Below are 72,089 nucleotides of genomic sequence, written 5' to 3'. Positions count from 1 at the left end.
CTCTGATGATCCTCATCACATATGTGACACCCCGCAGGGGGTTTCCTTTTCCCAGAAGGGTTTGCAAAAGGTTTTTCAGGAGATGACTCATCCTGCTTCTTTTTTCTCCCTTTCTTTTTCTTCTTGCCCCCTGGTTGCTTCAGTTGTTTTCCCTTGTCAGTCAAGACGGCATTTACTTCCGAGGCGAGAAGTTCTTCATATGAATTTTGACCAGAAATCTTACGGGCCTTTTTAGATGTAGCCTTTGTCGATTTCGTGCTTGTCGTACCAATCATGCCATTGTCGGCATGAGAGTCATTGTTTGATTTAGGAGGAGGAGGGACCGAGAATTCCGGTCTAGGAGCATCAGGTATTTTATCGTAGAGCATGCCAGACTGAGTGTAAATCAAGTCTAAATATTATGCACGAGCGATAACTTGCTCTTCTGTGACGACTCCCCCTGTTGCCACATCTTCCGTGATGGAAGGCAATAATGACTTAATAAACCATTCAGCTAAAAGCTGATCAGGAACATATGTTTTTACCATTCTACGATGATGTCGCCACTCATGTATATGATCGGATATGTGAGTGGCCATCGTTTGCTTGAAATTGGTAAGAAGTTCTGTTCCCGTTTCGTACCTTATCGGTAACTGAAAATGGGTTAAAAAGGTTGTGGCTAGGGTACTGAAGTTGTCAAACGAAGCTCTAGGTAACTTGATATACCATTTCGCTACCAGACCAGTTAACGTGTTTAGGGTGTTTGATGAACACCACAGATGAAATGTCATCACATGATTCGACGGGTCTTCACCTGGATTTCCATTAAATTTAGGAATATCTAACGGAAGTTTATGCGGAATCGCCAGCCACCAAGGGGCATAAGCAATTGGATCATTCGTCAGCCGGTTTAGATCTGGTAATTCTAGAGTTGCTACAAAGGGCAATTGTTGATTCAGGTTAGGCGAAGCATACCCAGGATAAGATGGAATCACCTGAGCAGTGGGTCTTTGCATACCAGCATAATGTATTTGATGCTGGCAACTTTGACAAGGTTGATGGGCATAACCATTATAATATGGTTGTTGATAACCGCTTTGGAAATGCGGTTGCCCATTACTTACAAAGACTTGTTGCTCAGGTCCTTGATATGATTGCTGGAATGGCGGTTGTTGAGATTGAACCAGCCATGGTTGTTGGACCATTTGCTGTTGCCCAATACTGGATGATTGACCAAGATGAGGAGTCATAGTACTTGTTTGAGCCTGAGTCGCTCCAGATAAGGAGGCACTAACCTGAGGTTGTGATTGAGTCGTTGAAAAAAGAGGTTGTTGTATTGCAACCTGAGAAACTTGGGGTTGACCTACAACAGGTCGCGCTTGTACTTGTGACGCAGTCACCATAGCAGGTATAGTGGGAATATTTGACACAGGGTGGACTGGTTGCATTGAATATACAACCCTTGGTTGCTGAGGCAGTATTGGTACCCAACCGTTGGATGTAATTCCAATTTGACTTGAACTTTGTTGTAAACTCCCATATGGTTTTTCTCTGGGAGGGAACAATGAAAAGGCATACTGCCCTCCATATGGTGGAAATCCAGTACTTAAAGGGTAGATTGGCCTTTGAAGACACATTGGATCGATTTTTTGAGTTTCAACATAAGAAATACCAGATGATAATCCGGATGAAGAAATAGAAACTGACCATGTCGTCGAAACAGTCCCTGATTCGACTCCGGCTTGTTGTTGATAACTTGCCGGGACAGATGGTATACCATCGAACATCGTTGGAATAGCAGCAGGAGGCTCTGTCACTGCTGCGTCGGATGACACATTCCTGGATGTCAACGGTTGTTCAGACATATCTAGTCTATCCAAAAGATTTCCTAGAAATTCTACAAGAACTTGCGATGAAGGGAGGCTAACTTCTAAGACCAACGAAGGAACAGTGATGTTATCCCGATTAAAATAAATTTTATACGCTTTGACACAACTTGTTTTTTCAATTTTAAAGAGTCGAGAAAAAACAAAAGATGACTCTAGTTTCCTTCGATTTTTAATGAGCCTGAAGTGACAAGTGCTCAGATGGACCTTTTCCGTTAAGGAGTCTGAAAAGGAACGAAAGGGACTGCTCTGGAAGTCTAGGTAGAGGGATTACCAAACCAATCGCAAAACTGCATAATACTTTTTACGGTACGGCAGTCAATCTTCCCGAATGCTGTGTTTAGTGCATTGTGATCGATAGGGCGGCAGACACGGCTTCCTATGGATAAAGGATTAAGCCTATTGTGGTCTCCCAAAATATACTCGACAGTACGTGGGAGCACAAGTCCGTACTGGCACTTATCGTCTCAAAGTGGAGGAATCACCCAACCATCAGTGAGAACAACAGTTACCAGGCTTTACGACATCGGAATACGTCTCTAGCCTAGACTTCTAAATGTTGTGCGTTAAGTTCCAAAGCGTTGTTAGATTCATTGAATTTATTTTATAGTTGATCTTGTTTATGAAGTTTTCCTTTCAGGTTCACCGCGAGATGTAGATGTAATTCCTAAAATGCAATCTAAGATGATAAACAAACTTTTTATCTTCTTTTTATGCAATGAAAATCCTAGCTACTAAGGAAAGGAAGACAGAATCTTTTCACAAAGAGCAAAGAGCACACTCTAAATGCACTTTACTAAATCAAACCAATCAGACTGTCTAGATGCAAATGCACATGCATGTGTTTGTTTTCGACTTTCTTAGTATATGAATGCTAAAAAGAAAGTTGATGCACAAATCTGAATTTATTTTCAAGCGACAAATATCAACAAGTTTCTTTTCAAAATAAAAAATGGAGACGATCACAACACTTTACGATTTTGAAATGAATACTTGTTTTCGACACTAGAAAAATTACAAATTCAGGCCAAAAACAATAGTAACAGGATAATCGACCATCAACAGCAATCAAACTCTTTCCTATGATCGAAATCGACACTTGCGACAGTTTCAAATCAAAGGACGAAAGTACGATTATGCTACTTTTGCAAAGGAGAATTGAAAATGACTCAACAAACACACAAAAACATTTACAGTTCTTTTGTACAAAGGAGGCGGAATAACAGTAAGGAAAAGGGGTTTCAAACAGACATATATTGATCACAGGCAACAAAATTTAGGAATAGAACTGGAAAGAATGAATCACAGAAACCAACACTGCACAAAGCCTAGTCTGATCAGCGCACCTGTAACACAGGGAATTTGAAATGCAGCGCACCTTCTCCACTCGGGAAGTGCGCTGAAGTTTAGATTCTCTGAACAGTACCTACGCTGGGCCAAAAACGAGACTCTGTTTGGGTTCTGGGTCACAGTTTGCAGTTCAGTTCGTGGGTTTTGGCCGAGCAAAAGGTAATCAGTAACTCAACAATCAGGGGTAGATCTAAGGAGGATCTAAGAGCTATCACAAGGGCAATCAGAGAGTTTGTGAATCAGTTGTTTAAATCATAAACAGATCCAGTAGATGGATTGAAGTAGCATTTATCTACTTTGCATTTGCTATGGCAAATGCAGTTCGAATGCTACCTGTAAGTTTATGAAATAGACAACAAAGAATGATAAACAAACAAACTAATTCTTCCCCAGTGGAGTCGCCATTTTGTTACAGGGAAAAGTGTCTATATAGAACTGCTCTATCCCACTAAGGTGTGACAGTTGCCTTAGAAACAAACAGAGTAAAGCTACTTTCGTTTTTCCTTTATGAATTATAGATAGAGAGGAACAGAAAGACCAACCTCTGTCTTGCGCTAATCTCCTGATTTGATTCCTCTCTTCCTTGATAGTCTTTCGCTACTTGTTCCCTTGCACGCCCAGCTTCACAAAGTACCTGTAAGATCATAGTAGCATAGCACTATACAAAGACATGGATCTATAATCATAAACAATCTAGGATCAGATGTAAATTGACCATACAAATGCAGCAAACATCTATGACACAAGAGTATGGAGGAAAACTTGAATAGCTTTTATTGATAAACAAGAAAGAGCCAAGAGGAGTTACAACCAGTTGTTCTGACCCAGCATCAACCTCTCAGCAAGGAAGCCCCTCTTCACCTCATACAAAGCTTAGATCACCCAACAATCTGATGTTTGTCTCAAGAAACCAACAGCAATTCCTTACAATATGCAAAATTCCAGCCCCTGGATCTCTGGGATGAGGGATCCATATATAGATATCTGTAATGGAGATGAGTCAGCTCATGATTTGATTAGTGTCTTCCCTCTGATAGTTTTTGCTTCCACTTAGAGATTGATGATCTCTTACTCATCCTTGGTCGAATTCAGAGAGGCAAGTGTCACAGGAGAAGTTTCTGGAAGCTTCCATTGCCTCTCCACCTCGCGGAATGACACTGTCATTTGTCATTTCTCGCCCATCACACCCCATATAAGGGCTTTTTGAAATGCAACGCACCCACACAGTGTATTTAGGTGAGATGCAACGCACTTGGCTAGTGGAGCAGGTGAAATGATCCTATTTTGACCAATTCTGAGCAGTTTTTCATGGAGAACTTCTGGGAGAAGCTATAATCAGTTGACCTTGTTCCTTTAGGGGTTAGAACAACACTTTTAGGGACTTAGGAGCCCTTGGTTTATGGACATTTCATGCTTGGGGTTGTAGTGCCCAAAAATGTCTATAACACCAGTCAATTCCCAAGAGCGCAAGATAGGGATTGTTATCATCCACTATCTCTATTACTTCAAAATCAGCCAGTGCACTCGCTCCCTTAATATCCACGGTCACCCACTACAGCCATCCCATGGGTATGATCTTCTGCTGATTGGCCATCCTCATCTAAATTGGAGACCATTATAGTGCGGGTCTCCCCATTTGTTCCCAAGTCTGCTTCAATAGGACATTTACGTCTGACCCCAGGTCCAAAATAACCTAATCCATTTCATACTCTCATATCTACGTAGTCAGTCTCATCTCATGTCCCATCCTTGTTTTATGCTTGCCAATCTTTTGTACTATGCACGGCTCACCTGGCGCGGTTCTAGCACATCTATTGATGAGCTCTTGTAACCCTTTCACAACCTTACTATCACGCAGTAACTTCATATAGGTCTCCAGGAAATTTGTGAGCATAGAGGGGTCCATCTCCTGCTCAGGCTTATCCTTGCTTCCTGAGGTGGAGGCCTCAGTGAAGCTCTTCTTAGCTTCCATGAAGGTTTCACGTGCGCGCTCCAAATCGAACTCAGCCTCCTTCATTGGAACTTTGCGAACCCAAGTATTGTATTCTGGTTGTTTCCCCTTGTCATCTCCTGCCGTGATTCCACTTCTAAGGACTATATTTACATTTGGATCCTCTTCGCACGGCTCAGACCTCATCATATGCAGGTTTTGAGTCAACGGCAGTGGTAGCGCCCCTTTGTCATGTATCCTAGCTATCAGCGTAGGACAGTCTTCCATTTCATGATCAAACAACGCGAAATACTTGCACGACGAACGCGTTGGATTAGTGCAATCACAGGAATAGTGTCCCAGTCCTTTGCAATTGTAGCAAATCAACTACCCTCAACCTCTGCCAAGTCCTCCTCCACCTCAGCCTCGTCCGCGTCCCTAAAATCCTGTCCACGCCATCCCTGCTCTCTGGTCAAGGGGTCGCGTTTCGACCTAAACCCTATAGGCGGGAGTTCTATCCATCATCAATTCATAGCTCTTGAAAGTATGCTCGTCATGCCCTACCGACCTACAAAAGTTGTAGAACAATAGTTGCGGTGTTTGTACAAACTTCTGTAGCAAGTGATAGTTATCTTTGGCATGTTTTCCGACTACTTAATAGATATCACACCACAGTGCAGGCCCCATGCTAGGTCCTACTTGAGCTTCTAGCCTTAAAGGCATCGGTCCTCCTCCTGCAATATAGTTTGCAAAGACAGGGTAATGGTCCTTGTCATGACCCTGACTCTTGCATTTCAAGCACCATGCTTCCTCGCGCACCTCTGGTCAAACCGTCCTGTCTTGCTTCAGACTTTGCATCTCAAGGCATAGATTCTTCAGCTGCACATGGATCTGCTGAACTCCCAGATTTGGATCTTTCATTGGAGTTTCATGTAGTCTCATGGCAATCTCCAAGGCCTCCACCTGAGTGGTTATCTTCTGTTGTGATAGCACAACCCTTAAATGTGGTAGTAGCGAAGCCACAAACCACTCGCGATGTTGTCCGTCTGTCAAATTCATGTTGGCTTCACATATTGTACACTTCAACCTCTGATCTAGTTCCCAAGGTGTCTCACCTAGTTGCATCGTGATTTCTTTGAATCCCACAGTCAACTGCGCCTCAGATTTAGGCTTACTGAATTCTCTATTCAGTGTTGCCTGGATGTTTGCCACTCTAGCATTTGGGTTATCATTAGAGTACTTAATATACCAGGATAGTGCACAATCTTCCAGAGAACTAACCACTATCACCTTCTTTATATGATCATCTGTAACACGTTGAGCTTCCCATACAGCCCTCACAACGAACCATAATTGGTCCGAGTCTTCGTTTCCCAAGCCTTTGAACAAAGGCAGCTTCATTGTATTTGCCACACTGAACTGCAGTGGAGGTGGAGGTGGTCCGGGTGAAGTTGGAGGTGATGGTGGTGAAGTTGGAGGTGGTGTGGGTGGAGGTGGTATTTGCAAGAATCCTTGTCTTACTAACTAAATAACACTTCACGGAGAAACCTTTGCTATCTCTTCCTCATCACCTCGTGGAGGAGAAATCAATGGACTATACTCCGGACCCTTTTTTCCTTCATTCCTGTAAGTTTTTCTGCTTTGTGTAGTCATGAACATCAAGGTAGTTGCATAACACATTTTTCGCACAATAGCATTTTAATCCAAGTATTCAAAGATTTTACGTACTTACCTCGCAGTCCTTTGAAAAATCGTTGCTCCACCTCGCTGTAACTGACTGAGGTGTGGACCATGAATTCAGCCACAAATCCTCCTATGACACGATCGAGCCAATGATCAACAACGCGGGCGATCTTGTACTCAAATGTTTCCAATTTCTGTATTAGCTCTAGGGTCCAAACAATAGGACCGTCAAGATTCCACCTTCCTTGGCTATCTACTAGCTTTGCGATCCACTCATATCGCTCAATAAGGAAGGAGCAGAAAAGGATCTCGTGGATCTTTGTATACAAGGTGTCTGTCCAACCATTGTTCCTTTGTCAATCGTGGGTTCCTGTTCTCCTACGCCGCAAATTCATGGATCTTCCTCTCAAACCAGTCTCCAATCTCTTTCTTAGTTGGATTCTAGTGATACGACATCACACATCTCTTATGCAGATTCTGGTCCCAGCAATAGAACCATTTTTTGGCTTGAGGGGGCCTGACCCTTGTTCAGTGTTAATTAGCCAAACAAGTCCCTACACTACTGGGCCTTTCAGCATCATCCCACGGAGCATGGACCGAAGTCTCACCCGAAGCAGTATGGGGGGATGTTGGAGCCAAGTTTCCACACCCTAAGATGGTTGTGATGTTGTTTGATTCCTTCTATCCCTGCCTTTGCACAGGTTACTTCGCTCTAGGGCTTGCAAGACAAGCCCTCTATTCCAGCCTTTAGTACCTTCACGAAAGTATACGATCAACCTTCGCTCAACCCTAGCCTGTTGCTCAGGTACTTTTGTGCTGATAGAGTAGTGTGTCGTACAAGTTCCCAATTAATATAAGTGACTTTCTTATCTTATCAAACAACTATAGTTAACACCGCATAACCAGATATTCGTAAATGCGTTCAATTAATTAATGTAATTACGATCTTTCACGCATCATATAAGCACAACAAAGGAAATTCATACATAAAATATCCAAACACATCAACAAAACAAAGAGACATAAATTGCATAATATCTCCTTTTATTAATATCTTCCAAATGTTACAACCTTTCTCTGCCCTGTGCACACAGCTGCAGGGGTCCACACACTCAGCTATGAACTTCTACCCTAGGCCTCTACGCACTCATCCGTAAAGCCTCTACCTACGCTACGACCCAAGACATAGACTTCTTCTTCAGAGCTAGCACTCTATTACATAATCCATCATTCTATGTTCTTCTAACTACTTAGAGCTTAGCTCTTTTTATATAATCCCATGATCCGCGGACCATGTGTAGATCTCTTACAACTAACTTTACAAAACTAGGGGCCGACTACCCTTTATGACACATAACACCTTCGCACTCTGCGACCACAAAAAGTGGAGTCTTTATAATTATATTACAAAAAATGACTTAAACATGGGCTTTTAGCCCCAAACCTACCCTTGGGGGATCCTGCTCCCAACAACCATCTGCATTTTGCCATGCTCTATATCAAATACTAACAGCAACCTACTCTGTGAGTTGGAGGTCTATTTCCAGAATTGGTTATAAGTGCTTTTTTTCAGAATTTCATTCTTGAGCTTTATAACCCTGTACCTATCAAAAATTGTCTTCTCTTTTTCTATTTGGACAGTTTGTGATTCCATCTCAGTTTCCTTATGACCTTGTGAAGATGAAGGTTCAAAATGAGATGTAGTGAATTTGGTAGTTGCATATGGTGAATCTGTGATGATGATGGTTGCGTTCTCTTCAATTTATTTGTCTACTTCTTCTCTGGGAGTTACCTTTGCTCTCTTTTTATAACTAATTCTGAATTCTCTAGCTTCACTTTCAATGGTAGATGATGATCCTTCCTCCCTCTTCCTTTTGCTTGATTTTTCCTGAGGGACAGGAGTCTACAAATTGGAAGTAGAAACAAGTTGTTCTTCAGCTTCCTGCAAGGTATTTTCTGACCACTGCAGCTGATTGGCATACTGCTCTATGTCTGGCCTTGAAGTATGAATGTAAGGAGTGTTTTTGTTCTCCACTCTAAGCTTTGAGATGATGCCACAGGGGTCATAAGACCATGTAAAGCTCAAACTGAACTTCATTTCCTTCAGTATTTTATCTTCCTCCTCACATGTTGTCCTTGTGTTGCACACAAATGGGCCCACCTGTGTCTTTATTATGAATTGAGCCTTCTTCTTGGCCACTACAAAGTGAATGTCATCTGAGTTCAACATCTGCTTGATATACTCTAGTGCAAAAATCCTCATTGGGAGGTATTTGGGGAGTTTATAGGGGGGGGATTCACAACCGTATACCCTGATTTATCTGTAGTTTTGGTATGGATACCAATCTCCAGTCTTTGCTTGATCTGATAAATGTAAAATTCTCTTGATCTCCTCACTAATTCTAGGTTGTACTGCACTGTTGAGAATGTTCATGGATGGATGAAAAAAGTCTTCAATAAATTGCTCGTAGGTGAATTCCTGTTGTTCTCTGATGACTAGTGAGGTCCAAAATATTATTGGTTATTGGTTCCCTATATCATTCGGCTTCTGCAATGCAAAATTGAACTTGTCTGCTTGAAAATAGAGGAACATATAAATCAAAACAGAGGTGTCATTTAACACCTGCTCTGTAGGAAACCAAATAAATTGCTCATGGATATTGTCAGCCAAGAATTGACTGAAGTTGAACATGATGGATGGTTTGTTGTCTTTGGAAAATCTGGAGAGGAATCCTAAAATGGGCTCATCTACCCACTAATCAGAATGATAGCCTAAAATGTGAGAAATCATGGAAATAATCTGCTTTGCCTGATTAGGGAAAATGGAAGAAGGATATGGAGGATTCTTCTTGGGTAATTAGGCATTCTCTAGAAAGAAAATCTCAAAAATTATGGCTTTGGTCGCAAATTCCAGCTTTTGATAAAGTTGGGTGAGGGCTTCTAGGGAGAAAGGGGCAGCATTTTCCATAGTGGGGCCAGCATCATTTGTTCAATGGATTTGGTTGTAATGGTGAAAATAATGTCACCTGTAGGGGCAATAATGGATCTTTGGGTAGGGACATAGCATGCTTGACATCTTCTAGTAAATTCCGGGGCTTGGAATGTCAAGGGGAAAATATAATGGGGAAGGTTGGACTCCTAGAGCCCAATTTCATCGGTTTTCTCTGTGTGCTTTTCCTCTAACTGGCAATACAACTCTATAAAATCACAGTCACACAGACTTTCACTTATCGTGTAATCCCTATCAGCTAGAGGTGTATGATCTAAATCTATAGTAGGGGGAATTAAAGGATTGATAGGCTTATCTTGGGTTTTAGTTTTGGGAGGCATGACTATAAAATTTTGAGAACGGACTGAATTGGCAGAGGAGGCTTACTGAGCACAGAAGCAGTAACAGTTTGTCAAGCGAAAAGGAATGGAAATGTCATTGTATGTCGTAATCCTTGCCATCGAAATGGTTTGACAAAGGTCACTGTGGGAAATTGTGAATAACATAATAGAGCAGGAGTGAAAGGGGTGAGAATGACAGGCTCAAAGGTATTTAAACAATGCAATGAATGTCCCATTAAAAATGGTGCGCGACCATTCCGTTGAACGGTTACCAGGAGAAATTGAAATAAATGAAGAATAGTTATTTGGCTGGGAACGCATTTAATTGGTCCAATGGTCATGCCATGTACAGGGTGGAGAGTAGTGGAGGAAGAGTGGTGGGGCATGGTAGGATGGATAAGGGAAAGGCGGTTTTCAAAGGGGGTAGCAGGCAGTTAACGGTTTTAGCGGGGGGGTGTGAAATCACCATAGGGCGACATGTAATGGATGGGGCCCGACGGGGGAAACTACTTTCTGGACCTCCCCCCCCCAGTGGTAAAGACAGAATGGAAAGGGGGGACTGAAAAAGGATGAGGTTCGTCGATCAATTACGGGACCAAATCCCAATGCCTTCAAACGGTTGAACTTTATCCATAAAAAACAAACTAGATTTGTCTGCTTGCTCTTTTGATATTTCTTTTCTAACTTAGGATAAGGGAAAATGTATGATATAAAGTACTTTTATCCCAACGCAAATGTTTCCCCTTTGACCTTAGGATAAGGGTTGAATAATGAAACATTTTGAAATACTTTATCCCATCATGCATATTATGACCTTTCATGATATCCTCAAAACTTAGGATAAAATTTATATAGGAAAATCTTTACCAAATCATCTAATCTACCTACCCTTAGCTAGACTATCATTTTTATTTATGTCTCTAGGGTGCACTTAAACTAGCAAATCCATTTTTATTTTCTTTTATGCAAAATGAAAAAACTATCTAATCTATCCCTTATTTCTCTAATTGATCCATATTAAACAATTGGATCAATGTCATTTTCTACCTGACCAATTATTTACCCAGATTAAACTATTGAGTAAATATTTATTCTCTATCTTAATTTATAGAAATTTAAAGAAGTTTAATCATGATTAAATTGTATGATTAAACTATGACTAGTGATTGTGGCATTTTGAACAAGTTGCACACAACTTTTATTTTACAGAAATGAAGCAAAAATTATCTATGAGTAGTGGCATTTAGACTTGCAACACTTTCAGTATTATTCTTTTTTTATTTTCTTTCTTTTGGTGGGGTTAAATCTTTTCTTATTTTTCAATATTCTTCTTTTTCTCTTTATTTTTCTTCTTTATACCCTCTTTTCATTTTTTTAATTTGTTTTCTTTTTATTTAGAAATCATTGGCAAATTGACAAGTATTTACAAAATAAGATTCCTGAGATAGAATTCTCAATTACCTTGAGATCCTACAAATTATAGGACCCTAACAATACATATCATTCACTCTTCTATAATCCTTGTCTGTTTTGGTAAAAATAATGTTTAATGTTATCATTGTGTATTAATTTCCTTAGGTTTTTAGGACTTCTTATAACCAATATTTATGTTGGCTATTCTTTTTCATACACATTCATAATGAAAATGGGAATACATCAAGCAATTATGAGTGTATTGATTGTTATGTGGGGTTTCCCCTAAGAAGAGTGAAGAATTCTTTCAATGATACATGTTCATCCAAAGGGGACGGTCTTTGAAAGTTTATTATATTGTTTTCACTCTTAGCATTTGTTGACCACTGGATTTTGAAGTGAAATTATTCAAGAATGATATTTATAAGAAACCCATTTGCCCCAAAATTCTACCCATATAATATGTCAATTCAAGTGTTGTGTCATTCCCTGTTGTAATTTCACTATGCTCTAGATGTTCATATGTCAATTTTCTATGTTATTTTCCATCAAGTCATAGTTATTTCTAGCTAGTGCTAAGGCACAACCTAGATAAAGGAATTTAACTATAGAGAAAGCATCTCAGATTTTGTAGAGACTAAGTATGTGCACAAGAAACAATCAGGTGGTCAATATTAGTTTGTAAATGTAATTATAACATTTGAACCTCTAGATGTTGATAGTGGCTATGAGTTCGAGAGTGAGATTAAGGGTGGACTAATTTCTAAATAGCACATTCCAAGTGTTATGAATGGGTTGGAAGATTATGAGAGAAACATTATTCTAGTAGGGTGTCTTGTTGTTAATGTGTAAGTTGTCCTTACAAATGGATCCTATCATGAGGTGGACTCTAGTGCACTAACATTCCAACTTGTAGCTCATGGTGCTTTCTTGGGTGGAAATTTGAACATTTCAGCAAATGTTGCAGGATTTTTGGAGGATGTGTTTATTTTTCATAAGGACATGAAAATGCATCCATGTTGGGGAGATATTGGGCGTCCATATACTCACATTTTTCAACACCTCATTTGACCTTTTGCCACTCATCTCTTGTGCTTATAACTGCATATTGCGCGACTTATCATACATGTTTATCCCTTTGAACCCAAAACCCTTTGACATGCATGTAGAGGAAAAAGTTGTTTATATATATTAATTCCTATGTCTCTAATGAATGAAATGAGTTTTAAGTTTCTTTTTCTAATGACAAATTGTTTAGCCTAGTTCCTATATTAATATTTCACTTTTGGTACTCGATCATGTTTAACATATTTGTGCCTTTCTAGAAGAAATTTAGCCACATGGCTTTTGAAGGCTAAGGTGTCACAAAAATTATATGATATTCATATCACGTCCAAGTCGCACGTGTGAAGTTACAGCTCTAAAAAAATGTTACAAGTCAAATTTTGTAGATGGTCAACTTTGGGCATGATTTTCAAGGCAATGAGAGTGAATCGAAAAGTTTTGGAACATAGGTTTTTTTCCTAGTATAGAAATTTTAGTACAACACAAGTTGTTTCCAAAATTCAACGCAACTTGAGGGATATGCTCAATTCTTTAATTCCAATTTGCCCAAAATGCATAAATTCACCCAAATTCATAAATGGTACCTAGATTTGAGGAAAACACCAAATTAGTTTTCTAATTAGTAAGAGAAATGAATATCACCTATTTTGAATGTATCAAAATTATTTGTCGTATCTTATATTGAAATTCAAGAGAAATAGAGAATTTCTTAACATGATAATTACTTGTGATTGTTTACATATGATTTATTTAGCATTTTTCTTTATTCTATTATGTCATCAAGCAATTACACATTTAATTATGGAGATTACAGTGCTCAAAAAGACAATAGACACCAGAAGTTAGGTCAGAGGATAGGGAAAAACTCACAAAGGGGAAAGCCCATCAAACATTTCCTTATAGATACTTCTTCAACAAGAGAAATCCAACTCAAACTAGACAGTGATCCAAGTGTCAAATCAATGCTCCAAAATTTTCAATGTTATGTCCACAAGGTAGTTAACCAATCTGCTCATTTCATGTCCTTTAGATGCCTTGTTTCATAGAGATAGGTCGCTCATATTATACAAAATCATGACCTTCATGCAGCACGATTTTACACAAAGATTGTAGTTTGCATCACAGGGATTGGTAGCACACATTTCAGATATATGTGTATTCCAATAGCTCGCACCACTGAAATTCACATCACAAAAATATGTGTATTCATGTATCTTTCATACAAACATATGTATAGCTCACATCACAAAGATATGTAGCTTGTATCACAGAGATATGTGTATTCCTATAGCTCACATCACAAAGATATGTAGCTTGCATCATATAGAGTTTGTGCCTTAGAATTGCATTAATCACAGCGTTTCAAACCTTTGCAGAAGAGAAATATTTGGCCTCATAACTTTGTTTGGATTCCATAGAGAAATCAGCCTTAGAACATGCTCGAACTTGTGTCTCCTTAGATGCTATGAAAATTGGTTGTCAAATGGTTGAAGATAGGTGTCAATATATACATGTTTCCTTGTACAAAAATGTGCCTCTAAAAGAAGAGTTGACTTAATGGTTAGGAGGGCTGACCTGACAAATTGGAGAGACTAATGACACTTTAAAAATAAAAAATTTGTTTCTTTTATAAGGGTCATGAAGAACATGCACTTTTACATTTTATTTTGAACAAAACAAAGCATAAAGAACATGTTTGACAATAATAATAATAGTAATAATAATAATAATAATTTGTTCTTTTTTTTTTACATAAGATACATAATGATACAATGGAAATTATGAATACCGAACCTAGTTATAATTCCAACACTCCCTCTTAGCTAGGTAGATATTCATAATGACTTATCAATATATTCTCAAGTTGAGAACTTTTATACGAAAGGATCTGGTTTGATAAGCATCAATGATAATAGTATTTTCAAACTACCAAGGCCTTGACAACTACGCTCTATTTCTCCACTATGTCAGAGCATAATGTTGGGAGGCACTAATTTGGACACCATCGCCTCTCAAGGCACATACCTCACCCAAGTGTTCTGAAGGTATGGCCTCACAGGAATATTTCCTACTTCCAAAGAAAAGTACATCCTTTGGACCATTCTTTAACAACTCCATGTATCCAACTTAGGATGTTAATCCTAATCAACCACAATACATGACTCAAGAATGTACACCCTTGATGCTTGTTCAATCCACCATTCTCCCTACTAGTGTTCATGCACTAAGCTTACGGTTGTTAGTCCTAGCCATAGTACATGACACACAGAGAACACGACGTCCAGTATCACTCCCTCTTAACCAAGGAGGAGATCATCACTCCCTCTCAACCAGGGAGGAGTTATCCACAAGCCTAATATTGTCTAAAAAATACTCATCCTTTTCCATGAAAAGGGACATTATCAATGCATCAACTACATGTTCGTCAATGGAGATAAACTTGTATGGTTTTTCATGCCCTTTGAATGGTTGGTAATTCCCTTTATTTAGATGAATGCCCCAGTAACTTTCATGAAAATGATATATGACATATTGCAACATCTCACCAACTCTTTCATTGTTGTATATATGGATGACATCCTCATCTTCAACAATAGTTGGGTAGAGCACTTGCCACATATTCGATAGGTCCTCCACACTTTGTGGTAGAACAAGCTCTTTGCTAACTTGGAAACATGCTTCTTCAACATGGAAAGGTAAAATATCTAGGTTACATTATTGATGAGCAATATGTTCATGTGGATCCAACGAAGATCCAAGTCATTTCAGATTGGCAACCCTGAAAACTCTAACAAAGCTTCATAGCTTCTTTGGCCTTTCTAATTTATACCAAATATTTTTTTTTGGGTTCTCTTATAATTCTTTTCCCTTAATTTAAGTTACCAAGGGTGAAGAAAAAAAATGTTTGAGTCACAATAGAAGGCATTTGATGAACTGAAGCATCACCTATGCTCTACACTAGTCCTCACCCTTCCAAACCTGCAACAACCATTTGATATTGAGACAGATTCCTTCGACTATGTTATTTTTTCATTCCTCATTTAGCAAGGATATCTCATGGCCTATCATAGTGAGACACTCTCTAATACTTCCTCGAGATACCCCACCTATGATAAGGAGGTGTATTCCATCGTGCAGGCCTACCAATAATGGAAACATTATATTTTGGGGAAGGAAATGATCATCTACATGGATCACTGACCTCTTGAATTTATGCATACAAGGGAATTTACATAGAAACCCGAATAGGAAATGGTTCACATATTTGCAATAATTCCATTTAAACATTAAATAAAACAAGGATAGCATCAATCACAACATATGTTACCTCAATCATCCATCAGTTGTGGCACTAGCCACCATTCTCAACTCTTTTGTGCATGAGACCTTTGAATGGACACAACTATATGACAGTGACTTTGAATCGACTACCACATACTACATGTTTTATGGTAGGAAAGAAAGTTCCTAACTTCCTCCTCTAGGATGCACTATTGTGCTACCTAGAACACCTTTATGTTCCTTCAAGAGAGCTTTCCAAGATAATATGGGAGGCACATTATAGTGGGCTAGCAGGGCACTTTGGTGTGGAAAATATAATGGCAGTACTGTAAAAGAGTTTTTATTGGCCAAAAATTCAACAGGGCGTTTGCAAGTATACCAGGTCATACACTGCTTGTGTGATTACTAAACCAATCATTAAGAAGGAAGGTGTGTACCATCCTTTTCCTACTCCTAACTGACCTTGAGAATCCATCTCAATGGACTGTATGTCTTCCCTTACTTTTATCAAACATGGTAATAATTATGTGTTTGTGGTTTTTGATGGATTTTCTAAGATGTCCATCCTAACTACCTATGAAAAGAGTATCACAACTATTGGCTTTTATGGGCCTGACCCAGGTTTGGAAGAGTTATTTAGCCAAACAAATCCCACAACTACCAGCCCTTTTGGCAATAGCCTGCGGAGTGCGGATTGAGGTCTCACCGAGGTAGGAGGGGAGGGTGCTATAACCAGGCTTCTGCACCCTAGGGATGTCTTGGTGTGGTCTGGGAGGTTCGCACACTGGTTTACAGCTCCATGTTGTTCGATACTCGCACCGATCCAGAGTGATTATATTTTTCGTATTACTGCGTTGTTCTACTGTTATGATTTAGATCTATTCAACAGGGTCTTTAAGCAAACATTTAATCAACATAATCGATTCGCACACAAAATGAACCCAGATTCGCATACATTTATCACATTTACATTAACCAAATATAGAAAGGTAAACCATAAAGATAGATGAGAGATATCACAAAATTTACAGAAGCAAACTTATCTTTATTATTATTCTCCACCAATACATCCAGATCTACCCTGCGCACTCAGCTACAAGGGTCGGCGCACACAGCTATGGAATTTCCAGGCCTCTGCGCACACAGCTACAAAGCCTCTACCTACTACCCAACCCTCGACTCGGACTTACAGACGCTTTCAGACTATATTCTTTAAGAACCCATTACATTTCTTCCCTCTAAATAACTGCCTTTATCTCATAAAGCCGCACTCTATTTATACCCTTCCCTGGCCCGCGATCCTTGCGCGGACCGACTCTATTTACATTAATTTTTATTATTTTAGGGTGGACTACCCTTTGACTCAATCTATTACGCTTCGCGCTCCGCATACTTCAGAGTTTTTACAATATTTTAATCCTACTTCTTGGGCTTTCTGCCCCAAAACTGTTAAACGGGACCTCCACTACCCAACACTCCCCCAACATAATCATCGTGAATCATCCCGAGTCACTCGTCAGCACGGCTAGATGCTCTACCTTGGCTTCGTAGTTTGCCTCCCCCTGAGTGGTGCTCGTCATCCTACTGCTCCTTCCTTGCCTTCTGCAATGCTTCAGCCGTCTTCTGCTTCAGTGTTTCTACCACATCCTGCAACCGATAATTCTCATTCTGCTCTGCTCAGTTAATACAGAACACCCCCTCCAATGATTCTAGCACGAGCAGGGGAGCCGCCTCTGGTACCATCACATCTTCTTTCGATCTTCGTACCTACCCTTCGCACCGTCCACTGCAACTTCTATTTCAATTTTGCAAGACCCTTACTACTGTCCACAAGATCCCAATCTTCAAGGGACATCAGAGACAACTTATTAACTGCATATCTACCCATGGTCACCATCTGTTCATCCTTTCATTGTTCTGTTGTAGTGCGTCGACCTGCCCCTGGGCGAGCCGATGGCCTTCGGACCAATTCTAATTTGTGTTCCCTTTTTTTCCAGTACATCTCCTACTGGTGATGTTGTAGCCTGCGGGATGCCTACAACTGTCACCCACATACTCCTTAGAGAGTCCTGCCTCTCTCTCGGCCAAATTACTACCTTCAAGCGCATACCTTGTGCATAGATAATGAACAGCTCCATCTGTTTTTCCGAAACGTAGACCACCCAATGGACTCCCCTCGGTACTTTATAAGTCATGGGAAATTCAAATGTAATGATGGTCACTCATTCCCATTCGTGTAACCTTCCCGTGTGGAATCTGCAGCCGTTCGTTCCATATCTAACTCGTACTATTTCTCTTAATTTCCTGTTGCTCGCTCTCTTTTGCGGTGATGCAGCCATCTTTTCATATCTAACGGTTATCATTCCTTTTATCAGCATATCTGAGTGAGCCTTCTCATATGATCGTGACCCTTGTGTATGGTCAAATGTATGCGTACCGTAGTACTCACGCATCCGTCCCCCAGGTTGCTTTATCGTCCCCCGCTCTCTTGCAACTAGGTGGAGTGGTGAGACTATCTTATGAACGGTTAGTTAGGCGGTAGGCTCGCCCGTGTAGAGCTTGAGGTGACTACCATTCACTCTTCCGGGAAGGGGTCTCCATTGAGTTTAGCCAGCTGAACCACGCCCCCATCGGTGACTTATTTGATGACATAGGGTCCCAACTAGTGCATGCGGAGTTTTCCCGGGAATTTTTTGAACTTATTGTCATAAAGCAATACTAGATTGTTCTCTTTGAATGTGCACACCTTGATATGGAGATTGTGCCACACTTTCTCATGTTGTTTCTATACCTGCTGATGGAATCCAGCCAAGAATCGTTCCTCTTCCAATTCTTCTAGCTGCGCGAGTCGCTCTTCCAGGGCCCCACAGTCTGCCATACCTGTGATCGCTGCGATCCGTAGACTAGGCACAATATATTCCATAGGCATAACAGCCTCCTTGCCATAAACTAACCGAAATAGTGTCTGGCCTATTAGCTTCTTGCATGTAGTTCTGTATGCCCATAGCATGGCAGGAATGCGCAAATCCCAGTCATTTCGTCACGCATTGCAGACCTTTGTCAGCACAGTCTCCAAAATTTTGTTGAATGCCTCAATGGTCCCATTCACTTGCGGATGGTAGGGCATGCTCTGTTGGTGATAGATCTGGAATTCCTCAGTGAGTGCGCTGATTGTTTCATTCAAAAAATGTGTTCCCCTATCACTCATGAGAATTTTGGGGCAGCCGAACCTGGTCAGTACATTCTCGAACAAGAATTTTGCTGCTATCGCAGCCGTGCAATCTTTAACTGGTTGTGCCTCGGCCCATCGGGTCAAATATTTAGTCGCAGTGATGATATAGCGCGTGCCCTCTTTCCTCGCAGTTCGATAGGCCCGATGAAGTCGATCGCCCATTTCTCAAATGGTTGTAGCGTTATCTATGGTTGAAGTGGCATTTCATCCCTTCGTGACAGTTTGCCCATCCGTTGACATGCATCGTAGGCCCAACAGTATGCTTTCGAATCTTGATGTAGAGTAGGCCACCATAATCCGATGCAGAGCATCTTCTGGGCTATGGTTCCTCCTGCATAATGTCCGCCAGCAACCCCTCCATGTCCCTCAGCCAGGATTTGTTCACGCTCGAATTCCAGTACATATCGACGCAATATTTCGTCGTTGCCCATCTTGTAAAGGTGACCTGCAATTATGGTAAAATCTATTGTGCGTATTACTAATTCCTTCTTTTGCTGGACAGAATACCCTTGCGGTGCAGTGCCCGTAGTTAAAAAGTGGATAATATCTTCAAAGTGGCCATCTGCAACGTGCACGCATATAACTAGGCGTTCGGGAGTCCCTATTCTAGATTTGTTGGTTCTCCGCCAGTCTCAATTTAGGACAGATGATCCAGACCTGCATTTAGGCATCCTAGCTTTACAACAACTTCAAAATCATATTCTTGAAATAACAGCAACCATCGACAAATGCGCCCCCCCAACACAGGCTTATTCACTAGGTACTTGAGCGGAGAGTGATCCATGTACATCTTAAAATGTCCTCCAAGCAGATAGTGATGAAACTTTTGGAGCACGTATACCATCGCTAATCCCTCTCACTTAGTAGTAGAGTAATTCTTCTCTGCTTTGGACAACCTATGACTTGCGAATGAAATCGGATGGTCCAGTCCCTCCGCTCCTAGTTGAGTGAGTACCACTCCCAGCACGATACAGGACGCATCCACATGTGCATGAAATTCGACGTCCCATTTTGGAAAGACCAATATAGGGGCTGAAGCCATTTTCTCCGTAAGCATCTCTAGGCTTCTGTTACACTCCTCGTTCCAGCAATAAGTAGCATCCTTTTTTAGAAATTGCTCCATCGGAGCCGTAATCTAGGTGTAGCTTTTGATGAACTTCCGATAGTAGCATGTGTGTCCCAACATAGCGTGTAGCTACTTTACACTGCGTGGCACTTGCAGATCCAATATGACAACAATCTTTGCCAGATCCACCATTAGTCCTTGCTTACAAACCACATGGCCCAGCAAGTTCCCGAAAGGGATGAGGAAAGTACACTTTTTTAAGTTAAGCACAATCTGGTGTCGTCGATAGGTATCTAACACCAATCATAAGCTCGTGGCATGTTTCTTAACCAAGCCAAATACGGTCCAGTCATCTAGGTAGACTTCTAAGAATTTGTGGATAAATTCCTTAAATGCAGCTACCACAATACGGGAAAATATCGCAAGTGCATTCTTCAATCCAAAGGGCATTACCATATACTGAAAACAACCCCATTCGGTAGCAAACGTTGTCTTGCTCCGATCCTCTGGCACGATCTTGATCTGATGGTACCCAGAGAACCCGTCTGTGAAGGAGTATGCTTCCTGCTCGCCCACATTTTCGAGTACCTCATATGTAAAGGGTGTTGGAAACAGATCATTAACACAAGCATCATTAATCTTTCACAAATCCACGTAGATGCAGATCTCCCCCTTCTGTTTCTTCTCCTATATGACCATAGGGCTAACCCAATCAGACTCCTCGATTGGTTCAATAATTCCCACTGCCAACATCTTATCCAATTCTTCGCGGACCCTCGCTTTGTATTTTGGATTCAATCCATAGGGTCACTACTTCAATGGCTTCGCATCAGGCTTCAAAGTTATCTTCATCATCCCTAGGTCTCCTAGAATCCCCTTCAGCTCCATCATTTTTGTAGGGATTAAATCGCGGTATTCTCAGAGCAGCTCGACAACCTTTTCCACCGTGGGGTCATCCCAGTAGTCCCCAAGCGTAGCATACTTCGGCTCTTCCTCTGTTCCGATATTCACTTGCTTTGTTTTCAGCGGCGCCGTGATATCTGGATCTTCTATCTCAGGGTCGTGCACCTCACGACTCCCTTCGGTTTCCGGTATATTGATGTTACGCGGGTCATCCTCATCATCTTCTGCTTGTACATTGTAACATGCTAAGGCCTGGCTCAACTGTCGTGACCAGTTTGATGGCACGACTTCTTCTAGCTCCAGTGGTGTTTTGAATATGGCGGCCTTTACTAGTTGTAATGTGTCATCCACAGTATCCATCCATTAGTCTTCAAAGAGAAATGTTGACAAAAACCCTTCGCGCAGAATATCCCACTCGCCAGTGCCATGTCGGAGCTCTGTTTCCGTATACCAGTTCCTTGGAATGACATCCAAGGTATGATAAAATAAGTGCACCCATTCTGGTTGAGGCTCCATACCATAAGCTTTGGTCCATTTTCTCAGATGTATGCGCGGATTCTCCTGTCCATCATACTTCTCCGTTATTCGTAGCTTGGGCTTCCCAAATCTTATCTGCATCATGCACCTGTAGCTTTGCCAACCTTCGAAGGTTCCTTCATGGGTATCCCACCATCGCGCCAATGTCACGTGCAATGCCCATTTGAGTGCATCAAACCGTTAGTAATGTGGTACTGTACTTTCGAATTTAACCACGAAATCCTCTACTATTGTCAGACCGTCATACATTGGCAGTTTGTGGTTCTGAACTTTAATGCAATACAGGGATTTCATCATCATATTACAATGCAACGTGGTAGCCTCGCTCGCCCTGTTGCACCATCGCTCGTCTTCCTCGTCTGAATCACTAGCATATCCCTGCGAGAATCTCCGCTCCTCAACAATCTTGTAGATACTATCCAATACATTGCCCCTCTCTTCACTACACACAAGTTTTGTGTAATGCGGTCCGTCTGTTGGATCCAGCGGAAAAACGACCTGGAGCGACTGCTTCTAGAATATCATCTTCCTCTGTTTGAGGTTAATAACCCCATTCATATCAATGGCCCAATTTATCCCTAGCAATGCAAGGTACGGACTAGTTTCGTCCATGATTTCAATAACTTCAAAATTCATTCGGGTACTTACACCATCAATATCTACTATAATATCGTGTAGTCGTCCCATAGGCAAGATCTTCTGATGGTTGGCCATCCACAATTGGATAGGAGACCATTGTAGTGTAGGCTTACCCATGCACTCCCAAGTCTATTTAGGCAATATGTTTACATCAAAACCCAGGTCTAGAATGACCTGATCCATCTCGTAGTTGCCAATCTGTGCCGTTAGTCGCATTTCCCGACCCGTCCGCGATGCGTGTCTTCTTATTTTCCGGACTAAGAGAGGTTCCCCCCAACCTGCGCATCTATTAATTACTTTCTGTAACCCTCTAACTGCCCGGTTGTCACGGAGCAGTTTTATGCATGTGTCTAAGAAGGTAGTCATCATCGAGGGATCCCTACTTGGCTCAGGCGGATCCTTACTACCTCGAGTAGAGACGCCCGTGAAGCTTTCCTTAGCTTCCATATTAGTCTTCTTATCGATTTCTCCTGTGACTGCACCACGTTGCAATGTCATGTTGAACGTGGGTTCATCGTTGCGGGTTTTGCACATTTTGCATTGTTGTAGGAGGCGCTGCCTTCTTTTCGCAAATTTGTGCTATTAGCACAGGGCAATCTAGCAGCTCATGATTGAATTGCTCACAATAAGGACATGATACTCGGGTTAGATTGGTACAATCTCGCGCGTAATGTCCTGGTCCTCCACAGTTGTAATAGATTAGCTGTCCGTGACCCCTTCCTGGTCCCATTCTACCCCGTCCTCGACCGTGTCCCGAGAACCCACCACGCACAAACACCACGGCCGGATCCTGACCTCGCACCTCAGTCTGCATTTTGTAGGCCGGTGTCTAGTCCATCAACATTCGATAGCTACGACAATCTCTTCCTTTGTGACCCACCGATCTACAAAGTTGCAAAAGAGTTGTTGGGGGGTCTGGTTGTATTTTGGCAATAGATGACAGTTATCCATGTTGTGCTTTCCTCCTACCTAATAGATTGCGCACCAGAGCGAGGCGATTGCACTCGGCCCTATCTGTGTCTCTGGTCGTAATGGTGTCGATCCCCCTGTGACCACAAAATTCACCAAGACCAGACAGTGATCTTTATCGTGTCCCTGGCCCCTGCACTTTATACACCATACTTCCTCCCAGGTTTCAGAACACGACGTCTGATCTTGTTTTAACTTCTGTATCTCCAAACACAAATTTTGGACTTGCGCTTGGATTTTCTGAACTCCCAACCCTGAGTCCTATACCAGGGTTTCGTGCAACCGCATTGCTGCTTCCAACGCTTCCGCTTGGGTTGAGATCTTCTATTGTGACAAAGCTGACTTCCTACATGGCCTAATGATGCAACGAACCAAGCACAGTGCTATGGATCCGTCAGGGTCATGTTGGCCTCGCGAATGGTGCTTTTCAATCTCTGATCCAAATCCCATGGGGTCTCACCAGGCATCATCGTGATCTCTTTGAATCCTACGACGGACTACACTTCTGTCTTCGGTCAGCTAAGCTCCTTTTTCAATTTAGTATGGATGTCTGCTATCCCCGTCATTGGGTTAATGCTTGAATACTTCATGTACCATGTTAGCGCTCGGTCCTGTAGTGCGTTGACTAAGATGGCTTTCTTGATGTTATCATCCGCGACTTGTTGCGCGTTCCATACTGATGTTAATACAAACCAAAATTGTTTTGGATCTTCGCCTCTGACTCCCTTAAATACTGGTAATTGAATTGTGTTCGCCATCGTTACCCTTGATCTATTACCATCCCTGATCCTCTTGAATTTTCAATGTTCTTTCTCTATAGGGTCCCCGCGTCCCACACCTAAACACCCCTTAGGCAGATCCTGGTCCCGGCAACGAAACCATTTGTTGGCTTATATGGGCCTGACCCAGGTTTGGAAGAGTTATTTAGCTAAACAAATCCCACAACTACTGGCCCTTTCGGCAACAGCCCGCAGACCATGGACTGAGGTCTCACCCAAGGTAGCAGGGGAGGGTGCTGGAACCAGGTTTTCGCACCCTAGGGATGTCTTGGTGTGGTCTGGGAGGTTCGCGCACTGGTTTATAGCTCTGCGTTGTTCGGTACTTGCACCAATCCAGAGTGATTATATTTTTCTTATTATTGTGTTGTTCTACTCTTATGATTCAGAGCTATTCAACAGGGTCTTTAAGAAAACATTTAACCAACATAATCGATTCACACACAAAATGAACCCAGATTCGCATACACTTATCACATTTACATTAACCAGATATAGAAAGGTAAACCATAAAGACAGATGAGCGATAACACAGAATTTACAGAAGCAAACTTATCTTTATTATTATTCTCCACCAATACATCCAGATCTACCCTACGCACTCAGCTGCAGGGGTCTGCGCACATAGCTGCGGACTTTCCAGGCCTCCGCGCACACAGCTGCGGACTTTCCAGGCCTCCGCGCACGTAGTTGCAAAGCCTCTACCTACTACCCAACCCTCGACTCGAACTTACAGACGCTTTTAGACTATCTTCTTTAAGAACCCATTACATTTCTTCCCTCCAAAGAACTGCCTTTCCCTCATAGAGCCGCGCTCTATTTATACCCTTCCCTGGCCTGCGATCCTTGTGTGGGCTGACTCTATTTACATTAATTTTTATTATTTTCGGGCGACAACCCTTTGACTCAATGTATTACGCTTTGCATACTTCGAAGTTTTTACAATATTTTAATCCTACTTCTTGGGCTTTCTACCCCAAAGCCATTACACGAGACCTCCACTACCCAACAACAACATAAGCCACTACCAAAATCTTACTCAAATAGGTGCAGGTAAATTTTGGGAACGCATACCATCATATCATATCGAGATAGTAGGTTCCTAAGAACATTTTGGTTGAGCCTCTAGTCAATGTTGGACAACCAAATCAACTACCTTCCACCCCCAGCCTAATGGCCAGACAAAGATCACCAAATGTATGATCATGCACATTTTTTACATGTAAAACTCCAAGAATCCACACACATGGGATGAGAGTCTCTGTCATGTTCAACATAACTACAATAGGGCTCTCCATAGATCAAGTGGGCATATCCCCTTTTAAGTGGGCCTGGGATTTCAATCAGTAGGTGTCATTGATGTTGCACTACCCCTTGCAACTACATAGGAATAATCTTCACATGCTCAATCTAAAGCTGAAAAAACTACCAAGTTTATTGAATTATTTAACACATCTTCCAACAGGTCTATGACATATTTTAGAAAGTGAATAGTAAGTAGAAACAATGACATTATCAGCATCGGGTGCCACACAAGTTTCAAGTGGGATATAAGGTTTGGTTACATTTGTAGACAGAATTCCTTACACGGTCCCATTGGAAGCTTCATCCACTCTTCTATGGACCTAACACCATCACCAAGGATATGGATGGCAACACTTTTGAGCTAAGTATCTCCACGTTCCTTGATCTACACCTAATGTTCAATGTCGACTACCTTTGGCCATACTTTCCACCATTTTTAGACACATCAAAAATCAGAGAGCGACTGATACCAACATAGCTTAACTCATATTTCATTGAACATGTCAAAATTGATCATATTGTGGAAACTTATAAAGAGCACTCATTAACATAAAGTACAGTTGTACCGGGTTGTTGAAGCAGACTAGCTCCAACACCAAGCCAAGTCTCTCACTAGGGGCCAAGTTCAGCAGAAGTTTCCCCATATATTAGAGGCACTCAACGCAATGAATACCATTGCTTCCTAAGGGAGAAAGACTGATCCAAGTGGATATTAGTGGAAACTACCTATTCCACTAACTCACAACACAATTTTCCTATTTTGGCAGTTTTTAGCTCATGAACATTAGGAGCCCTTTTTTTGGGGGAAATGATTCAATGCTAGTTATAGACTCCTCTTGGTAGTTTAAAATTGTACTCATTGGATGGAATTTTCTAATGGGATATTGTGCGCGCCAAACAGAGATCGTATGCCAATTTTACGACCTCAAGAAGTTGACGTTCCAACTTACCCCATCAGGGTCCATAAGCCTTTGGTGCTTCATCTGCTATGGTTAGGGTTTTCTATTTTTAGGGTCTCTCATTTCTTCTTCATGAAAAAGGTCTCTGAGACTCATTGTAACACAGTTTAGGAAGCTGTGTAGTTGTCACATCTCTTCTCGAAGATAAACTACCAACATTCATGCTAGTTTATTTTCATTTTGCATGTATACAATTTTAGAATTTTCCATTTATTAATTAAAATCAATTTCCACTGCATCTTTGTGTTTTTCTTATAAATATGTATTTCATTTTGTTCCCTTCATAAATTCAGATCAATTCTTGTTATGATTTTATATCATTGTTTGTATGATTATAATTAATTAGACTAGCATGTTTACCTATAAATAGAGATCTTAATGTCGTATCTTTGTCATATTTATATTTATATTAATAACAAGTGATAGATGTGATATGTAATATTTGCATGTATCCTATATTTAAGTGTTTTCCCAAATTAATTTGGTTTAATGGTAACATGATATTTTTGTTATCACTAATTATTTTAATTGTTTAATAAACCAAAACAATTAAACACAAATTTTATATATTTTCAGTTATCAACTTTGATATATTTATCATATAACATATATTATTTTTATTATATATATATATATATATATATATATATATATATATATATAATTTTTCATTTTTATCCTTTTATAAATTTACATTTTATAATTGGGTTATGATGAGAGGAAATCTCTTTCAAACTTTTTTATCATCCATAACATCATTCTATTGTTTTAAATAGCATCATTCTATTGTTTATTTTGATATTTTATTGTTTTAAATAGCATTTTTCTTTTAAGAATTTGTTATTTCCTCAAATAAAATTAATAAATTTTGATTTAATTATAGTATTTAACTCATTCTTATTTTCAATGATGTATACAACTAAGATTTAGAGAAAAAAAAATATAGAAATATTCACAATGTATATGGATCAACTATTAACCTTAACCTTATTTCCATTTTTGTAAATATAAATGTTATCATGATTCAATTGTTACTATTATTCTTATTTTTAAAACGTAAATATTGTAATGGTTTTTTTATAAGTACATACCATTATATTTGAATCACAAAATTGTACACTTTTATCGTAAAGCTGTAAAATGCATTACATAAATTTACTTTTTACAAATCAGAATTTTTACGCTTGTAAAAACTTTCAATAAAGCAAATTACACTTATACTATTTTATTCAAATAGCAAATTACACTCATACTATTTTATTCAAATTTAATTATTAATTTGCATAAAATAATTTGATTTTATGCATGTGAAAGCTCTCTTGCCATTGAAAAAAAAAAGGAATTGCATTTGCACATTCAATACTTTGAAATCAATATAAAAGGGGAGCTTTCATGCATTTTTCAATTCCTCGTGCATTTTTCAATTTGTAATAAGCCAATGGGTTTTATACTAAATTATTTGTAAAATATTATCTATAGATTATATTGATATATATTTTTATTATTTTTGTTTTGGAATAAGATTTTTTGAATTTTAATTTAATTATTAATAATTATTAAGTGAATGATAAGGTTTTATAGAATATTTTAAAATATTCATAAATGAAATGTTGAGATTTATTTTTAAAGTAGTTGTCAATTATCAATAATTATTAAGTGGATGGTAAGACTTCATAGAATATTTTAGAAAATTCATAATAATATTTACAAATGAAATGTTGAGATTTATCTCCACGGTAGTTTTGTAATTTTACTTTTTAATTAAATTGATTAATTAAAAAAAGCATCATATTAAAAAGTGTCACATGAAATAAGTTATGGATTTTTCAGCATGTAGTATTGATAAGATATAATACTAGAAATTGCACCGAGAGTGCAAAGGAATGCAAAAAAATCAAGACTAGATTCAGCAAGGTTTTCGTGAGCCTCCTTGTTTGAGTGGTTCATTTTTCTTGCGAGCAAAGATAAAGAGGGGGAAACGGGAGTGGGGTTGGAGGAGCCGTCGAGATTGTTTCCTTTCCATTCTTTACCCATCTATTACAGTTTTCTATCAAAACTATGTCCAGACTCTTGATCATGCATTTGCGGATAACTTTTCCCAATGACCATTGTGAATTGTGCATTCACGGATAACTTTTCCCAATGAGCATCGTCAATTGTGGATTTGTCGCTCATGATTTTGATGATTTCATGGCTTCCACGCTTTCGAATGCATTTTTTTTGCAACAAGGCAAATCCAATATTTCAAATTACGATGGGATGGAATTTGTTTTTCCTGGCTTTCTATGCGAGATTCAGTTTCCACCGAGCTTTCTTTGACGTTTGATTTATTTGAACCTATACCCTTGAGTGGGATCTTTATCTCCCGCTCCTATAGAATTCTTGATTTTATGGGATTTTAAGGGAACTTCTTCCAAATGTTTTCAATAGTGTCGAAGATTTTGTCAGCTGCAAAACTCACAAATGTTGCTTCCTTATCTAAATGGTCAGTAATGTCCATGAAATCCCATGCTTCAAAGAAAACTTCGATAGCATGTCTCATAACATCATGTTGTGATTGATTTCCATCATAAATGTAGATCATCAGTTCAATCAAAGAGACTTCTCGCATCTTCCAAGACTTTTTGCTAACAATATTGTAATGCTCATCTATTAGATCTGGAGATTCAGCTTCCTGCGGGACTGATGTTGAACCTCCAGCTTCATTTTTCATAGGCCTTGTTTTTTGATTAATTAATGTTATTAATTATTTGCATCTAAATCTACCCAACTTACATCCTTAATCCATATGCTCCTATGTTTTATTAAACACCAATTTATTTGCAATCCACAGGTTGTGCACATTTTCTCCTGCCATTTCTATGATCTCCAAAGCTTCTTTAGAAAATTGTAAGTGAAAATATATGGAACAATTCCTCGATACAAAAATTCTTCAAACATTACATGTGCCTCTTCCCATAAACCCCCTTGAACACAGACATAGAGAAAAGAATTGAATGTAATTCAGTCAAGCTGAACTCCTTCCCAGATTATTTCATTCTAGAAGAATGTAGTTGTGAATGGAATTTTTAGATCTTTGACTAAAGTGAGATCCTCAATATTATCAATGCCAAAAACCAAAAATAATATCAATTATAAAAAGGTTCTAGATTACACAATAAAATATTTTGTTCAATTAAGTAAAACATATGGTAGATTGAAGCATAAAATCTTACATCTTCCTTTGTCCATGTCTTGCATATATTTCCCAAGAAAATTGTCCCTGTCCTCGCCGGGTGAGACCCCACAAACTTTACCTTTAACTAGTAACACAGTAGAGCATAATTGTTACATTCTTGAGCAACTCAAATCAAGGCTAAGGATCACAATTCAAATAAATGCCTCTCAAACAGTGAATCAAAGAAGCACTTGTGGATTCTTGAGTTATGTGCAAGCACGTTTAGCTTGATCAACAATTATGTAAGATATAAACACAAATCCATTGTTTTCTATGTTTGGGGATTCATCATAAGTTGAATTTCCACAAATTTGCCAACCTCACTAAATACTTTTCTCAGATCTTATTCAATAAAATCCTTTTCAAGGCCACCAACAAATACTTCAATTTTCTTAAAAAAACTTAAAACCTGAAATGGGACCTCAAAATGCTTATAAAGACTCTAATCTTCATAGTTGTTGAGAAAAACACATACATAAAGCTTAAATGATTTGCAGAATTCAAAGCATAAATACAAATAAATAAACATAGACATGAAATATCAAAGCATTACCTTAACTGAGGAACTGTTTGAACTAGAATTAGTGCCATCATATGTGGACACTGAGGGGGTGGCAGTGATAGGGGAGGTGATAGTTGTAGTGGGGGTGGAATCACTATTGTTATCTGTGGAAACAATGGGGGCAAAGGCAAAGAGGACATTATCCACTTCAATCCTTTCAAGCCAATTTCATACGTCTCGATCCCATCTAGCTTAAAGAGCCCATAACTTCTCTTTAAGGTCAGTGAAGGATTCAAATTCTCTTTAAAGAGTGCAAAAATGAAGGCTTGCACACCACTTAAAGGGAGTACCCTCCTACTTTCGGATCCTCTCTAGAAGGTTCCCATTATACGTATTTTCATTCTTAGGTGTAGCCCCGACCTCATCGTCGTCCCCTTTAGATGTCCACCTGGTCTTCGAGACCCTGTGTGTGAGTTTGAAACATAAATTGGACGCTATCTTGCGCTACCATCGACACGCATTGGTCGAAAGTGGTTGTAAGGGAAGTGGAGAAATTTTTCCAAGTTCCAAGTACTCCCTTTTTGAAAGTATACATGTTAGTTTCCTATGCAACAACAAACATAACATCCAGTACCATGTCATCATAATTTGAATTTTAGTTTCACTACTCTCATAAACATGGGATGCATGCAAATTGCCACTGAGACACACCATAATGACCTTCTTCTCTCTTGACTTTTCATTCCTTTGCAACTCAAACACATTCTCGTTGAAGGTAAAAAGGAGTGGTGATTAAACTCCAAATGAATTTCATCGACTATGGATGAAAAGAATTAGAGTCGTGGTGAAGAGTGCATTTAGGTGGATGGAAGGGAATTAGAAGGCTCTGCTCACAGTCTTCAAGAGCCTTTACTAGTGGTGGATAGGGATCGATCAAATAAAATAAAATAAAATATAATTGCCAGATATATAGAGATTGAATCTAGTCATGGTGGAGAAGGATACATCCCTAATGGAAATGGCAATGCAATATCTTAGAGAAGTAGACCTAAACTTCCATGGGGAGGAGAGCATGCAAAAAAAAATTGTTTATGGTGGTCTCGACACAATCGTCGTGTGCTTCTCCCTCATTTTTTTCCATTTCCACTGGACATTTATCATCAAGTATTTTATCCAAACCTAATCACAAATTTGAATAATTCGTTAAGTACAACTTTTGAGTTTTGGATTATGCCTCAATCTCCTTATTTGGGATGCCATGGACTTGCCTTTTTCCTAACTCCTTTTCCAAAACTAAAGGGATCTTTGTTGAGCGAGTACATGGGAATGCCCAATGCTTCCAACAATGGAAATTCCATCAATCATTTGTTTGCAACTGAATTTGACATAGTCCATGACTTTGAATTCGAGGATATCAAGGATAACCATGTGGAAATTGATCTCAATTGAATTCGACATAGTCCATGACTTTGAATTCAATGATGTCAAGGATAACCATGTGGAAATCGATCTCAATGGCATGGTCTCTAATGCTTTTGTTGTTGTGTCATCCAAGAATGGTAAATTGGCTAGCAAATTGCAAGTGTTGTTGTCCACGTCGGATTCCCCGAGATTATTGCCTTTCTAGTAGGAGGGGTGTGCAAGATATTTATTTATTTTCAACTTTATTTTATTTACCTTTGGCTCTACTGACACCCCATTGGTACTTCCTTACGTCCTCCCTTCTCCTCGGGAGGCTGGCAAATGGACAATAACTATAATGGTCACCCATTGGAATCTAGGAGTAATTACAACCAAATTTGGATTTTTCAATCAGATTGTGTTTGTTTTGTTTAGATTTTTTTTTCAAACCTGTCAAGCCGATGCCTGCCTCTATTTGTGCCTGGTTTCTTTAGGCGTCGAACACCCTTTTGTTTATGGTTATTTTGGTGTCACTTTCGCCAACTTTTGTAGTGCAAGATACCATGGTTTGCGCACTGTGGTCGGGCACTCAGTAATGTTGAAATGATAATTTCAACTACGATGCATGCCGGAATCCGGCATCACTCACAGCGACTGCAAACAGCGTTTCTTCCCAGAAAACCGTCATGAGCTTCTCGCACCACCTTTCACTGAGCAGCGGTATTCTCCGGAGGGCAGCGATAACATTCACCGGCTGACACGTGGCTGGCAGTTTTGAAAAAGTGGTTTCTTCCCGGAGCGTAATGTTCAGCAAATAAGTCAGCACGAAGGTAATGCATTGCCCTATTTTTTTTTGTAAAACATGAAATTAAATATACATGCAGCAGCGTGAATGTACGTTGTTCATTGCATATGTAATGGAAGGGAAGCACGCAGTAGTGCGATTGTAATGGTGTAGTTGTTCATTGAAAATGAGAGGGAGCACGCAGCAGTGTGTGTTATGTTTTGTGGTTGCTCGTTGAGAGAAAATAGGAATGGAATGCGTAGCAGCGCAAGTGAAATATAATGTAAAGAAAATAAAACGCAGCAGCGTAGAAGAGTGAATGAAAGGGAATGTACGCAGCAGCGAATGCCCTGTTTTGTTGTTCATTGAATAAGCGAATGTAATGTTTCTGTTTGTTGTTCATTTTGAGAAATGAAGGGGAGCACGCAGTGCGAATTTGAAAATGCAATGAAATGCATATGCGCAGCAGCGCGAGTGTAATTTGTTTTGTTGAGAAGACGAAGTGAAACGCAATAGCGCGTGAGCAAGGAGTGAGTAAAGAAAAAGTTCTCACACAATAGTGTGAATGTTTTTTGATGTTGTTCGTTGAAGTGTAAGGGAGACGCAGCAGCGCAAATGTACACAGCAATGTGTTAATTTTTCAGCAGGAACAGAGTGTTTTGTTTTTCACACAACAGTGAATGTAATGTAAGAAATTTTTACAGACAGCAGTGTAAAATTTCAAAGCAGAGACAGAGTAAATTTGCAAGGAGACAGAGTAATTTTTTTGTGTGGAACTGAAGTGTTCCTGGTGAAATCCCTATGTAAGAGGAAGATGTTTTTTTTGTAACAGCAGTCTTTTAATGAATACAAGTTTTTATGTGTGTGGGTAAAACTTTGTGTTCTGGAAAAAATAATTTTGTTCCGCTGTGTTAAGATCCTGTGTGTTAAAACAGAGTATCATTCTCTGTTCAAGTTATTTTTGTTTTGGAATTAAACAGAAAATTCCCAACATGGTATCAGAGCTTGTCCAGGCTCTTTGAAGGTGTCAAAGAAGCTGAAAGAAGGATTTCTTGTTGTAGCAGCTTCTCCAGCAGAGTGAAGAGTCAGTCAAGAAAAAAAATCTAAGGTATTTCTCAAGCTAGTTTTTTGTGTTACTGTTGAGGACAGTCAGTGATTTTAAAAACACAATCAAGTATTTTGAAGCACAATTAAGAGTGCAAGAATGGCTGGAGCCCGGTTCCTTCATTCAAAGCTTAACAACTTGAAGGTCGACATTTAGAACACAAATGGCGAGGTCAAGGAAGAAAGTCTCCAATCCTCCTAAGGATGTGTCTCCCTCTACTACTAAAATAGAAGACAATCAATTTGATGAGGCTCCAAGGCTCAATGGGAACTTTAATATATGGGAAGCAAGAATGAGGACTTTCTTACAGTCTCAAGGGATTGAAATTTTGGAATCAGTGATTGATGATAGCAGGATGGATAGAGAATCCAAGGAGTACAATGCAAAAGCAGCAAAGACAATCTTGAATGGGCTACCTGATTCTGTAAAGAAGAATCTAGGAAAACATTCATCAGCAAAGGATATATGGGACAAACTTCATGACCTTCACTCAAAAGGAACACTGACCATGACCATTAATCAAGAAGGAGATCCTAAACCCATCATAGACGCTGAAAATGAGAATGATGACATCAAGGCTGAAGTAGACCTAGAAGATGAAAAGAATGAAAAGGAATTTGTAGAAGAACTCCTCGCTCAACTTATGACTGCCATGGAAGAGATTAACAATTTGAAAAAGGAAAATGAGGCACTTAAGAAGATAGCTCCAGTTGGTAACCACGATCAAACAAGAAAGTTGACATCATCAAGCTTCCAGTACAAGAAAGGGATGAAGAGCTTGACAAACTTAAGAAGGAATTTCATCAAAGCAAAAGCAAGCATCATGAAGAAGTCATATCCATGACAAATCAATTGAATAAAGCAAAGACGCAGGAAAATACCTTGTCAAGTCAACTTGAACAAAGGCACAAGAGTGTGAACAAACTTGAAGAAGAGATTGGTCAGTACAAGGTAGAGGTCTCCTCCCTTAAGTCTCAATTACAAGAAGCCAGGAAACAGGCACAAGGAACTGAGAAGAAAATGGAGAGCAGTCAAGCAAAGAATGAAGAAATCCTCAAAATGAAGTTAGATATCATCTCCCTTAAAATAGTAGTAGTTGAAGCTACTCGTAGCAAGGAAGAAACTGAGGAACAACTTGCAAAGAAGAATAATGAGTGTGAAAGATTGGAAGAAGAGATTGTCCTCCTCAAAAAAAAGGTTGAAGGGATGAACAAAATCATGAAGAGCTTTCAAGCCTTGGATGACATGCTCAGCTATCACAGATGTCCATCTGATAAATCAAGACTCGAGTATGAAGGTGAACCCTCAAACAAGAATGAAAATGCTTCAAGCAAAAGAGATGTGAAGAAGCCAGAAAAAAATGGTGATGCTCCTAGTTCCAACAAAGGCAAAGAGAAAAATAAAGGCTACAATAGAAGAAATTCTATTCCAAGAAGAAATCTTGCTCCAAGTAGAAAACTAGTTCCAAAAAGAAATGTAGATGATGTCAAAGAGGCAAGAGGCAATGGTTATCATCAAAGGATCTCAAGGCAGAAAAGCTTCAGAATTACATCAAGGAAACCCCCATCTCCCAGGTACCAAAGTTTATTTTTTGGTTATTGTTATTCTTGTTCAAACTTTGGTCATATGGCAAAATACTGTAAAGCATCTCATAGAGATAGATGTTATAGTCTCCAACAACCTCCAAGAAACAATTTTACAGGAAGAAATCATGAAACCTTATTCATGAACAATGTAGAATGCTTCAAGTGTCATAACATTGGTCATATGGCATGTGATTGTAACTTAACATGGGCTCTTACACAAGTTAGAACCATGCAAAAGAAGAAAGTTACACAAGTATGGAGAAGGAAGGAAATACAATCTGAAAGTTCCTTGGGCTCTCCAGCCAATCTAAGCTTCTTTTGAGAAGACTCTGCCAAAAGGAGACGATGCATACAGTTAAGGGAGAGATATGGAATTAAATTTTCCATAAGAGCAGAGAAGAAAAGGTTGCAGGATAGCTTGGAGATGCAAAGATTAGAAATCTTGTCTGAGGCAAAGAGAAAGAGGATGTTACATGATGATCAAAATACTTTTACAGCTGTTATGGCATCCGAAGGAACATCTAAGGAACTGAGAGAAAATGACCCACTGATTTTCCCAGAAAGCACAAGTGCAGATCATGCCCCAATGAATATAGCCAGCTGTAAAGACAATACTCTTATTCTCCAGAACAGTAACCAGGCACAATTTTGTGGCTCAGGATTGATTGGAGTGCCTGAGCACAGCAGTGACAGCGCTGAAAGGAAAGTTGATACGAATAGGCAAAAAAGTTTTGAGTTTTTGTTGAAATGTCTGGGTATGACTGATAACTCAGCAGTTGAAATTAAAGGGGAGTGTTGAAATGATAATTTCAACTACAGTGCATGCCGGAATCCGACATCACTCACAGCGACTGCAAACAGTGTTTCTTCCCGGAAAACCGTCATGAGCTTCTCGCACCACCTTTCACCGAGCAGCGGTATTCTCCGGAGGGCAGCGATAACATTCACCGGCTGACACGTGGCTGAAAGTTTTGCAAAAGTGGTTTCTTCCCGGAGCGTAATGTTCAGCAAATAAGTCAGCGCGAAGGTAATGCATTGCCCTGTTTTGTTTTGTAAAACATAAAATGAAATATACATGCAGCAGCGTGAATGTAAGCTGTTCATTGCATATGTAATGGAAGGGAAGCACGCAGCAGTGCGATTGTAATGGTGTAGTTGTTCATTGAAAAATGAGAGGGAGCACGCAGCAGCGTGTGTTATGTTTTGTGGTTGCTCGTTGAGAGAAAACAGGAAGGGAATGCGCAGCAGCGCAAGTGAAATATAATGTAAAGAAAAAAAACGCAGTAGCGTAGAAGAGTGAATGAAAGGGAATGTACGCAGCAGTGAATGCCCTGTTTTGTTTTTCATTGAATAAGCAAATGTAATGTTTTTGTTTGTTGTTCATTTTGAGAAACGAAGGGGAGCACGCAGTGCGAATTTGAAAATGCAATGAAATGCATATGCGCACCAGCACGAGTGTAATTTGTTTTTGTTGAGAAGACGTGTTAGCTACCTATACCAATAGGTTTCATATTTCATGATTGGCAAGGAAAGGTCCAAATATGCTCTGCTTTGATGATGCAAAGATCACATATTTCCAAAAGAATACAATCTGTGCTTATAGCTTGATGTGGACTCAATTTTGATGGATGGTCCAACAGCCTAATCTGGATCATGCCATGTTTTAAATTTCCAGTTGTAGAATAGAGAAAGAAGTCCGTCCAAACTGTTTAATCTTGGCAGACAAGTAGTTTAGGTAGAGAAGAAAGGCTCCCAACAGCTTAATCTGGGACCTTGGAAGAAATAAGGGTAGAAGTAGACAGACCATCAAAAGAAAAAGCCAAAGAAAAGAAAAGGCAGGTAAGGGTCTGCAAGCCTAAGTGCACCCTCCAAGAAGAAATAAAAAATGCTAGGCAAGTAGATGGGTAGGCAGATGGGGTTGCAGAAGTGTCATTCCTTACAATTGAAGGTGTGTTTACCTATTTCACAAAAGCAAAGTCAATGGATTGAGAAGTCATTCTTCTCTATCAGGTTGCAGCAAGCAAAGAAGCATGTCTAACTTCCCACTTGTCCCCTTTCCTATCCATAACTAACATCCCATCATCAGTTGAGATTCATGTAAGAATTGATGGTTTTTATGCTGGTTTTTAGTTCCTTCAAAAGCCACATTTCTTGTCTAAAAACTCTTTTCATTTTGCTCTACTCCCTAAGCTAAGTTATTCTCAAATAAACTTAGTATTATCTCCCCTCATCCACTCCCTTCATCCATATTAACCCCTAACTTTATTGTATAATTCCCTTATGTTACCCTTTCCCTAGTATTATAACACCAAGGTGTATAAACCCCAAACATTGTATAAATATCCCTCCTCTTGGCATTATAGCCAATAAATCCTCTGTCAGGGATCAAATGACATCTGGTCACTTTGATAAACCTAAGTCTAACCCCCCTCCCCTCTTCTGAATTCATTTGGCCCCTTAAAACCTTCATTTGCTAAAGAAAACCTTATAGAAGACCTTGTTCTACCTACAACCCGCTTTAATTTGCAAAAATAAACAAAAAACCCACTTTTCTCATTTATCCAAAGTATGGGCGCCGGGATATTTTTATATTAAATGAGCATTGAAAAACCTTTATAAACCCGCCATATCCCAAGAGTTTCCGCCAAGCACTGATCCCGAAAACAAATATTTTAATAATCCCGCCCCATTCCGTATTGCCCGAGCACCTCATTGATCCGACAGCCGTCGGATCGGACCTCATTGATCCGACGGTCCTTATCCATATCGGACCGGCCCCGACGTCCGACAGATACCTTCCGATATCTGTCAGAAGGTGACGTCAGGCCTCCGCCACCCGTCATCACCACAGCTCATCGGAGGTATGCCTGACAACTTCCCTTCCGTATCAAAAGCGGTGTGATGAGAAACCGCTAACCGTTTCCGGTTTTTGGTCAATCCGCCTGGCCAGCGTCACTACCACGTCATACCCACATCAGTGCCACCCCGCCGTCGTATCAGTTCCTTCGTCCACCCCTCCGCTGATATGTCCGCCACCTCATCATATCCGTGGACCAATCACAGCCTGCCACCTTACCCGATGACGTCATCCAACCTTGACCCCACCTGATGACATCATGCTGACGTCATCCAAAAAACGCGCCAATATGCCAAAAATCCATATTTAGGCCAATTTTTGCGTTTTTTCATACTTTTTGCCACAAGAGCTGTTGCTTTCTCTGCATGATTTTACGTCTAAAATTGCACCACCTTTGCTGAAATCAATTCGGGAACCTCCGGTGCGCCATTTCCTCAGTCGTTCGTGACCATTGCTTGCTGATTACCAGGTATTTTCCCTTATAAATCCTTCATACGCCTACTTTGTCTGTGAATTCCCTCAAAAGAGCTTAAAAGACAAAAAACTTGCAAATTCACCGGCAAAATTTCTGTGCCTAGCCCCCATTTACAACTGTGAGCTCGAAAAGCACCAGCTGAGCCTTGTTTGCCCACATTTTCATAAAAACTGCACTCTGTTCGCGCAATCGCGAAGCAACTTACTCAAACTGTACCTACCTGTTAAAACAGACTGATTGAGACCACACATTGGTCTTATTGGCACTTCAAGCAGTATTTCGATTGCTGCAGCTGTCTCACTCACCCTCTGTTCCATACAATTCACATTTTTCGTTGAAGAAAACTCTTTGTGTTGCTCTGCATAGCAACTCCATCCATAATCTTAGGAGAAATCATGGATCCACCAGTAGCTCCAATAGCATTGAACGTTGCTCCATTAAATGCCCCCCAGAGACAATTGGAATGGCAGTCTCTGGCAGACATGGACTATCAGATTTCAGAGGAAATGCTGATGAGGACTAAGTTCCACATACACCTGCTCAATGAATTGAAGGCCAAGCATGAGACTGGAACAGATGTGCTGGGCATATGGGACTCATTCCTTCCTATTTTTAAGCTCCCTCAGGTTAGACAATTCCCTGATTTGATCCATCTGTGTGCTGAAAACTATGACCCCACTCAGAGGGCAGTTCTTGACCCTTCAGGATCAGCTGTGTTTTATGTCACCCCAGAAGCTATCAAGGATATGCTCTGCTTCAGGACTGAGAAGAAACTGGTCCCTCTATCACTTGTAGACCTGATAAATCAAGGAGCCAGAATGACAGATGCTCAGGTCACCAAATTAAACCAGCTATACATTGACTCTGACTCTGTGAAGTATCCTCCTATAAATCAAGTATACCTCAACCAGCTGGGCAGAGATCTTGCAGACATGATTAGTCCCATTTTGGGCTACAACTCAATTGAGTTTGTTGATCAAACTGTGCTGGTAATGATGCTCATGTTTGCTCCTGGTAAGTCTCCTATCTGCTATGACTATGCCACCTATATAGCAGACAAAATACATGAGCAACTAATGAACCTGGCAAGAGAAAGAGTGTTCAGGTATACCTCTTACATTTACCACTTGATCTTATATCATCAACATCAGAAGTTCTCTTTTCCAATCAAAAGACAGGATGCCCAAGGCAATCCAAGATCAGTGGTCTATTGGTCCTCTGTTTTCCACTGTAGATTCGAGTCTCCTTATACTTATTGTGAGTTCATAGATCACTTCATCCACCCAGCTATGTCAATGATGATGGGCTCACCTCCTCCAAGGCTCACTGATGAAATGCAAAGGATCCTGCAGTTATCCAAATCATACAGCATTGGGGACTGGTACTTTTACCAGCACCACACCGTCATCAGGATATATGGGTGTGAATTGCCTCCCTACAGACTACCCAAATATGTGCCTATGAGGCTGTTTGCCCTAGAATACTTCAGGCAGTTTGGCAATGTTGATGTGCTTCACTTTTCAGGCAAAGGCAAGAAAGCACAGTTGAAAGTCAGGAACCAACTTGGCCACTTTGTCTATAACCAGAGGGAGGAAGGTTGGAAAGAAGCAGACAGGATGCTTGAGTCCCTTGGCCTTCAAACCAGTTTCCTCTGGAAACCTTATGACCCTAACCACTTCATCACTTTGAGAAGGCTCAGATATAAGCTATCTGGCTATGATCATGTAAAGATCCCTCACATTGAAAAACATGCAAACCAAGCAAAATGGAGGAGAGGAACCCTAGAAGAGCCGGTTACACAAGAGGAGCTGAACCAAAGAGCGGTCAGGAATCTAAAAAAGATGGCTGACCTTGAACTTTGTTCACAGGTGTTCTCCCTTCCAAGCACACAAGTGGGAGCAGTTGCATCCTCCTCGACTGCAAATCAGCAAGCACCCAAAGCCACTGAAGATATATCTAGCAGGGGCAAGGAAAAGGAAATGGAGACTGAACAGCCACCTCATGACAAGGTGCAGCAACAGCAGCAGCAGGTAGAACAACAACAACAACAGGAATTACAGCAAGAAGAAGGGCAGCATAATAAAGAGCAGCCCCCACAGCAAGAAGGGGCAGTTGAGGCCCCAATTTTCACAGAACAGCAGGCACAAAATACGGTGCCTCCTAGGCAAGAAACATCAGTTGATGCATCAATCCTCCAAACTCCACAAAAGGAGGATACTAGCAGAAAAAGGGATAGAGAGACTCCCTTGACCACATCAGAAAGTCATGGTGAGAAAAGACAGAGATTGAACCCGTTCTCTGAAGAGGAAATGCCAACAGGGCAGTCTCTGGGCATGGGCCCACCTAGCAGGGAAGCATCTGCAAGTTCCTTCCAAGAGGAACAGAACAGAACTGTGGGAGGAGAAATCAGCTCCTCTAGCCAGCAGAGAGAGGGTGAAATGAGCATTAAACAGCAGTTCATAGACATAAAGAAAAGGAGTGAGCCCATAAAAATACAGCTGTACAATCATTTGCTGAAGATGGCTCCCACTAACCAGCAAAGACTGATGTCTGCTTTTGATGTTAGTGAAGGCAAGATGATCATGAGTCATTTCTTGCCAGCTGTAGCACAACCCCAGTCTCCTGCAGATTATATAAGGACCAATCTTGAGGTCCTTGCCAAGGACATCCACCCGATGGACAAAATTGAGTTACACAAACAAACGGGTGAGATGGTGTATGCCTCCTTGGCAGATAAAACATTGGACAATTATAGGCTGGAAAATAGCCTTAATAATACAGCTGCCCAACTTGAGTTGGAAAGGGCATCCTCACAAGCTAAGGACAACAGAATTAGGTCCTTAGAAGATATAATTATCGAGATTGGGCATGATCCCAAAGATATCAAGGGCATACAGGAGATATTGAAGTTAAGGGATGCAGACATGGCTGCTTTGAAGAAAAAGATCAAAATGCCAGCCACAATTCACCCTCAAACAGATGAGGTTGCCTAGCAGAGGCATGATCAAGAAGCCTCAGCCTTGCTGGTGTCCCTATATAAGCAGTTATTCCAGACACAAGAAAAGATGGGAGAATCAGAGGCTGCACAGGCAGCATTACAGGCAGCTTTGAAGCAAAGAGAAGAAGGTCAGACCTCCCAGCCTCCTCCTGAAGTAATAAACCTTGAGGAAACTGCTCCAACTACTGTTCCTCCTCCTCAACAAACAGAACAAGCAGCAACATCCACCTCGGCAGCACCACCAACAACAGAGCAGGCCCCAAGCCTGGACATGCAAAAGCTGAGGAATGAGATCCAGGCCTTGGAAGCACAAATGACAGAATTGAATGAGGCCAAGGAGAAACTAGCCAAGGTCAATGAAAGATATGACAAATCCAAGCAGTCTGTGGCAGAAAAGGGCAGGGAGATAAAAGCCCTCAAAGACAGGATCAAAGAGCTAGAGAATGAGCTCAAATTAGATAAGGTTGTGGCTGAGCTTAAAATAGTGCTGTGGGCTAACATTGGCCAATCTATTAATGAGCAATGGCAATATATTGAAACAATCCATGAGCAGTTGGACCTCATTCCAAAAGCACAGACTGAAATTCAGAGATCAAGAGCTGCTCTAAGCAATATGCCTGAAATTGCCACCAGGATGATTAATGTGCTTAACAATAGAACAAGTACTCAGTTGGCTGCCATGGGAATTTCAAACAGAACTGAGCACATTCAGTTAATCAAGAGGGTTCTCACACTGAGAAACTTAGTGCAGACCTTGGAGAGAAGAACCCAGGACATGCAGACTGAGGTGAACAGGTTTATGGAGAAATTTCAGGTGTTAGAAAACAGAGGGCTCCCTAGCTTACTGAACAGCGCAGGGAGATTGTTCACACATGACCAGTATGCCAAAAGGGTTAATACATTTGCCACTAGTCAGATCAACGAGAAGCCCAGCACCTCAGAGGAAACAGGGCCAGCCACAGGACAGACTCTCTACAATAGAGTAGAAAGTTTATTTTTTATAATGAATGAAATCAAACACCTGTTTGAGGTGCCTCCCAATTTTTACAAATATACAGAGGTAGAGGAGACTATGGATGCAATTCTCAGGCATCAACTACCTACACTAGAATGGTGGACCAAGGCCATACAGACGATTTTATAAACAGGATGCCATTCAACAAATTTTGTTCATGGAAAATGCAAACTGTCATACACAGGACAGTTTAAAAAGAATCAGCATGCATTAAAGATTAAAGCTGAGCCAACTCGGCAGAATTTACAGCCAACAAAGCAAGGTGAGAAGCTACAGGTGTCCAGGCCGAGAAGCTACAGCAGAGCAGCGCCAAAAGCGCATTTCTCAACATTAATGCAGATCACCCCAACCGACTCAGTGGCCTCCAAAGGCCAAAATATCTTCTGACAAGCATAAAGATGCATTTACTTTGTATTCAATGATGTAATAACTTTCTGATCTAAATATCTTGAAAAGTTGGTGAAGATATTCATTTCTGAGATAACTTAGCACTCAGATATTTTGTACAACCTATCGTATATATTTGCCCCTCGCACAAGCTTGCAGGGGTTGTTGTCGATTTCTCCTGAAGAAGTTCTTATGTTGTAATCCTTTCAGAGTTTAATAAAGAAAGTGATGGAATTTCTCGGAGTTCTGAAGTGTTGAATGCGTTCTGGTGTCTGTTGAAAACTGTAGGATTCCTGTGTATTTCACAATACAATAAGTTTCTGTAACTCTCTTTGTTATGTGTTTCAATCTTTTACAATCCATATATGTTTCTAATTTCTAAGTGTTTAGCAACAAAGAAAAAGAATAACCTTCAAGACTTATTCATGCAGTACCCTGAGTTCAATCTATGTTGTTAATGAATGTTTTCTTCAGCTATAATCTTGATAAGTGTAATTCTTAATTGCTGCACTTTCAGAATATATCTTTCACAGTGACCTTTGTTTCAGGAATTCAAGTTTGCTCCTGAGCATCATGTTTCACTTTCACATCACCAGCTTAATGGAGAATTCTTAATTGCTTTCTGTTGGCTGACCATACATCACCACTTAAGTTTAAAATTTTGTTTGTTTGAGATACCCAATAGGCCCTGCAGTCTGAACATCATCACTCCAGCATTTCAACAGTTCACAGCTCTAGACTCCATTGCCCAATGATATACTACTCTCTGAAACACTACATCTTAATGCACTGAAAGAAGTCCTTCAACCAAAACATAAACCGAAAACCCGAGCATAATAGCTAGCCTAAAAACACTATCAAAACATAGACAAATCATAAAGAGAGAGCCCTCTCTGATTACAGTTTGGCTAGAAACTGTGATCCAAAGATTGGTTAGTGGTTACCCCGGCCGTATTCCCTTGGGAGTCATAGGGAACAACCTGGGTGTTAACAAGACGAAGTGAAACGCAGCAGCACGTGAGCAAGAAGTGAGTAAAGAAAAAGTTCTCACACAGCAGTGTGAATGTTTTTTGATGTTGTTCGTTGAAGTGTAAGGGAGACGCATCAGCGCAAATGTACACAACAGTGTGTTGATTTTTGAGCAGGAACAGAGTGTTGTTTTTCACACAGCAGTGAATGTAATGTAAGAAATTTTTACACACAGCAGTGTGAAATTTCAAAGTAGAGACAGAGTAAATTTGCAAGGAGACAGAATAATTTTTTTGTGTGGAACTGAAGTGTTCCTGGTGAAATCCCTCTGTAAGAAGAAGATGTTTTTTTTGTAACAGCAGTCTTTTAATGAATACAAGTTTTTATGTGTGTAGGTAAAACTTTATGTTCTAGGAACATTTTTTTTGTTCCGTTGTGTTAAGATCCTGTGTGTTAAAACAGAGTATCATTCTCTGTTCAAGTTATTTTTGTTTTGGAATTAAACAGAAAATTCCCAACAAGTAACCCTGTGTCTATTAAGGTGAAATTGCAGTACTTACGACAAAGTGAACGACCCTGAGGTCTATTATTTTTCACTTTACCGTAGATGTGTCTGGGTAAATTGCGGTTGCTTCTGGTTTTTACCTGCGCCCCCGTGGAAAGTCCACAGTATTGTGGCCATACTTTTTGGCACCTACAAATTGAGGGCCTCCCCTCTACCTTGTTCTCACGTTGTGCCACCATCACAATAACTAATCCTTCCTCTCTTCCGCCGCTCTGAAAGAAACAAACCCACTACACTGAGACAGCCAGTGGCCTTAAACTTGTTGAAATTGAAGCATGCCAGGTTTGATCTTGTGTCCTCCGTTCAATAATGGATAAGCTTATTTTATTTTGGCCACCTGGAAGGAGGATTAGATTGGAATGTGGAATTGAATTTTCTGTTGTGCTGTCAATTCCCCAGTAGCTCTGATTTACGTTGGACCAAATTAAAGGTTTGTGCTTTGCCATTTCCATTCTAACGACTTTTCATAGTTGTGCGGTTTTGCCATTTTTGAGTTGAATTTTTGGCTCCCAGAGCTTTCTTGAATTTAGTATTTTAGAATTCTTCTTGTGAAATTCCGGGAGCCTAATTTGGAAGCGCAGAGGCTGATAAATCTCGCTTGCTGTATTTGGCATGATCTTTTCTGTGGGGGTGTGAGTCGTTGTTATCTTGTGGTTTTTGATGAGGCAAGAAAATTTTGTTGTGTTATTGCTTGCCACGCGAGGTCCATGAGACAGAAAGTGAAGTTAACAAACCGTTGAAGTTGCTAGCCGTCTATGGTCAACCAAACGACAACCACTGCAAAATCCTTTCCACGCTTACCTCTTTTACTTGCCGAAGGAGGACAAAAATGAGCCGATCAGATTGGATTGCATTAACAGTGTTTGGACATACAAAGCCTGCAGAGAGAAGGCTTTTCACCTAACTAAACCATGATATTATAACAAATCCTATTTATAAATGAAAATTTGTTATAACATAATAGCAGTGAATATTCATGAAAAAATATTCTTATATATATGTATATATATAAATGTTTTTAATAAATAATAATACTTTAAGATGTTAATATTTTAAAATAAAATTATAATTTAATTGTTTTTTATAAAAAGAATTATTTTTAAGTCGTAAGGCATTTCCTCTAAGAACAACTCCCCTCCCATGTCACCTGTGCAGTGGTGGCCCATTGATTTTGATGTTAGATGATTAAAATATTGTATGCCATTAGATTGAAAACAGGTATCGGTTAGTTACAATTCAATCTGATAGTCAGTTACAATTCATTCCCCGAAACGTTGCTCTCGCAATCCCATACTGAGGAAGCGCAAATTTGTGAGCATCTTAGTTTGAATCAAGTATTCAACCTTTCATAAAGTTATGGTGATGCAGTAACCAGATCCATTCTGAATCCTTGTCAAATCGCAGTAATAAACTGAGCATCTGTCTAGAAACATAGCATTCTTTTAATCCTAGGTGAGTGAAAGAGTCACGAACGCTGAGTGGGTAGACTTATTTTCCAATGGCCAAGTTTCACAAGCTTTAGATGTGCTTCGATTCAACCGATATGATTCTATTCCCCTTTTATGAATCTTTCTGCAGGAACCAATTCGATGAATGTTGTCATGGACCAAAGCTTCTGGTTATGTATTACATTTTTGCTTAATTTCGCATTAATTAAGGCAGAGACATTGAACATTTCATTTGAAGCTGGCACTGGATCTTGTCCGCTGAACATAAGCGAAGAGCTTGACGCTCATCCATGGATGGTTGACCAATGTTCCAGGGAAGAAAAATCTCACTGCTGCGAAAGCATCAACAATTTAATCAAGATCCTTCACTTTTCATGGATGCACACCACCGGTTCCTTCGTCTTGCCCACTAACTACATAGCTGTTGGAATATTAATTCCAACTGCAGTGCTGCCATGGAGCGAAAGTTGAATAGCGGCAATGTACTGTTTTTGCAAAACAGCCAGTCTCCCATCGCACCGCTCTTTGCCGGATAGTGGTATTCCCCGAAGAGGCTCCGACACAATCCGTTGCTGCCACGCGTCCTCAGTACGAACCGAAAACCACCAAACTCCCGGGCATTAAGTATCATTTGGTTTGTGTGAGTTAGGTGAGCGATATGGGTCCGATTAAGTCAACGGACCAGGATCTTTTACAAGCTGTCTGAACTTTTTGTTTGACCGCCCATTCCCCGGACAGTAACGTTCAGCATGGAAGGGCCTCCCGACATCGCCGTCAACCGTCCGATTGCAAGGATGACTGTCCACCGTTTGATCAATAAGGAGCTCCAGGCCGTATGAGAAAATTAATTAATTGCCATGTTGAAGTACCATCGTTCCATAAATAAATTAACATGAAGGGAAAGTTTTTATTATTATTGCCGGACAGTTTTTCCGGTGAAACCATTAATGTAATTTACGCTGGTTGGTAAATGTTGGTGAAGATATTTTCATTGACTTTAATGCACGAGAGTTGCTTGTTTTTATGGCACAAGTAAAAACAAATGTAATGTTTTTTTTGTTGTGAGGAGGAGGTATTGCAACACAGCAGAGTGCAAATGAAATTTTCCTTGTTAATCCCTCTGAAATGAAACTGGGTTCGCAGCAGCGAATAAAAACCAGAGAGATGCACAGCAATGCATAAGATATGCATTTGTAATGTTTGGTGTGTGCTCATTTTTGCATACGAATTGAGTGTGTAATGGAATGAAGAAGAGGGCTTGCAGCAGCGAAGAAAAACAGGGGAGCACAGCAGTGCGAAACCAGAGCGAGGGTTGCGAAACCAGAGCAGGGATGAAATGAAAGGAGGGTTCACGGTAGTGAATGGAAAACCAAAAGAGCACAGGAGTGTGGAAGAGAAGAAAGACTTGCGGCAGCAAATGAATATTTGGAATCCCTTTTACAGGTGCTTATATTTTTTTGAAACGAATGGGAATGAAAAAGTATTTTTTTATATGCAATGTGAAAATCCAGAATTTTGAATTTAATGGAGAAATTTCACACAGAAGTGAATGTGAAAGAATTTTTATTTTACAGCAGTAAACCAAAGTAAGAATTTCTCAGCTTACAGCAGTAAATGTAAAAGTTTTTCACATAGCAGTGAATGAGGATTTTACACAGTGTAAGAGAATGAGATGCACAGCAGTGCAGTCAGTTTTTTTTTACAGCAGTAAATGTGAATGAAGATTTTACATAGCAGTGTAAAATTATTTGTAAAAGAGGCAGAGTAATTGTTTTGGTGAAATTTCTTGGTGAATCCCTCTATTAAAGAGGAAGGTGCTTTTCAGCACAGTCACTTGGTGAATCCCTCTGTTAAAGAGGAAGGTGCTTTTCAGCACAGTGTCATGGTGAATCCCTCTATCAAGAGGAAGGTGCTCTTCAGCATAGTCTCAGGTGAATCCCTCTGTTAAGAGGATGACTCTTTTGATTGTTTGTGGAACTGCATCTGAAGCAGTGTTGGTGAATCCCTCTATGTGAGGAAGACCTTTGTGTAACAGCAGTTCAGTAATCCCTCTGTTAAGAGGAAGACCTTTTTTTTGTAACAGGCAGTCATATTGATGAATGCAAAGTTTTTTTTGGGGTGTAGAAAAACTCTGTTTCTCTGAGTCAAAAACAACTTCCCTGTGCAAAAGATCCTGTGGCAGAAAAACAGAGCATTGTCTCTGTGTGTGTTCAGTTTGTTTGTTTTTGGGATTTTACCAGAAAAATCCCCAACAGTGGTATCAGAGTATTTCCTCTGTTCAATATTTGCTTGAAATTACCAGAAATTTCCAGCATGGTATCAGAGCTAGTCCAGGCTCTTTGAAGGTGACAAAGAAGTTGAAGGAAGGAGTTTATTTGCTGCAGCAGCTTCTCCAGCAGAGTGAAGACTCAGCCAAGAAAGGATCCAGGTATTTCTCAAAGTTTTTTTGTGTAGTTGCTGAATACAGTCAGGTGTTTTAAAAACACAGTCAGGTATTTTAAACATAGTTAAGAATGGCAAGGTCAAAGAAGAAAGTCTCCAATCCTCCTAAGGTTGTGTCTCCCTCTACTACTAAAATAGAAAACAATCAATTTGAAAACATTCTATTTGAGGCTCCAAGGTTCGATGGGAACTTTGATATATGGGAAATAAAAATGAGGACTTTCTTACAGTCTGAAGGGATTGAAATTTGGGAATCAGTGATTTATGATAGCAAGATGGATAGAGAATCCAAGGAGTACAATGCAAAAGCAGCAAATACTATCTTGGATGGACTGCCTGATTCTTTAAAGAAGAACCTAGGAAAATATTCATCAGCAAAGGATATATGGGACATACTTCATGACCTTAATGCAAAGGGAGCACTGACCATGACCATCAGTCAAGAAGGAAATTATGAACCCATCATAGAAGCTGAAAATGAGAAGGTTGACCTCATCAAGCTTCAAGTAAAAGAAAAGGATGAAGAGCTCGCCAAGCTTAAGAAGGAACTTGATCAAAGCAAAAGGAAGCATCATGAAGAAGTCATATCCATGAAAAATCAATTGAATAAAGCAAAGAAGTAGGAAGATATCTTGTCAAATCAACTTGAACAAAGGCACAAGAGAGTGAACAAACTTGTAGAAGAGATTTGACAGTACAAGGCAGAGGTCTTCTCCCTTAAGTCTGAACTACAAGAAGCTAGGAAGCAGGCACAAGAAGCTGAGAAGAAAATGGAGAGCAGTCAAGCAGAAATCTCCAAAATGAAGTCAGATATTATCTCCCTTAAAATAGTAGCAGCTGAAGCTACTCATAGCAAGGAAGAAACTGAGGAACAACTTGCAAAGAAGAATAATGAGTGTGAAAGATTGGAAGAAGAGATTGTCCTTCTCAGAAAAAAGGTTGAAGGGATGAACAAAATCATGAAGAGCTCTCAAGCCTTGGATGACATGCTCAGCTATCACAGATCTCCATCTGATAAATCAGGACTCGGGTATGTAGGTGAACCCTCAAACAAGAATGAAAATGCTTTAAGCAAAGGAGATGTGAAGAAGCCAGAAAGAAATTGTGATGCTCCTAGTTCCAGCAAAGGCAAGGAGAAAAATCAAGGCTATAATAGAAGAAATCCTACTCCAAGTAGAAAACCAGCTCCAAGAAGAAATGTTGATGATGTCAAAGAGGCAAGAGGCAATGGTTATCATCAAAGGATCTCAAGGCAAAAAAGCTTCAGAAGTACATCAAGGAAACCTCCATCTCCCAGGTACCAAAGTTCATTTTTTGGTTATTGTTCTTCTTGTTCAAACTTTGGTCATATGGCAAAAGACTGTAGAGCATTTCATAGAGACAGATGTTATGGTCTCCAACAATCTCCAAGAAACAATTTTACAAGAAGGAATCATGAAATCTTATTCATGAACAATGTAGAATGTTTCAAGTGTCATAACATTGGGCATATGGCACGTGATTGTAACTTAACATGGGCTCTTACACAAGCTAGAATCTTGCAAAAGAAGAAAGTTACACAAGTATGGAGAAGGAAGGAAATACAGTCTGAAAGTCCCTTGAGCTCTCCAGACGATCTAAGTTTCTTTTGAGAAAACTTTGCTGAAAGAAGACAATGCATACAGTTAAGGGGAGCCTGTAATTCTTGAACATTATTGCTGAAATATATTAACAGTCACTTTTTTTTTATGAAGATCTTCTTATAGGGGAGAGATATGAAATTAAATCTGCCATAAAAGCAGAGAAGAAAAGGTTGCAGGATAGCTTGGAGATGCAAAGATTGGAAATCTTGCCAGAGGCAAAGAGAAAGAGGATATTACATGATTGGAGTGCCTAAACAAAGCAGTGAAAGAGATGAAAGGAAAGCTGATACGAAAAGGCAGAAAAGTTATGAACTCTTGAGGAAGTGTTTGGGTATGTTTGAACGCCCAGCAGTTGAAATTAAAGGGGAGTGTTGGAATATTAATTCCAACTGCAGTGCTGCCATGGAGCGAAAGTTGAACAGCGGCAGTGTACTGTTTTTGCAAAACAGCCAGTCTCCCATCGCACCGCTCTTTGCCGGACAGTGGTATTCCCCGAAGAGGCTCCGACACAATCCGCTGCTGCCACGCGTCCTCAGTACGAACCGAAAACCACCAAACTCCCGGGCATTAAGTATCGTTTGGTTTGTGTGAGTTAGGCGAGCGATATGCGTCCGATTAAGTCAACGGACCAGGATCTTTTACAAGCTGTCTGAACTTTTTGTTTGACCGCCCATTCCCCGGACAATAACGTTCAACATGGAAGGGCCTCCTGACATCGCCGTCAACCGTCCGATTGCAAGGATGACTGTCCACCATTTGATCAATAAGGAGCTCCAGGTCGTATGAGAAAATTAATTAATTGCCATGCTGAAGTACCATCGTTAATAAATTAACGTGAAGGGAAAGTTTTTATTATTATTGCCGGACAGTTTTTCCAGTGAAACCATTAATGTAATTTACGTTGGTTGGTAAATGTTGGTGAAGATATTTTCATTGACTTTAATGCACGAGAGTTGCTTGTTTTTATGGCACAAGTAAAAACAAATGTAATGTTTTTTTTTGTTGTGAGGAGGAGGTATTGCAACACAGCAGAATGCAAATGAATGTTAATCCCTCTGAAATGAAACTGGGTTCGCAGCAGCGAATAAAAACCAGGGAGATGCACAGCAGTGCATAAGATATGCATTTGTAATGTTTGGTGTGTGCTCATTTTTGCATACGAATTGAGTGTGTAATGGAATGAAGAAGAGGGCTTGCAGCAGCAAAGAAAAACAGGGGAGCACAGCAGTGCGAAACCAGAGCGAGGGTTGCGAAACCAGAGCAGGGATGAAATGAAAGGAGGGTTCGCGGCAGCGAACGGAAAACCAGAAGAGCACAAGAGTGTGGAAGAGAAGAAAGACTTGCGGCAGCAAATGAATATTTGGAATCCCTTTTTACAGGTGCTTATATTTTGTTGAAACGAATGGGAATGAAAAAGTATTTTTTTATATGTAATGTGAAAATCCAGAATTTTGAATGTAATGGAGAAATTTCACACAGGAGTGAATGTGAAAGAATTTTTATTTTACAGCAGTAAACCAAAGTAAGAATTTCTCAGCTTACAGCAGTAAATGTAAAAGTTTTTCACATAACAGTGAATGAGGATTTTACACAGTGTAAATTTTTGCTGAGACAGAGAATGAGATGCACAGCAGTGCAGTCAGTTTTTTTTTACAGCAGTAAATGTGAATGAAGATTTTACACAGCAGTGTAAAATTATTTGTAAAAGAGGCAGAGTAATTGTTTTGGTGAAATTTCTTGGTGAATCCCTCTGTTAAAGAGGAAGGTGAATCACTCCGTTAAAAAGAGGAAGGTGCTTTTCAACACAGTGTCATGGTGAATCCCTCTATCAAGAGGAAGGTGCTCTTCAGCATAGTCTCAAGTGAATCCCTCTGTTAAGAAGATGACTCTTTTGATTGTTTGTGGAACTGCATCTGAAGCAGTGTTGGTGAATCCCTCTATGTGAGGAAGACCTTTGTGTAGCAGCAATTCAGTAATCCCTCTGTTAAGAGGAATACCTTTTTTTTGTAACAGGCAGTCATATTGATGAATGCAAAGTTTTTTTTGGGGTGTAGAAAAACTCTGTTTCTCTGAGTCAAAAACAACTTCCCTGTGCAAAGATCCTGTGGCAGAAAAACAGAGCATTGTCTCTGTGTGTGTTCAGCAGGGAAAATTTTAAGAACTCCCCCTAAATTTATATATATAATAAATGGGCGAATCTCCATGGTATATAAGAAAAATGGAAGGCGATTTTATCAATAATATTATATGTATATATAATTTTTTGGCAAATCTCTCACCAAGGCATGGCGAATATTTTACTCAATTATAAAATCTTGTAAGATCTTGGTATTACCATGGGTTATCATAAACTTGGAGCTTAAAAATTACTATTAGTAATTTATAAAAATTAATAGTTGATTTTTATTTTATTTTTTATTTTAACCAAGATAAAATGTTTAACATACATTAAATTACAACATCCATTTTTACACTTGATTTACCAAACACCGAGAGGTATCAAATATTTTTTCACTCTATGCTAGTTTGCATATCATGATATTTGATACCTCTCGGGGGTTAGTAGATCCAGAGTAAAGATGGATCTATGCTGGTTTAATTCCCCCATTTAAATAGGCTACATTCTATGTGAATACCATGTGCCATTTTGGTGAATACCATGGGTCAATACCATGTGCCATTTTTATTTTTATTAATACTAATATTAGGGTTAATAATATTTTTTGGTATGGTATTAATAACAATCTAGTCCATGGTATTTGTCCCATAGTATTTTGCCCATAGGTTTCACCTAAATATAACGCATTTTTTGAGTGTTCTTAAATATAAGGTGACTTATGGAGTAAATATAAAAAAATGTTTTATTTGTTTACCATACCTCTCGTTTATTTATAATTTTATTAATTTACCATACCTCTTTTACAAATATGGTATTTGGCCCATAGGATTCACTTAAATAAAACCTCTTCCTTGAGCCTTGATAAATAGAATGAGGGTTATGGACTAAATATAAAAAGAGGTTTTATTTATTTACCATACGTCTAGTTTATTTATATTTTTATTTATTTACCATACCTTTTGAGTAAGTATAAAAAGACGTTTTATTTATTTACCATACCTCTATTTTTATTTGTTTACACCCTTGCATGTATATAAGGTGACTTATGGAGTAAATATAAAAAATGTTTTATTTATTTTCCATACCTCTCATTTATTTATATTTTTATTAATTTACCATACCTCTTTTATAAATATGGTATTTGGCCCATAGGATTCACTTAAATAAAACCTATTCTTGAAAATGGGCGAATGGATTCACTTAAATAAAATCTATTCTTGAAAATGGGCAAATGGAAGGTTGTAACTCCTAATTTCAAGGGCTAAATTTACCTTTTTTACCCTCTCCCTTAAAATAAGGTGGGCTATTTGAGGTGATTTGTAAAAATGTACTATGATACAAAATATTCGCCCACTAAAAATTTAAAACCCCTTAATTTCGCCAAAGGGCGAACATTCGCCCCTAAAATTTTCTATGGTGTTCAGTTTGTTTGTTTTTGGGATTTTACCAGAAAAATCCCCAACAGTGGTATCAGAGTATTTCCTCTGTTCAATATTTGTTTGAAATTACCAGAAATTTCCAGCAATAGCGGCTGTTTGTTTAAATGAATTTCATAGGAAACTAGAAACATGAACCAGGCTAGGAGCCCAGTTGTTCAGCAGCTGCAGTGAGAGCCCTCAAAGCCTGATGTCGGATTCCAACATTTTCCTCAGCATTGGAAATCTAAGCACCTTCGAGAGTAGGGTGGATTCATCCGACATGAAGTTGAATTGTAACGCATCTCGCCCTAGAGGTGAATGAGGTTTCAACATTGTTTACCGACGTACATTGCCAAACAGATCGTGGATGATCGTGAAGAGGTTAAAGTACTCCGCAAAGATAAAAGGAGGTACGGATTTGACCCACGAACTATGTGTCAATAGTAGTATTAAGCACCGCAACCTCCTTCCTCTTAGAGGGTACTACATCAAATTCAACGAAGATGGACAGATTAGCCAACGACTTCTGGTTTACGATTTAATGGAAAAAGGTAGTCTGGCTGACTTCCTCTTCAATTCCAAAAGATCAACTTGCCCATCATGGTCCGAGCAGTACAAAATTGCAGTGGGCATAGCCAGGGGGCTGACTTATCTCCACAAATTTTCCAGGCCAGATATCATTTACAGAGACATAAAGGCTACAAATGTGTTGTTCGACGCCCATCTCAATGCTATTGTCACAGACTTTGGTCTCGCCAAGTTGAAGAAATAAGAAGAGGATAAAAACCACTACAGCACCCAGACTGTTGGGACTCTCGGTTAGGTTGCCCTCGAATATTCTCTCTCCGACCATCTGACCATCAAAAGCGATGTATTTCTCAAAAGCGATGTATTTCTCAAAAGTTTCAGGTATTTGTATTCGTTACTCTCTAAAATTTTCGATATTTTATGGCATCTTCTATTTAACTTCCCTACATAAGAGGCATCCTAAGGAAACTGTTATGAAATTCAATTGATGAACCTATTTAATTGGTGTATAGCCAAAAAAATCTTCTATTTTATTGAATTCTTGAAGTGTTTCTATTTTTTTATTCATGTAGATGATGCTAATTTTTATGCATGAAGAATTGACCATATTTTACAAATTATATATATTTGATTTGTGGATATTTGGGTATTATGGCCATATTTTTCTGTTCTAGATGGGGAAAACTAGGACAAGTTAATGTTCTTTTATCTACTTTTGTGTGCAGATTAAAACTGTGCCATTATTTATTGAAGAAAGTGTTGATTTGATTGAAGAGAAAAGTGAAGAATGGCCTGCAAGATATCGGGTGCCCAGTGGAGCTTATGCCTTTGTTCATAGCTCATATGAAAATTTATGAAAACTATGTAATTCTTAGAAGATGTTCAAACCATGTATCTCAATCAAAATGTCTACTTCTTGTAGCATCCTAATACTCCTCTAACCCTGTATTCAAAAGTTTTTTTTTGACATTAATAATCGGTAAAAATACAAGTGATTCAACCTTGAAATGTACACTACAAAGTCAAAAGAGAATTCTTCCAAATAAAATACATGAAAACTCCAAAAGTTAAAAATCATATATTTGAGCACATATCAAGATGCTTGTTCTTTAACTCAAGATCCAACAAAAAAATAAAAATAAACCTCAATCACACCTTAATCCAAAATCATCAACATGAAACCCGCCACAGAGCCAAAAATGAATCTCCTTTTCCCAAGAATGAGAGCATCAAATGAAGCTACAAGGAGGCTACAAGAAATTATACTCCATTACATATGCCTTGATGTTCCTTGCCACTCGTATTGCAGTTCAAATTGCATGTCTTTCTTAAATTTATTGGTGTGATCATTCATGGAAGATGATCAGTAAATGAACCCCCCACTCAATTTTAGTTATAAGTCCTTGATTCATAAGTGTTCCATTATTTCCCATAATGAATTATTGAGAGTTGAGATTTTAGTGAATGTGTGTTGGGAGAATTGTTTAGCCAAGGTGAGAAAAAAAGTATATGTCCAAGTAATGGACTTAGTATGTTGCATCATAAAAATAAATAAGAAAAACAAATATGAAAAAATAAAATGACCAAGCAAAAATGACACATTGAATAATGAATCAAGTATACCTTTATTAAGCCAATGGTAACATAAAATGGCATTTTAAAACACCAAGAAGAAGCAACAAGCAGTGGGATCTTCCTCCTCCTCAGGAGGGTCCCTGATGATTCTAACTCTCTCTCTTCCCCTCCCTCCCCCACACGCACACACAAAATTCAATAATTCTCAAGAAGGTGGAACTCAAGAATTAAAGTACTATCATAAAAATACCTATGAACTCTGATGAACACTTTGGAAATCCATACCCATGGGTCCTTTTATAATTGAATTGTGGAGGAGGTTCATGCCTGTTGGACTTGACAATTTTTTGGTCACTTAAGGCAAAGTGATCTCTATGTTTCTTCATGATTTACATGCACCAAAGACAAAATGGACTAGAGCCTTTTGGAACTTAGACTTGAAGCAATGTGGACATATTTTCCTAAATCAATTATGTCGTTTTGAATGAATTTACTAACTTTCATGTCTTTGAAGGATAATGTGAAAATTGTGTTAGTTTTGTGGAGAAAACCTGTGCAATTGCATGAGTTTTATGAAGGAAACTAGCACAAATATACAAAATCTAATGTTCCATAGTTTTTCAACACTTAATTTGGTTGGTATATTAATGCCACAATTCACCTTAATGATGTTGGTTTCATTAATCACGTGTATCTTGATATGAGATAGTTTTAGGTGATAATATTCCCCCCTCGTGAGTAAGGTTAGGAGAAAATATATAGCCAAAATACATCATCGTGATATTGGAGAGAGAGAGAAAGAGAGAATGAACCAAGGATGGCTTGGGACAAAGGAGAAGAAACCACCTGCAAACCATGGTATTCTTAGAAAATTTATTGCTTTCTACAATGAGGAAGGAATGTCGCACAATCATGATATTAAAAAAATGATATACAGTAATAGATAAGAGGCTAAAGTGGTTGATTCGGTCATAACATAATCTCAAAACATGACTGGTGACGTTGTGGTTTGAAAATCAGTGATGTAGTTATCTGCATCATCCTTATGGGCATAGATAATAGTAAAGAACTTCGATGAGATGAATAATCTCTAGAACCTAATTTGAACATTTCCAAAAAAGTGTTATGATATGATGACATTAATAGCCTCATCAAACCTAACACTTTTTGACTTAGATGGTTGTTGCAAGTGTTGCAAGCTATGACTTAAGCTAATGTAGAGAGATGTTAGATTAGAAAATTAGGTAAGCCAATTGAATTAGAAGGAAATGATGAATTTCTATATCCCATATGGGGTTCACCATTCTAATGGTGATGGGAAATGATATACTATGACATTCCTAGAATGGTTGAGCGAATTTTGACAAGAATGAAAACATAAAAATTAAAAACAAGATTATCCTTTGAAATCCATAGTAGAGTAACCACGTAACAAGTGTATTGAGATATATTTTAGAAATGGTGGACAATGTTGTAAATAAAACCCCCCTTGGTCAAAGCAATTTTTGTGGTCGAGATGAGAAATAGTCCAAATATCTACTCAATGAAAGATGATCTGTTTCCCTAGGAGGACACTCAAAAAATTCCATAAATGAGTGGAGACACCTCACCCTTTTGAGTTTTATCAATATCCACTATAGAAATTAGCATAATCTCCTTTCATTTTTTTTCACAAGATGTGCCTCTACAACATTCAACACACCAAACACTGATAACACAAAATAGAGTAGGAACTTGGAAACCAAGATTTATCCCACCTTGCTTGTGGAAACCCACCATAGTTCCCAAAATGAATCTCCTTTTCCCAAGCATGAGAGCATCAAATGAAGCTACAAGGGGGCTACAAGAAATTATACTCCATTACATATGGCTCCATGTTCCTTGCCACTTGTCTTGAGTTTCAATTTTCATGTCTTTCTTAAAGTTATTGATGTGAACATTCATGGAATATGATCAGCAAATGAACCCCCTCGCTCAATTTTAGTTAGAAGTCCTTGATTCGTATGTGTTCTATTATTTCCATAATGAATTATTGAGAGTTGAGATTTTAGTGAATGTGTGTTGGGAGAATTGTTTAGCCAAGGTGAGCAAAAAGGTATCTTTCCAAGTAATGGACTTAGTATGTTGCATCAAAAAAAAACTAATATGAAAAAAGTAAAATGACCAAGCAAAAATGACACATTGAATAATGAATCAATTATATATTTATTTAGCAAATGGTAACAGAAAATGGTGTTTTAAAACACCAAGAAGAAGCAACAAGAAGTGGGATATTCCTCCTCCTCAGGATGGTCCCTGATGATTCTGAGTGTCTCTCTCCCCCTCTCCCCCGCACGCACACACAAAATTTAATAATTCTCAAGAATGTGGAGCTCAATAATTAAAGTACTATCATAAAAATACCTATGAACTTTGATGAACACTTTGGAAATGCATACCCATGGATCCTTTTATAGTCGAATTGTGGAGGAGGTTCATGCCCGTTGGACTTGACAATTTTTTTGTCACTTAAAGCAAAGTGATCTCTATGCTTCTTCATGATTTACATGTGCCAAATACAAAATGGACTAGATCCTTTTGGAACTTACACTTGAAACAATGTGGACATATCTTCTTGAATCAATTATGTCGTTTTGAATGAATTTACTAACTTGCATGTCTTTAAAGGATAATGTGAAAATTGTGTTAGTTTTGTGGAGAAAACATGTGCAATTTCATGAGTTTTATGAGGGAAACTAGCACAAATATACAAAATCTAATGTTCCGTAGTTTTTCAACACTTAATTTGGTGGGTATATTAATGCCACAATTCACCTTAATGATGTTGGTTTCATTAATCACTTGTATCTTGATATGAGATAGTTTTAGGTGATAATATTTCCCCCCTCATGTGTAAGGTTAGGAGCAAATATATAGCCAAAATACATCATCATGATATTGGAGAGAGAGAGAGAGAACCAAGGATGGCTTGGGAGAAAGGAGAAGAAACCACCTACAAAACCATAATATTCTTAGCAAATTTATTGCTTTATACAATGAGGAAGGAATCTCCCACAATCATGATATTAAAAAAATGATTTACAGTAATAAATAAGAGGCTAAAGTGGTTGATTCAGTCATAACATAATCTCAAAACATGATTGATGACGTTGTGGTTGGGAAATTAGTGATGTACATAAATGAATCATCCTTATGGCCATAGATAATAGTAAAAAACTTCTATGAGACGAATAATCTCTGGAACCTAATTTGAACATTGCCAAAAAATTGTTATGATATGATGACATTGATAGCCTCATCAAACCTAGCGATTTTTTACTTGGATGGTTGTTGCAAGTGTTGCAAGGTACGAGTTAAGCTAATGTAGAGAGATGTTAGAGTAGAACATTAGATAATCCAATGGAAGTAGAAGGAAATTATGACTTTATATATCCCATATGGGGTTCACCATTCTAATGGTGATGGGAAATGAGATATTGCAACATTCTCTGAATGGTTGAGCCAATGTTGAAAAGAATGCAAACATGAACAATAAAAACAAGATTATCCTTTGAAAACCATAGTAGAGTAACCATGTAACAAGTGTATTGAGATATATTTTAGAAATGGTGGACAATGTTGTAACTAAAACCCCCCTTGGTCAAAGCAATTTTTATGGTCAAGATGGGAAATAGTCCAAATATCTACTCAGTGGAAGATGATCTATTTCCTTAGGAGGACAAGCAATTATGGTAGGTTGAAGCCAATTTGTCACTAGGGCTTTAATGGTTGGATAGTGTATACGTAACCAAGGTGGAACTTTTAGGGATCATAGTGTTAGATAATGTGATACCAAAGTTCCTGCAAATAGCAATGATAATGTAGCCATGGGTGTCTCAATGTATATTCTTTGAACCAATTCCAATTCATAGCATGGCTACGTGAAAAGAATAATATCTAAACAAATGGTAAGTCTTTAAGTATGAGTTATGTTTCCCCCAAATACGCTCTCTCCGGCCATCTGACCGTCAAAAGTGATGTATTCAGCTTCGACATCATACTACTGGAGCTCATAACAGGGTGGAGAGCTCTGAATTCAAGCTTTGGTGATGTTGAGCACTTTCTTTTACGGACATTAAAACCAACCTGAGATTCTTGTCGTATGGTGCTCCCTCCCTAGCCCGAATCATAGCCAAAACTCCAGTTGCTCATTCAAATCACAGATAATGGGAAAAACAACAGATGAACATATGTCAAACGGAGATGAAAAGGGTAGAAGAATACCCCAATTTCAAAAAGAGACACCTTCCATGTAATTATAGTTACAATTAGTTAAAATTAATAAAACAAACTATTTTATAAATACTATTATATTATTTATAAATTATAGATTTAGATATTATATTTTTATTCTTTTTATTACATTGAGATAAATAAAATGTTTTTACTTTTTGACCAAAATTGTTGGGTATTTCATCAACTCATCAAATTTAAAGGGAAGGAAATTATAAGGCATTTGCTACTTATATTCCTCCCTATGTTGTACGGTCTTCTACTAGGTAATCTATAGGTACTAGCTAAAATGCAAGCACTAACTCATGGTTGAATGAGTGTGATTATTGGTGCTTTAATGGATGGACCTAGAACTAGGAACCTGCACCCCCCCTCCCAATCACCGAGAGAAAAACACCTTGTCCCATATGTTTTTACAAAGGATTTTAGTGTTGTAAGATTGAGAATTTTTTTCGAAAAACCATCTACTACAACCTATGTCATTCATAGTTGAGGTTTCAACAATTGTTTCCTATAACTAAAAAATTTGAGCCATTAGAGATTTTAGTATAGGTTTTATTTTTAAATGTTGTTATTGGTAACAGTTGTGCATGTTTAATTATCATGCCTCGATGTGTACATAAATCTAAAAAAAATGGTACTCATATAATCACTATACCTTGGTTCTTTCTTTCTTATTATATGATGCACTAATGCTCATATAAATATTATGCGTTGTGTCATTTCGTTTTGTTTTCTAGCACATCAATGCTTGTATAATTTTTATTCACCAACATTTTTTAATTTTATGTAAGTATGTTGGTTAATCTATAGAACTAGAGTTGCAGGTAAGGATTGAAACAACACTCCAAGGATAAAACCTTGAGAGTTGCAAAGCCAAACTCCGAAGCGACAAAATTGAATGAGACCGATTAAGCCTAGGGTTAGTGAAAGCAATGAGGTGGTTACCAAAAATTGTCTCAAGTTTTCCCAATCATCGATCCTCATACCCTAATTGCAATAATTTTCAATGAGTGACATGTAAGGAATTGCAACCAAGGTGAGTTGTGCAATACAACTATCAAACAACATCCAAAAACCTCTAACATAGACTAATATTAAATCAATACCCAAGTTAATCCTTACCTGACAAATATGATTATTGTGTGTTACACCTTAGCATGAATTGAGAATTATACTCGAAGATTCACCTATTAATGTTATGGTTGGCAGTAATGATTGCAATTGAACAAATATTTGAACAAACAAGGATAACATTTGACTTACTTATTAAAGCCAATAATGATAACTTTCATGGATGTTTGTCTTTCTCTAGGCTTGCAAATCAAACATGTTCATTCCATATGCCAATGCACATTGCTCTGGATCAAAATTCTTTGATATAAGGGGATGAGAGAAATTAAGATAAGTTGCTTATACAATATAATTAAACCATTTGGTCATCATAAATCATAAATTTAAAATGTAGGCTTAAGCTTGCAAATAGAATTGAACAGACTGGAAAGTAATATAATCCATGAAAAACCAACATAATCACAAGTTATGAACACCTACATTTCTAGGAAATATCTACTAATTGATTGTGAAAAAAGGACACTCCACCCAACCATAGTCTCCTTGTTGCACCAACTCTCACTGTAATAGAGGTCAACCCTTAAGCTAAAAATATGAATCCACAAAGGTGATTTACCTATGGTTGACTTAAGCTCTCTTCATATAGTCCAATTCCTTTATTCACAATCATTTTTTCACCTACAACAACCCCAATCCATAGCACTCTTTCACATTACCTTGTAATCCAATGAATGGGATCAATTTCACAAATCAACATTCCATTAGGCTCATGCACTTTTTTTCAAGGCTCCAACATACGATGGGCAACATACACTTTTCTTCACGGCGCCAACATACGATGGGCAACATACACTTTTCTTCACGGCGCCAACATACTATGACTAACAATTCTCACTGTTAGAATTCCAGATATTTTGACTTGTAGATAACTTTCACAATGATAATAATTATCATTACACATAGTCTTCATTCCATTCATAAATATTGCACTATAACTTAATATAATTTCTAGATGAATTATATGATTGCTTATATAACCTATAACATCTTCTTATTTCTTATGTATATGTTATTCTTTCTCATGATACAACCTTACCTTACAAGATTCCTTTTGTAATAAATGGAGTTGTCTATAATGCGACTTTTTGGAGATTCCGGTGACGGAATCCGGCTGAAGAAATTGAGGTTAAATCTTGATTTGTTGAAGTTAAAATGGTTTTTTAATTGCATATTTGGATTCAGCACCCTGAAAACCCCTGGGACGCTTTGATTATACAGAAACTAGCTATCAAACTTGCGATTCCAATAAATTGCTGCCGGATTTTGACCAAAAAACCCACCGGAAAAACTTCCAAAAAATCGCATTATAGACAACTGCCTAATAAATTGCTAGTTTATATAACTTTATAAAATGTTTATAGAATAGACGAGGCTTTTCGGATATTCGTCCAACCTTTTTCCAACATGATGGACATTGGAAATAACCCCGATCCAAGCGGTGCCTTTAAGCAAAGTCAAAGTTTACAGGTAGCATTCTCGCACTCTCATCAGAAGGTGGTGGTATTCGCAAAAGAAGGCCCACGAAGTACATTGGCGGATTCGAAAGGTTTATGCAGCTACACAGGATTCATTGCTCACCAGCGTAATGCGTGTCTTGAGGTTTACCCGAGGCGGTATGTCTTTGAATTTATCCGAAAGTCGCAAAAGGCGGTATATCATTGAATTTTTCTCCCCAAGTAGTTGCTCCTCATCCAAACGCGTGCGCTCCGACTATATCCAGCACGTCTGCGCTCTACTCCTGGGACTTCTGTTAGTGTTTTTGTCCGAGGCTGCCACAATATTCTATATGTATTCCGTTTTGGAAAGGCGTAAAAAAACAAGCACGCACCTCAGCCGCCTACCAGCACCAAAAGCGCTTTCATTCCCTATCTTATCCCACCCTTGTTACCCTGTTTATCATGGATTCCTTATCCAATCGATCAATTTCATTTCACGCTTTCAGGGGGGGGATTGACCATAATCTGCAGAGGCGCAGCAACCAATATGTCGGCCTCGATTGCCTTGCTGTGAAGCCACCGTCCGCTTTTAAGTTCATCATGCTCTTCACTCATCATTACTCGACGACCTTCACAGTAGCAATTCATTTTCTTCAATTCCATCCTTGGGAGGACTCTCAATCTCTCTGTTACAACAGCGACATGGATATCGGACCAGTTACCAGGAAATCTTTTCTTGTTTCAGTTCTCATCTTTGTTAGTGTTATCATGGCCGCCTCAGTCAACGTGGGTGCAACAAATACATCAATATCGGGGCTAACCTTGGGCTTTTACCAAAAAACGTGCCCCCACGCGGAGATCATTGTAAGAGACACTGTTGCAAAATACATGTCGAGGGCCCCTTCTCTCGCAGCTCCTCTCCTGAGGATGCATTTTCACGATTGCTTTGTTAGGGTGAGTCATCTCTTAATTGGTCTCCCCTCTCCTCCTCATTCTGTTTTCAGTTTTTTTTATGATAATCTAATGAATGTGGTCGCAGGGGTGTGATGCGTCTGTGCTATTGAATACAACGAACAGCAACCAAGCTGCTGAGAAGGACGCTATCCCAAATCTGACTTTGAGGGGATATCAAGTAATTGACGCTGCAAAGGCGGAACTCGAAAAGCAATGCCCCGCTGTCGTCTCTTGTGCCGATATTCTTACACTGGTTGCCACTGGCCAGAGATGCAGTTGATATGGTAAGTAATTGTTTGACGTCGCTTCCGTTTAAAATATTACTGCAATCAAATTAGTTCCGTTGTAATTCACTACATGGTCAATCCTTCAATGTACTAACAACTTAATGGTTAAATAACTGATGGCAGCTCGGCGGGCCGCGGTGGAGAGTACCCACAGGACGGAGGGATGGTGTGGTATCGATTCTGAACGAGGCATTGGCAAACCTTCCTCCTCCTTTTGCAAACTTGGAGCGGCTGAAGTCCTCATTTGCGAGCAAAGGTTTAAATGTGAAGGACCTGGTTGCGCTCTCTGGTGCACACACCATCGGCACTTCCCATTGCCCCGTTTTCAGTAACAGAATCTACAACTTCACCGCAAACGTAGACGTGGATCCATCGTTAGATAAATCATACGCCCAGCAGCTGAAAATAAAGTGTAAGCCAGGAGAGAATGGGAGTGAAATAGTGGAGATGGACCCTGGAAGCTTCAGGACTTTTGACAACCATTACTACGTGAATTTGAAGAAGAGAAGAGGACTGTTTGGATCAGATGCTGCCCTTCTCACTGATCCAACTACAATGGCCCTAGTAAATTCGGCAGCAATGGACTCAACGGCAAGTTGGTTTCTGTTTGAGTTTGGAAGATCGATGGAGAAGATGGGTAGAATTGGCGTTCTTACTGGAAATGAAGGACAGATCAGACGTCAATGCGCTCTGGTTAATTGATGAAGAACAGATCAGATGTCAATGCGTTCTCGTTAATTGATGAAGAATAGATCCGGAGTACCTAATACTCCATCCATGCTCACATAATTGGATTTGGGGGATGTTGTATTATAGACATCTAGGTAAAACAGCACTGTAATAACTGTGAATGCCATATTGCATGAAGCATGCATGCGTCATCCATAATCTACTAGAACTGTTCTTTCAGTTGCAATTTGGCAACAAACAAAAGTTCAATTACTTTCAATTCAGTATTTTGAGCATTTGGATCTTTCAGAAACTTTTCAATTCAGTATTTTGAGCATTTGGATCTTTCAAAAACTTTCTAAATTCTTTGAGACACTCTGAAATCATGACATGGAGGTATGAAAAATATTAAAAAAAATTGTCCAGATCCTTACTCATGCCAATATTGATAATAATTGTTATCCTACAATTAAAACAAAAGGTTGCTTCCAAATAATAGAGCAAGTTTAACAATTGTTTATCAACCTCCGCCGTTACAATTCAACCTTCACATATATCTTTTGCTCATTAAACCTCTCACTTAATGAATGTTTAATACACTATTAAATTTGAGAGAGGAGGTCTTATGATATTTTAAAAGGAGGAAAGTAACCGTTCTAAAATTTAAATGATATCTATTAACTAATTAATAATTAAAACAAAGGTTTGCTCCCAAATAATAAAGCACGTTTAATCGTTACAATTCAACCTTCGCATGATATCTTTTGCGCATTAAACTTCCCACTGAATGTGTTTAATACACTTAATTAAATTTGAGAGAGGAGGTATTATGATTATTTAAAAGGGGGATAGTAACAGTTGTAAAATTTAAATGATATCTATTAACTAATTAAAAGAGAGTGAGCTAACACGCCAGATAGCGTAGAGTAATTCGTTTGAGTAATCTGGATGATCAAGCCCATCCGATGACACCAAAAGTTTAGGCAACAGTCCACACAAATTAGATATATAAATAACTTAGGGCCAGGAAGGGCCTAGATGTCTTTCATTGGACTTCACCCAAAAACTATCAATTTACCAATTCCCTTAGATTTTAAAAAATTAAAATAAAAAAATATATTATTAAATTTTTATACTAGGATTCATGTTTATATTTTTTCCTTAAATGCAAAATATATATAAAACAAAGATAATATTAGTTTTTTATTATGTGATTTGGGTTAAAATTAAAAGTGTTTTTTAAAAAATGCATTATAGGAATATAATAATAGTTTAGGGGTTTTTGATAAATGATGTTTGGGTGTTTTGTTAAAGTATTTTTTAATGTGAAGTTATTAATTCAATTTTTTATTCAATCAGGGTGATATATTGGACATGATGAAGATGTAGTCATGACAAACTTACAAAAAAAGATAATAATTTAGTTTTAAGGTTATGGTTAAACTAAGTATAAATCCGTGTATAAGATTTTCTTATATGTGGGACAAATTGGTGTATATCACTTCTTTGTTTGTGAGGCAAAAGACTTCCATCTAAATTTGAACTTATAACTTTGTTTATGAAACAAATTGATATATAACACTTCTTTGTTTATGGGACAAAGAAGCTCCCTCTATATTTGAACTCAAAACATTTAGAAAAAAGATAGACACATTCTTAAATATTAAAAAAACTGTATAAAAAATTATAATACATTTTCTATTTTGTTGTAATATATTTATTATATTATATATTTAAAATAATAAAAATATATATATTATTAAAAAAAATTAAGTTGAATGTGCCATTCTTTCTTAATTAGTGTAGCAATGGATGCAATATCTATTATGAATTTGCTTCATTGTCATGTATTATATAAAGTTAATTTGATTAATGATTATATTTTATTCTTATTATAACTAGCACAACCACATTTACCAATGTGGTTGATATACGCCGATAGGCTTATATCAACCACATTAATAATTATTATTATGTGTATTTGATTAAAGACCAACTATTTTTAATTATTAATAACTATATAAATAATAACAACCATCGTATTCTATATTTATATATTTATGATTATTATATTAATATAATATTATATATTAAAATAATATTAAGTTACTGTATAATATTTTATTAGTATTAAGTTATTGTATAATATTTTATTTATAAATTATTTAATATAATTTAAATATTTAATAATAATAATAATAATAATAGGTGGTGGTGGTGGTTAACGTCCAGTAAGACCAAATTGGTTTATCAAACCTATAATTTTCTTAGTTCTTAATTGTCTGGCTTCTCGTCTTTCTTGGCGAGATTGGTGTTGTAGCTTTCTCTTTTTTTCTCTACAGTCTTCCTCTTCTGGTTCTTGGGACATCGGTGTCTTAGCTTCGTGATCTGTTGTGTTCGTCCTTTTGAAGATAGTCGGAGAAGAAGTTTGGTCTGGGAGATATGCTTTGCTGTTAAATGGAGATTTATTTTGTGTGGTATTCGAATCCTCATAACTGTTGATGCTTGAGGGGTTGTCGAGTTCACTTTTTTGCTGTTGGGCGAGGCTTTCCCCCTGCTTGTCTTGAGAATTGTTTCTTTCTTGCCCAATTTCTTGCGATTCAGAGTTTTCTGGAGAGTATTCTTCATTGATGACAGTGTAATGTTCTTTTTGTGCTCCTTCCCACCATGTAGATCTGTGGTGATTCTTTCTAGCAGAATTTTTCTGGGAGACTTTTGGGTTCATATTATTAACAATAATTATTTTAGTAAATGGGGTTGATATACGCATAAGGCTTCAATTGTATTCATGCCATTAATAATAATAATAATAATGATATATTTCATTTTTCATAAAATGTAAATAAATAATTAAAAAATATTTGATTTTTAATATTGTTTTTAGAAAAATATAAATATTTTTATTTTATTTTATAATTAGAAGAAGAAGAAGAAGAAATATTGCTACTAATAATTGTTAATAATAAACAATAGTTAATTAATTAAATAATACTATTAATAGTTAATTCATTTTTACATAATAATAATTAGTAATAATAATAATTAATTATTTGTCACAATGTAACGTTGGACCATGGTTGACCATGCTTAACCATGTTTGATTTTCATATCAAGACAATATTTGTCACAATGCAATGTTCAACCATGGTTGATCGTGGAAGACCATGTTTAAATTTATAAAACATGGTTGACAATGATTGACCACAGTTGACCATATCGTACTTTATAAAACATGGTTGACCATGGTTGACTATGGTTATCATATTGATACAATATTTGTCATAATGTGATGTTGTATCATGGTTGAGACAATGATTGATTTTCATATTGAGACAATATTTGTCATAATGCGACATTGGACCATGGTTGACCACAATTTATTTCATAAAATATGGTTGACCATGGTTGAAGAAATTAAACCCAAGGGACTAATATTATTAATCCAAGGTATATAAACCCTAAGATAAATATTATAAACACTACAATAAACATGGTTGACCATGGTTGATTTTGATATTGAGACAATCCTTGTCACAATGTGATGTTAAACCATGGTTGACCATGAATGAATTTCAAATCGAGAGAATATTTATCACAATGTGACATTGGATCGTGGTTGACCATGGTTGATTCTCATATTGAGACAATATTGGTCACAATGCGACATTGGACCATGTTTGACCATCATTGAATTTATAAAATAGGGTAGACAATTATTGACCATGATTGATATTATAAAACCAAAGGAATAACAAACCCTTAAGATTAATACTAAAAACCCAAGGAATATAAACCTAAGGGAAAAATATCAAAGTCGAGGAATGTGAACCCTTATATCAATAAATCCAGGGCACTAATATTATAAACCAAAGGGAATAATAAACTCAAGGGATAGAAATTATAAATCCAAAGTATATAAACCCTAACATAAATATTATAAACCCTAAAATAAACATGGTTGACCATGATTGACCATGGTTGATTTCCTTATAGAGACGATCCTTGTTACAATGCAACGTTGGACCATGGTTAACCATGGTTGACCATGATTGATTTTAATGTCGAGACAATCTTTGTCACAATATGACATTAGACCATAGTTGATCATGGTTGACTTATATATTGAGACAATCTTTGTGGCAATGTGGTATTCGACCATGGTAAACTCAGGGGAATACAAAATTAAGAGAATAATATTAAACCCTAGGAATATGAATCCTTAGGTCAATAAACCCAAGGAATTAATATTATAAATCAAAGGGATAAAAAATATAAACCCAAGCTATATAAGCCCTAACATAAATATTATAAACCCTAAAATAAGCATGGTTTACCATGATTGATTTCCATATTGAAAAAATCTTTGTGATAACGCGATGTTGGACCATGGTTGATTTCCATATTGTCACAGTTCAACATTAAAGCATGGTAAGCCCAAGGGAGTATAAACCTAAGGGGATAATATTAAACCCTAGGAATATGAACCCTTGGATCAATAAACTTAAGGGATTGATATTATAAACCCAATGGAATAATAAACCCAAGGGATAAAAATTATAAACCCAAGGTATGCAAATCCTAACATAAATATTATAAACCCTAAAATAAACATGGTTGATGATCTAGGATTTTTTTCGCTTATAGATGCATCGAAATTGACATGAGTTACAACACTTCAAAACCATAAAAACATAAGCATGAAAAATGAAGACAAAGAGACATCATCACAGAAGATCATGACATAGAGATTTTATTACGAAGTTTGTCCAATTTGGACTACATCTCTGAGCCTTGCTCAATAGTGGGGAGGCCTTCTTTTATTAAGTGGCATGAAAAGAGAGAAGTACAAGCATATTTCTACATAAACATCCTTATACCTCCAATCTGGAAGATAGCTAGAAAATGGAGAGCCTAGTTCTAGAAACAAACAGCACCACTCACTTCTTGGCAAAAACTAGTGCAAAAACGCCTACCCGAACACCCCATTCAGATAATCGGGCCTTTTGCAACCTTCTCGGAACCTCCAAAATTGTTGAGGAACGGTTCCAGCCACTTGCCAGGAGCAAGTGCCACTATCATGCTTAGCAAACCTATGCTACTCTCTGCTCTCCCCCCTTTCCTCTAGCTCAATGGTCCTTTAATAAGATGGTGGAAAAATCCCTCAAAAACTGGGCAGTTCTAACCATAGGCCAAGTTAAGCAAAAGGGTGTTTTCCAATAGAGGCTCTTGGGCCCGAATAAGGCGCGGAAACAAACCTTTTCAAATAGGGAAAACTCTATCGAACAATGAAAACAGATCGTTCGTTTGAAACCCCAAAATGGCGGACAATACAAAGAATCAGTGTTTCTCCAAACCCGTCACCTTTAACAAAGAATCAGCGTTTTTCATATTGGCACACAGACCAAGCCCAAACAACAACAGTCTACGATACACAGACCTGCCAAACTAATAAAATATGACATATAACATATCGCATCCAACAATCCCCATCGCAATCGCAATCGGTGGGAACCATCGGTGTACATACTAACCCATGTTTCAGCGCTCTGTGATATCCCACCATGATTATAAAAAACAACTTATGAAATTTCGCATCTGGAAGTCCATCACAACTCGCACTTAGTGGCTTCCATCAATGGTCAGACCCAAGTTTGCATAACACAGGCCCGATGGGTTTATTGAATATAGTTTATAAATATTGCGTCCAGGCAGTCCTATTGCAAATCACAATCGACGATTACAGCCGGACATCTTTGCAAACAAAAACCCTTTTATACGATTGTTATATGCAATATGTATCGTATTGCAATGAATTCCTTTCGGGGCCAATCCAAAACCCTCTCTCGATCTGCGATTGTGATATGCGATATCGCATTGCAACAGAGTCTTCTTGAGGCTGATTCAGAACCTCCTCTAATGTGCGATCACGATATGTGGTATCACATCACAACAAAGTCCTGTCAGATTGATTCAGAACCTTCTCCGATCTACCATCACAATATTCGATATCGCATCACAACAAAGTCCTATCGGACCGATTTATGTTTCTGTTCTTCCTCCAACCTGCGTTATGTGATATCACAATCGCATCTGAGAACGCCAGGGACGATTCTTCCTTAATTGCTCCTGCCTTTTACCGATAAGCGATATGTGGGGCCTAGTGGACCTGCCATGTCGCACTCCCTCATTCGCTGAAGCTTTTCCATGTCATATTCTTCTTACCACCTAGACTAGTCAAACTCAAACTTTGACTTGCTCTAACCTTTTCATCTAGACTCAGATTTCAGTGTCATTCATGTCGTTCGAATCAGGGAGATGAGCACTTCAATATGATGTTGAGTTCATCCAGAATCTTCCACCTTGAGTTTTGAGCCTTTCTACCATGCCACTAGTACTTTACTAAAGATCCACCTAGATCAATCCTCCCCGCTAAGAGAATATTTTGGTCCTCCAAAGGAATTAATTAATCTACAAATATTATGCACTTTGTCTGCACTGCAAGTTCCCTAATAGGTCATCCTTCCTTCTCCTTCACCTTTGTCCTTCAGAGCCATAAGTGATGAGCCAACACCTACATCCCCTGCAAAACTGTAGTACAATATCTTGCAAACTACATGTTTAGCTCTATGACCAAAATGAGCCAAGCATCCCATACTTGCCACGAGTTTATAACACATACTTTGTGGTCACGTTTACATAAAAATGGAAACAATACTCCAGCTATCAAGACAAGGCCAAACATCATTGTTGCTTCAACAAGTGATGGAAAACACATCATCACTGCAACACATGATGTACACAAATAAGGCCAAACACTATTGTTGCTTCTACAAGTGATGGAAAATACATCTTCACTTCCATAGTTTAAAATGTAACACAAAATAAGGAAAAGTACCATTGTTGCTTCAACAAGTGATGAAAAACACATCATCACTTTTACAATTTAAAATGAAACACATGAAAAAATAAGGCCATGACATTCTACCACACCTAGAAGAACCATATCTCACTTATCAAAGTAAATTCATCATCTCCTTGTGGCGCGTTCGCTGGTCGAACAACTATTTCGTCTGGTTCATGCTCGGATGCTCTTGTCCTTGCGATGCTGCTCTGGATGGAGCCTCCAACATGATCCTTCACCTTCCAGATCTGCTTGATCTTCTTCTTATTTGCCTTCTATTTAGAGGGTCTTTTATGCCTCACTTTTTTCTGTACTGTCATTCTCTTCCAACACTCAGCAAACAAATGTTTATGCAATCCACAAAAATTGTAAGTCCTTCTATGCCATGATCTACGTCCATTATTAACAATGTGATTGTAATCAAAATCAACATTAAAATACTGATATTGGTTATACCTTTTCTGTCGATCTCTGGTATGATTGTGAGAATAAGAGCTTGCCTCAGCTTTGTGTCTACTATGCATACTACCATAGGTTGATGGTGAGGTATTCCCATCATCCTCTTTCCTCGGTCATTTCAACAATGTCGTGGAAGCTTCTAACATATTTGAACATTGTCCTTTGGTGCACCCCAACCTTGCAAATTGAGGTCTTTTCTCAACCTCCAATGGCTGAGTTATGCCTTGGATATTAACACCAAGTCCTTCATCTTCCTTGTACCTCATCCTAGTAAGGAGTCTCATGTTTGTCCCTGAAATTGGTATCTCCACATTTCCAACAAAAATTAAAATATGTGAAGATGAAATTGAAGGGATTTCGACATCTTTCATCTCCATTGTCAAGTTGGAAAGAACTGATGAAGGCTTCTCATTAGTTGTCATTGATGGTTTGCTAGTTGTAATAGCGCACTTCTCAGCTTCCCTCCTAACATACCCACGTCCTATTCAACAGAGTAATTCTTAAGATTAAACCTAAATATTAGGGTGGTTGATAATCGTTATCAATGTTTATCAACCACACATATTAATCGATTTACTATAGTATACCTAGGGGGGATAGTATGGGGTACAGAGGGAGGTACCCAAGGGAATAATGTAATAATGTAATAATGGGATGGGC

The 72,089-nt window shown here is 38.6% G+C and overlaps 2 pseudogenes; both read left to right on the top strand.

The window, feature by feature from the left end:
• The first annotated feature begins 53,581 nt into the window (after positions 1-53,581).
• Positions 53,582-53,986, top strand: LOC149141695 (cysteine-rich receptor-like protein kinase 44 pseudogene; annotated as a pseudogene).
• Positions 53,987-62,127: 8,141 nt separating this feature from the next.
• On the top strand, positions 62,128-64,102 carry LOC149141694 (peroxidase 3-like; annotated as a pseudogene).
• The last annotated feature ends 7,987 nt before the right edge of the window (positions 64,103-72,089 follow it).

Source organism: Pinus tabuliformis, chromosome X (genome assembly GCF_031772625.1).
Source record: "Pinus tabuliformis cultivar Carrire ecotype Pingquan chromosome X, CPIR1, whole genome shotgun sequence".
NCBI lineage: Eukaryota > Viridiplantae > Streptophyta > Pinopsida > Pinales > Pinaceae > Pinus > Pinus tabuliformis.
The sequence above is the reverse complement of the archived record's forward strand: the minus strand, read 5'-3'. Positions and strand labels throughout refer to the sequence as shown.